Source organism: Dipodomys spectabilis, unplaced genomic scaffold, assembly GCF_019054845.1.
Source record: "Dipodomys spectabilis isolate Male_0828 unplaced genomic scaffold, ASM1905484v1 ptg000141l, whole genome shotgun sequence".
Classification (NCBI taxonomy): domain Eukaryota; kingdom Metazoa; phylum Chordata; class Mammalia; order Rodentia; family Heteromyidae; genus Dipodomys; species Dipodomys spectabilis.
In genome coordinates, this window is record NW_024870818.1 from 4,623,038 (window position 1) to 4,695,126 (window position 72,089).

The 72,089-nt window shown below is 43.5% G+C and overlaps 1 protein-coding gene across 2 annotated transcripts; it reads right to left on the bottom strand.

Moving 5' to 3' along the window:
• Positions 1–27,207: 27,207 nt before the first annotated feature.
• B3gnt2 (UDP-GlcNAc:betaGal beta-1,3-N-acetylglucosaminyltransferase 2) lies at positions 27,208–58,709 on the bottom strand. 2 transcript variants are annotated; one of them, XM_042691199.1, is made up of 2 exons: positions 58,422–58,709; positions 27,208–29,697 (listed from the first exon to the last, which is right to left on the bottom strand). In XM_042691199.1, the coding sequence occupies exon 2, from the start codon at positions 29,686–29,688 to the stop codon at positions 28,495–28,497; it is 1,194 nt and encodes a 397-aa protein (XP_042547133.1). In that variant the 5' UTR covers positions 29,689–29,697; positions 58,422–58,709; the 3' UTR covers positions 27,208–28,494. The 2 variants fall into 2 exon arrangements, with proteins under 2 accessions (XP_042547133.1, XP_042547134.1); XM_042691200.1 differs by lacking the exon at positions 58,422–58,709 and adding an exon at positions 43,195–43,272.
• Between the last annotated feature and the right edge of the window lie 13,380 nt (positions 58,710–72,089).

Genomic DNA, 72,089 nt, shown 5'->3' on the forward strand with positions numbered 1-72,089 from the left:
GCGCTGAGCTGTGCCCCCAAGTGAAGGCCCACAGGAGATGCCTTAGCAGCAGCCCTTGAACCCTGGAGGTGGCAACCACTCCTGCCGTGGTTACCAACTGGCAATTTGCATGCAACAGGCAAAAGGATCAAGGAACAGTTAAGTTTCCTGCTGCAATTTCTAAAAATACAACTTCCTGATTTTGAAACTCATCAAGACTTCCTTTGGTTTTACAATATTCAGCTCACGTCCTTCCCTTCTGATAGGGACTCAACTGTCACACTGTTTTTAGGTATCCACCCTTCCCTGGAGAAGCTGGCTTAAGAAAAAGTCTGCTAAGCCTTCAGTTCTCACTGCTGGGGCCTGCGCCCAGCAGACATGGTGTCATGTGACCTGTTCTTTGGGGCCCTGGAGAAAGTTCTCCATACTTTCCTGAGGGCCCTATTCTTGGGAGCTCAGCAAACCTCAGTTGTGTCTCATAAGGGCAGGGTTTCTACATGAACTGGGGACTGTGAAACAGGGTCCAAAGTGGGGTCTTACCATTTGCAACTCTGCAGTGTCATCCCATCTTCTACTAGAAATAAGAAAGTGCTTTTTGAAATTATTTTAAAAGATTTTTTTTTTTAACACTGCTCTTTGGATACTTCCAGAGAATAGTAAATAGTAGCATTCCTCTGTCCTTAAAAAAAGTTACTGCGCTGGGCGCCGGTGGCTCACGCCTGTAATCCTAGCGACTCAGGAGGCTGAGATCTGAGGATCGAGGTTCAAAGCCAGCCCAGGCAGGAAAAGTCTGTGAGACTCTTAACTCCAATAAACCACTCAGAAAACTGGAAGTGGCGCTGTGGCTCAAATGGTAGAGTGCTAGCCTTGAGCTGAAGAGCTGAGGAACAGAGCCCAGGCCCAGAGTTCAAGCCCCACTACCAACCAAAAAAAAAAGGGTTTCTGCAGAAAGGCCTTGTTCTTGAGAAAGAGATTAGATGCAGGAAGAAGGTTATAGCAAATTCCTCTCCCTAGGACCTAAAAATACCCAGAATGCTGTGTTCCAACACATTAAAATGCATGATAATGACAACTCTCTTCCTACCTTTTTCCATCTCCATTTATGGACAATGATTCATAAGAATGCTCTGTCACTAGTGTAAGGTCTAGAAAAGCACAACAATGGAATTTCACCATTTCAGGTTAACGACCACTATTAGTGTTAGAAATGCACAACTCTCCAGTGTCAGAAGTGAAGAGACATGCAAGAGTTATAGGAGATTTTGTCAAGGCAATTTACTTTTGCGCAAAAGGATGCAATATCATTAACTCTCCCCGGAGCTAGGCAGACACACTGGGCAGGGCAGTTTGCTAGGTTTTTATCCTAATCTAAATTGTCCCTCCTCCTGGTCAAGGAGTTAGGCTCACGTCTAAGTGCAATTAATTACCAAGGTCAGAAAGAGGACCATTCCTTAATTCCTAGCAAAACTTTACTTATTATCCCCTCATTTAGCAATTACAGTTTATTACTTTAACTTCTTCAATACAAGATTTATCATCTGACCACAGTGCTGGTGGCTCATGCCTATAATCTTAGCACTCAGGAGGCTGAGATCTGAGGATCTCAGGCAGTGGGGGCAGAAAAGTTCTGCTGAGACTCTTATCTGAGTTCTAGCCCCACAACCAACCCCTCCCCCCAAAAAAGACATCTCCCCAACATGGTACAAATAAAGAGTTATAATTGAAGTAAATAAAGATAATTCCAGGAAATATCAATACACAATACCAAGTACACTTTAGTTTGACAGAAGAGAATACTTTTTCTCACATTAGGAAAACAGATGGTGTGGAAACCATGGGTGATACTTTCCTGTGTCTCCTTTTTTCTTCTGTTCTCTTCCTTCTGTTGGTTATGATGTTGATGGGACAATCATTCCTAGAGGAAGAGTAAATAAAAACAGCTAACCTTTGCTAAATTCCTAATATGCACCAGCAATTTGCAAGAGTTCTCTATTTTCTATCTCATTTAACCTATTTCTCAAGACCTCAGGAGGTAGAAGCATTATCCACAAAAGTATTAAATACTAAATATTAACCATTGCTTCCCTGCTTTTTACTTTCGAAGAAGTAGATTCCTAAAAATATTTTATGGCTGTTGTTTGAGGTGGGGGTGGGGGGTGGGAGAAGGCGGGTGTTGCGCCGTTTTTGGTTTTGGTGCTGTACTAGGGCCTGAAGCCTGGGCACTATTCCTTAGCTCTTTTTGCTCAAGTCTTGTACTCTACCACTTGAGCCACAGCTTTCTTTCTGGCTTTTCTTGGGTGGTTAATCAGAGATAAGAGTCTCATGGAGGTTGGGAAGGTGGCTCAGTGGTAGAGCGCTTGCCTTGCATGCCTGAGGCCCTGGGTTCGATTCCTCAGCACCACATAAGCAAAAAAGAAAAAAAAAAAAAAAAAAGAGTCTCATGGATTTTTCTGACCAGTCTGGCTTGAACTTCAGTCCTTAGATCTGATCCTCTGAGTAGCTAGGATTATAGACATGAGCCACCAGCACCAGCTTGTTTTGTTTTTCTAACTAGATTGTAATCAGGTTCATACTTTGCACCTGATTCTCTTTAGTCTCAGTCCTTTCACTCTTTTTTTTTTTTAATTTATGATATTGACTTTTAGGCCATTTCACTTGCAGAATACTATACTATCAGATTGTATTGTGTATTGATGCTTTTCTGGATTTTAATTTTATTTTTTAACTAGGTGAAAACATACAAATTATACATATTAATGAAGTGTCATGTAGTGCCCATATATATGTATATGTATACATATATGTATATACTTCATAACATAAATAAATCAGGTTAGACATTTATCTCAGGCTGGGAGTGGAGCCCAATAGTAGAGTACTTGGACTGGTAATGTGGCTTAGTGATAGAGTGTCTGCCTAACTTGCATGAAGCCCTGGGTTGGATTCCTCAGCACCACATAAACAGAGAAAGCCAAAGTGGCGCTGTGGCTCAAGTGGTAGAGCGCTAGCCTTAAGCACAGAGAGACTCAGGGACAGTGTCCAGGCCCTGAGTTCAAGCTCCAGGACTGGAAAAACAACAACAACAAAATAAATAAATAAAATCCCCAAACCAATGGTAGAGCACTTGCCATGCATGCCCAAGGCCCTGAATTTAACCCCAGCAGTAAAAACAAAACAACAACAACAAAACAAAACAAAACATTTATCTACAGTTTAAAAAAATCTTTGCTTCTAATGTTTTGTTTTTTGTTTTTGTTTGTTTGTTTGTTAGGTGTGGAGCCTAAACTCTGGGCCTGGGCGCTGTCCCTCAGCTCTTTAGCTCAAGACTACCACTATACCACTTGAGCCACAGCACGGCTTCCGGCTTTCTCTGTTTATGTGGTGCTGAGGAATTGAACCCAGGGCCTCATGCATGCAAGGCAAGCTCTCCATCTCTGAGCCACGTTCCCAGTCCCCTCATCTAATGTTTTGAAATTGCAGCACTATGTAGAAGTTACCACACTGTGCAATAATGTTTTCTCTTTTCTTCTTCCTAAAGTTTAAGCAAGAATTTACTTTAGTAAAACAAGATTAAATTAGGGAGAAACAGAAAAAGAGAAAAAAAAATTTCCTGCTTCCCTTGTAAGAAATCAGAGTTAAATACCCCATATTTGGGTTTTTGTTATTATTCAACCAAGCCAGATCTGAGCTACCCATAAAGGCCTTGCTGTATCTGAGTCTCAGCCATTTTACAGAAGAGAAAACTGAGTCCCAAAGAAGCTCAGTTACCTCTGAGATCCCAGCTAGAAAGTGGAAAGTGGAGAGCCCAAGATTTCCAACCTTGTGTGTGTGTGTGTGACAGAGAGAGAGAGAGAGAGAGTTGGTTTTTAGCTCAGTTGGTTCTTTATCACTTCTGTTTCCTCCAGGATGTGGAACACTCTTGATAATATCATTTCACAAGTGATCTTTCATATTTCATGACCCCACCAGGAGCCAGGAGTCCTACTCTCAGTGGTAAGTTGGGATCTCATGGTTTTTAAAGTTCTCATCTCCGGGTTGGGAAGGTGGTTCAGTGGTAGAGTGCTTGCCTTGCATGCATGAGGCCCTGGGTTCGATTCCTCAACACCACATAAACAGAGAAAGCCAGAAGCAGTGCTGTGGCTCAAGTGGTATAGTGGTAGTCTTGAGCTGAAGAGCTGAGGGACAGCACCCAGGCCCAGAGTTCAGGCCCCACAACCGACAAAAAAAGAAGTTAATTACTGGAGGAGTGGCGCCATGCAATGCCCTGCTCTGCCTGCTTCTGACAGCTCAGGCTGTCCTTAGTACATGAATGAGCTCTTCTTTGACTTTCAAAATCTGACTGAGCACAAACACTACTTCTCACCAAAGCACTTTCTCTAATGGATTATTCTGGATCAGTGGAGATCCTGCAGCCCAGAGAGGGGTAGAGAGCACCAGAGCAAGTGTTGGGGGGAAGGAGTCACAAAGCTTCCTATTAAGGTGCTAAAGCAGGTTTTCTCCTGCTTCGAGAAAGGCCGCTCCACAGGAGCCAGAAAAATAAACACGTTGTTGGTGGTGGTGGTGGTGGTAGTGGTGGTGGGGCTTGAACTCTGGGCCTGAATGCTGTCCTTCAGCTCTTCAGCTCAAGGCTAGCGCTCTACCACTTAAGCCACTGAGCCACTTCCAGTTTTCTGAGTGGTTTAATTGAGATAAGAGTCTCACAGACTTTCCTGCCTGGGCTGGCTTTGAACCTCAATCCTCATATCTCAGCCTCCTGAGTAGCTGGGATTACAGGTGTGAGCCACTGGCATCTGGCAAAATAAATACTTTTAAAAGCTATCTTTTCAATGCTGAGAGCAGTTTTCTGTTTATCTCCCTTTGTTCTAGGAAAAGCAAATTTACTAATGTTATGCAAATATTAAGCAGGAAATGTCTGCACTAAATTGCTTCATAGAGTAATATAAAAGGGTGTCTAATGCTGGGCGCTGGTGGCTCACGCCTGTAATCATAGCTACTCAGGAGGCTGAGATCTGAGGATCGCGGTTCAAAGCCAGCCCGGGCAGGAGAGACCGTCAGACTCCTATCTCCAATAAACCACCAGAAAACCGGAAGTGGCGCTGTAGCTCAAGTGGTAGAGCGCTTGCCTTGAGCTGAAGAGCTGAGGGACAGCGCTCAGGCCCAGAGTTCAAGCCCCACGACTGACAAAAAAAAAAAGGGTATCTATACTTTTGTAGAATCCAATCTCTTTAGGGTCTGTCCCCTTTGGAGAAATGGGGGTTTTGTGTGAGTTTCGGGTTTGTTTTGGTGGGAGGCAAAGTATGATTTGAGAATTCTGAGCTTGAAAATTGATGTTAGCTCTGAGAGATAGGGGTGGAAAAGGCCAGAACTGGTCTGTACACAGTCCTTGCTGTTATCATGACGTCATGGTCCATGGAAGTTCTTTGGCTGAGTAGAGGCATGGAAAGAAAGATCCAAGAACCCACACTCTAGGCATTCCAGAACCCCCTGGAGGAGCACCCTGAGATGAGGCTTAAAGTCATCACGTGAACAGTGAGTCAGAACCTCATTCTGCTTACAGCGTGCAAACTCCAGTTCCACTACCATGACTGCATCAAGCCTCTACCTCAGAAGGCTCTTGAGTGCTAGCTACCCAGTGAACCCAGGGGTAAAGACAGGGAAGGAGGGCATCCTCTCCACTGGTAGCTTTGAGAGAGGGCATACACATCAGCATCAGATCCTTTCAAATGTTAAAATGGATTGAGACTGCCTTCTCTTCCAGGCCTGAGTAGTCCTTCCTTGCTTCCTCCTTTCCTTCCTTCCTTCCCTTTTTTTCTTTCTTTCTTTCTCTGTCTCTCCGTTTCCTTTCTTTCCTAGTCTTGAACCCAGGGCCTCACACTTGCTAGGCAAACTATCACTTAACAGCCCTCACCTCCAGCCCTTCCTTGCTTTCATTTCTTTCAGGTAGGGTATCAGAGTTCTGCTTGGGTTTGCCTACGCGACAATCCTTCCTTCCACCTAAGACCTCCTGAGTAGCTGGGGTGACTGGTATGCAACACCACAGCCACTTACTGATTGCAATAGGAGTCTTCTTAACTTTTTTTTTTTAAGCCTCCTTCCAAATCCCCAGAAACCATGTACCTGGGGAAGTCACCCTCTGCAAGGTCTAGGAATACAGTTACTTCTCCTTGGGGGAGGGCAGACAGGTCACCTGTCCCTCTGATACACACCCTACTAACTCTATTCCCAAATGTACATGAATAACCAGCCATGCAGAGCTCAAATAGGCCTGGTTTCAGCCTAAGTGTATATGATAACTGAGGTTTTCAATGTTTTGTAGAAAATAGTTTCCTATTCTATGTGCCTTCGGAAAATTTTATTTTGTTTGAGAGGATTGTAGGATAGAAATAACTTGTTAATGATGACTTTTATTTTGTTTGGGAGGATTGTAGGATAGAAATAACTTGTTAATGATGACTTTTTCTCTGAGTAGTTTCATTCTGTTGTTTTCAATAGTTCTTGACTTTTTGTCTTTGGTTGCACTCATCAGTTTTGGCATGAAGTATTCTTTATGTTACTTATTTTCTTTTTGGAGTGACTAAAAACTTTTTAAATTTTTTTTAAATTTTTAATTTTTTATTTTTTTATTGTGAAAATACTGTACAGAGGGGTTACAATTACATGGGCAAGATAATGAGTACATTTCTTATCAAGCAGTGTAGCTTCCTCCTTTGTTTCCCCTTTCTATCCCTTCCCAGCCTCCCTGTTACTTATTTTCTAAATAGCTTATCATTTTTATTTAACCCAAGACTTATTTAGAATGATGTCTTTAGTTTTCTAACAGAGTAGGATTTTTTATACTATTTTACTGGTTCTTCATTCTTTATTATATCATGGTGAAATTGTTATATCTATCATTTCTGTTTTTTACAATTTAAAAAGTTTTCTTGGTCTGGGAAGGTGGCTCAGTGGTAGAGCACTTGCCTTGCATGCATGAGGCCCTGGGTTTGATTCCTCACCACCACATAAGCAAAAAGAAAAAAGCCAGAAGTGGCGTTGTAGCTCAAGTGGTAGAGCACTAGCCTTGAGCTGAAGAGCTGAGGGACAGCACCCAGGCCCAGAGTTCAGGCCCCACGACCGGACCCCTTGATGGCTTTCAAGTTTTCTTGATACCTTGATATATAACTAATTATAATAAATGTTTTGTGAGTAGTTAAAAAGAATGCTCTCCAGTTGTTAGTTATGAAATACATAACCAAACTCAGAATCGTGTATTATTATATACAATAAAATATATTAAACCAAGCATATTAATTACATTATTCTAGTTATTAAGTTTTTTATCTCAAGCTCAATTTACATTTCTAAATTTTTTTTTTTTTTAGGGTCCGGTCGTGGGGCCTGAACTCTGGGCCTGAGCGCTGTCCCTCAGCTCTTCAGCTCAAGGCTAGCTCTCTACCACTTGAGCCACAGCACCACTTCCGGCTTCTTTTCTTTTTGCTTATGTGGTGCTAGGGAATGGAACCCAGGGCCTCATGCATGCAAGGCAAGAGCTCTACCACTGAACCACTTTCCCAGCCCCTCTAAAATTTTTATTTTGTGAGTTACATCTATTAATATGTTTATTGGTTAAAACAAAAATTTAAATATTTAAAAAATTATTATAATGAGCAATAATGAACATACTACATACTAAAATTAATGCGCTTCTTTTTTTTGTTTGTTTGTTTCTTGTTTTTTTGTCGGTCATGGGGCTTGAACTCTGGGCCGGGGCACTGTCCCTCAACTCTTCAGCTCAAGGTGAGCGCTCTACCACTTGAGCCACAGCACCACTTCTGGTTTTCTCATGGTTAATTGGAGATAAGAGTCTCATGAACTTCCCTGCCTGGGCTGGCTGTGAACCATGATCCTCAGATCTCAGCCTCCTGAGAGCTAGGATTGCAGGTGTGAGACACCAGCACCTGGTTAAAATTAAATATTTTTATAAAAACATTTTCCAAAATAAAAAAGTACAACAAAGCTGCTTTCTATCTTGCAAATCTCTAATATCTAACTTATTAAAAGACAGCTTGAGAAAATGATGAAAGGGGAGAAATAGATCAAGATATATTGTACTCACAAGCTGATTGGTTGAATGTTAACTTCTCTGTACCACTACATGAAGATAGTAAAAAGAAAAATTAAGCTTGATTCTCATATCCATGTTTAATATGTCATATATATTTCTTTGGTTGAAGTGTATGTGTCACATACAACAATATGTAATGTGTCATATATATTTAATCTGTTATAGTTATTTCTTTGATTGAAATGTATGAAAAAAGTCCAATCTCACACAGATATGTAAATAGAAAACAAATTTTTGAACTAGGCTTTTCTTATAATTGTGGATATTCTTTGATACAACACCAAAACTTCCAAGTGATAGTTTGTTAAAAGTTAGTTGCAGTGTGGAATTTGAAGCCTAACAATGGACTTTTGTATCCTGTTCCTATAAAATCCTCTGGTCTAACTTGTACTTTGAATGAATCTTTTCTGTGTGCATGATTTTTATAACAATGCATTGGAAATACTGGTCCACTGAATTGTTGAAACCTTCTAATTATCAACACATTTTATCACACGATGTTAACAAGAGAGAAAACCCAACCTCTATTCATTCATATCACCCCTGATCAAAAATGTCTTTAAATATAAAGAGGGAGTTGCCTAGAGTCCTATTTTTGCTTCAAAGCAAGAATTTTATCCTTGGCAACAAAGACTGTCAATTGTTTCTCTTGAAGTGATCAACTCACTGGCTCTGTTTTGAGAAAACGTCTATCACATGCAAGTCTGAATAACCATTGTTTGTCAGTCCTCTTCTCAAGTAAAAAGAAAAATGTTCCTGAGGAAAACCAGATAGTTCAACTCATAACTCAAACTTTACAAGTGCTTTCACTTGAGACAATCATTGTATCCAAGTATGCAGCAAAGTATGTGGCTGACGTACTTGATGTGGTCTTACATTTCATCACACAGAATACTTACAAGTATGAACTCAGGAGAAGAGATTATATGCTTTATTGGTGTTGCCCTGGAGTTAAGCTGTTTTGCTTTTCAGCACAAGTGTGTGGTATCAAGGAAAGACCGGCTGCAGCATGATCTCAAAATTCCATTCACCAAGCAGTGCAAATGTCAATACAATGAAAAAGGCAAGGAACGCTGTTAGAAAGAGGAAATTTTCCTCTTTCAATTTAAATCTGAGTGGCTGGGAGCTGTACATTGACAGCAGTCAGGAGAAAACATAGTAAACATATAAGAACATTTAGATGATGTTTGCTATGTAGGTTTATCATAGATAGCAAAAACTTTTATTATGTTGAAATACATTCCTTCTATTCTTAGTGTGTTCAAGGCTTTTATCATGAAAGGAGACTGAATTTTTTCAAAGGCTTTTTCTGCATCTATTGAAATAATCATGTGGTTTCCATACATCAGTCTATGTGCTATATTGTATTTATTGACTTTTGTATGTTAAACTATTATTGAATTTCTGGTATGAAACCAACTTGATCATGGTATAGGATCTTTTTAAGGTACTGTTGAATACTGTTTGCAAGTAATTATTTGAGGTTTTGCATCTATACTCATTAAGGAAATTAGTCTGTGGTTTTCATTTTTTATGTGTCCTTATCAAGTTATTTATTTACTTATTTGTTTGTTTGTTTGTTTCCTGGTCCTAGGGGCTTGAACTCTAAGCCTGGGCGCTGTCCCCGCGCTCCTTTTGCTCAAAGTGAGTGCTCTACTGCTTGAGCCATAGCGTCACTTCCGGTTTTCTGGTGGTTAATTGGAGATAAGAGTCTCATGGATTTTCCTGCCCGGGCTGGCTTTGAACCGTGATTCTCAGATCTCAGCCTCTTGAGTAGCTAGGTTTACAGGCGTGAGCCACCGGCGCCTGGCTAATTTTTCTTTTATATCATTTCTTGAGTCTCGATTTCATCAGCTTCTTCCCTGAGATTTATTTTTCCTTGCTATCCAACACATTGAAGTTTGGCTTGTTCTTGTTTTTTTACGAGCTTGGAGGTATATCCTTAGGTTCTTTACTTGGAAGCTCTGATTTTTTTAAAGAAGGTAATCATATCTATATACTTTCCTTTTCACACTGCCTTTGCTATGTCCTAAATGCTCTATACTAAATTGTATTTTCATTATCATTTAACTTTAGGAATATTTTTTTGGGGGGCCCTTATTTCAGCAGTGATTCATGGGATCATTCAAGAGTGGATTATTATCAGGGAAGGGGTGACACTGTCTAAAAAGAAATCTACTCTTTACCTGACTTATGTAACTGTAACTCCTCTGCACATCACCTTTATAATAAAATTTTTTAAATTAAAGAGTGAATTATTCAATCTCTATGTGTTTGAATATTTTCTGTAGCTTCACTTATTGATTTCTAGTTTTATTTACTGGACTGATAAGATACAGGAAATTATTTCAATTTTCTCGTATTTGTTAAGATTTGCCATATGTCCTCTGATATGATCTGTTTTTTGAGAAAGTTCTATGGACTGCTGAGAAGAATGTATATTCAGTGGCTGTTGGGTGGAATATTGCATAAATGTCTGTTTAGTCCATTTGATCTATAATGTCATTTATTCTGAAATTTCTTTCTTGGTGTCTTGTGTAAATGACTTACCTACTTGTGAGAGTTGGGTATTAAAATCACCCACTATTATTGTACTGAGGCCTATTTGTGTTTTTATGCCCAGTAGCAACTGCTTTATGAAATCTGGGTAGGGCACCAATATTTGGTGAGTGTATGTTTACAGTTGTTTTCCCAATATTTTGTTATAATGATGAAATCAGCTTTTGGCTTCAGCAATATTCTCTGTTGTTTTGTTTTGTTTTTTAATTTTTTTTATTTCGTTGATTCCTGTTTTTGGTCTTCATTATTTTCTTTCTTTTGCTTACTTTGGCTTAATTTTGTATCTTTTTCATCTACTTTCATTAGTTGTAAGTTTCAATCATTGATTTCAGGCCTTTTTTATTCCTAACTAGGCTATCAGTGTTATAAATTCCTCCCCTACCCCTCCCCAGGGTTACATTAGTGACATTCCACAAATTCTAACATATTGTGGTTTTCTTTTCATTCCCTTATAAGAAGACTTCCTAAGCTCCCTTTAATTTCTTACGTGACTATGACTTATTTAGCAGTATATTATTTAGTTTATAACCATCTTGAGATTTTTTAATTTACTTTATTGTTATTATAGAGGTGATGTACAGAAGGATTACAATTCCGTGAGTCAGGTAATGAGTACGTTTCCTTTCCTACAGTGTCTTCTGTTCCCTCACTCTCTCCCAGTCCCTCCATCTCCATCTAGGAGTTATATAGTTCACTTTCATCAGTGTCCAATGAGCTCTACTGCTGCATTTTCTCTTTTCCCCTCATGTTCTGTGCCCTCCCCCCAACTCTTTTATATATGTTAAAGAAGACAGAATCATCAAAAAACTAAAAACTGAAAAAAAAAATGAGTTCTCTTGTTTCCATATCTTGGGGTTCATTTCAGTATGTATATTATTTTCTATGAAGAGGCACTTAGGCATTGCGCCTTTGGGTTTCTCTCCTAAGAGTATCCTCTTTTGGTCTCGCTGTGCATGAGTATCCAGAATCCTGTATAATTTATCATATCCCAGTGTATTTTAGAACTAACTTCCAAGTATCAGAGAAAACATGTGCCATTTGTCTCTCTGAGTTTGGCTTGCCTCACTAACATGATTTGTTCTAGTTCATCTGGAGATTTTTTTGAGAGGTCAATCATTGATTTCCAGTTTAATTCTAGTATGTTCCAAGAAAACATATGGTAAGGCTTTAATCTTGTAAAATTTGTTGAGACTTGTCTTATGGTACAAAATATGGTCTATTGTGGTACATCTTCCATGTACACTCAAAAATATCTGTTCAGCTGTTGTTGAGTGAAGTTGTTTTAGGCCAGTCTGGTTGAAAATGTTCTTCAAACTTTCTGTATCCTTACTGATGCTCTGCCTTAATGTTGTATCAGTTATTGAAAGAGAGATATAGAAATCTTCAACAGTGAGTGTGGAGTTCTTTATTGCTACTTGATATTCTGTCAGTTTTTGCTTTTCATGAGTTGAAGATCAGTGTGCATAAACATTTAGGATTGTTGTGTCCTCTTGATAAACTGGCCCTTTGGTCATTATAAAATGACTTTATGAAATCACTTACTCTAATATTAATATAATAATTCTATCTTTTCTTCTGCCTTCCTCTCTCTTTCCTTCATTACTTTTTTCTTCCTTCCACCCTCCCTCCCTCCTTTCCTTCCTTCTTTCCCTTCTTTCTTTTTTTTTTTTTTTTTTTGGTCGGTCGTGGGGCTTGAACTCTGGGCCTGAGTGCTGTCCTTCAGTTCTTCAGTTCAAGGCTAATGCTCTACCACTTGAGCCACAGCACCACTTCCAGTTTTTGAGTGGTTAATTGGAGATAAGAGTCTCATTGGGTGATTCTGGTCTTTTCTGCTTGGGCTGGCTTTGAACTGTGATCCTCAGACCTCAGCCTCCTGAATAGTTAGGATTACATGTGTGAGCCACTGATGCCTGGCTACCTTTTGGTAGTACTATACAGATAAGAACTCTGAAATCCTTTCTCCCCTCATGTCTTTTACATAATTCTTTTCAACCAGTATCCTGTTTGTGTGTGTGTCTTGCTCTCAAGCATATGACACAAGTGCTACTCCCTTAGCTACTTCATATGTTATAAACCACAAAATGAGTGCATTTGTTATCGTTTAAATAGTCAATAATGTTTTAAAATGTTAAAAAAAAATGCAGTTCTGCTATAAGAGGTCTTTCTCAGTTTGAGATTTTAATCAACACTAGAACTGAATCAGGAGATAAGGCGGTGACCCCAAGCCTTCCCCCGAGTCTCCTATTTATATTCCTTTTGGGGGGCGGGGGGTTATGGGGCCTGTACTCAGCCTGGGCACTGTCCCTGAGCTCTTCAGCTCAAGGCTAGCGCTCTACCACTTGAGCCACAGCGCCACTTCCTGTTTTCTGGTGGTTAATTGGAGATAAGAGCCTCATGGACTTTCCTTCCCAAACTGGCTTTGAACCACAATCCTCAGATCTCAGCCTCCTGAAAAGCTAGGATTACAGGTGTGAGCCACGGGCACACAGCCTATTCATATTTCTTAGAAAACATGAGAAGTTATGAAGGCTAACATAAAGATCAAGTTAAGGTCATTGCCTTTCTCTCAAGCCTACTGTTTCAAATGGTCTAATAGCTGCTGCTGGGCAGAGAAAACAGTCAAAAACAGAGATTTCAGAAATTTGAGCTATGTTTAAATGAGATGTCTGGCTGTTGTTACATATATAGATGGCAGGAGGCACACACTGGCCAGAAAGACTTGAACCACTACCGAGACATCAAGGCCAGTCCTGAACTAGAAGAAATCGTCAGCTTTCCCAAGACTGGCATTTGATCTAGAATCTGCCCCTCTGCAGGCTGGCTTTTGTTTTATCCTGAGCCCTAGATCTATCATTTTGACCTGCTCAGTCCTTCTCCCATGACCCACACTAGAAGTCTGTTTCAAAGCTCCTAACAGCCTTCCCACCACCATGAGGATTCCCTGACACCATTCTCAGGCCTAGGTCTCACACTAGGTCTACCTGGCAGGACCGTGGGCCCAGGTCTGAAGCTACCCTACCACCACATAGTCACAAAAGCTTTATTCAGATACTACGGAGTCCCCCTACCTGCCAGGCAGAATCCTGGACAGACTGTCAAGGAATGTTGTTTCTCTCACTCAATTAAGTGAGGTCTCTTGACGATAATTTCCAAGGGCTCATTTCCTTCCAGTATAGGCCTCAATGCCAAAGATTCTTTAGCAGAATTAAGATTTAATTTGCCTAAGGATATGTAAAAGATAGCTAGAACTAGACACGGAAAAGCAGGAAGAAGGAATTCTGATTCTTGTATCAGGGAATTTCCCCAACTATTTGGCAGTGATTGGAAAAGATCCAGGCCTTGCCACTCTCTTACAAGAAAGAATATAAACTCTAATTGTAACTTTAAAAAAAGAGGCCAGCTGCAGTGGTGCCCTGGAAAAGAGGAGGAGCACGAGCCTAGGAGTTTGAGACCAGCCTAGGCAATATTGGAAGATTCTACTTCAAAAGTAAAAGGAAGGAAGAAAGGAAGGGAGGGAGGGAGAGAGGGAAAGAGGGAGGGAGGGAGGGAGGCAGGAAGGCAGGCAGGCAGGCAGGCAGGCAGATGGACAAGCCTGAAATTTAGAAATAGAAGAATCATAAAATCCAGAAAAATTATATAACGTTGTTATAAACTTCCTGGCACACTTCTATAATACCCAGATTCAAGAACACAATATGAGCTCTGGCTATTGCTGTCACGTATAAATTTTACGGTATATTTTTCTACATGATAGAAGAATAACTGAATCTTCTAGCATGTTGGATCAAAATTTACTCTCAATGACAGTTTAGAAAGGTCTCTTTCAGTGTCACTATTTGTTATTGGTAATGTCGTGAAAATTCATGGGATTTTTTTTCCCCAAAATTTGGAAAAAAACTATCAAGTGCCTCTGGCATAGGACCTGTATAATTTTTAAAACTATCAAGTTTTCTAATTCATGACTCACCTTTTTAAAAATATATACATTTTTTGAGACAGAGTTTTACTATGTAGCCCGTGCTGGCTTTGGACTGTGTTCCTCCTGCCTCAGCCTCCCAAAATCTAGAATTAAAGCATTTACTACTGCACCCAGCTCTCAGTGACTCATATTAAATACTTTTGAAGGACTCTACTTACCATCCAGTTTGCTATTAATATTTACAGTGTGGCTTATTATAAGGTTTGTTTGTTGTGCCAGTACCGGGACTTGAACTCAGGGCTTCACATTCTTGTTTGGCTTTTTGCTCAAGGCTGGTGCTCTACAACTTGAGCCACAACTCCATTTCAGCTTTTTGCTGGTAAATTGGAGATAAGAGTTTCACAGAATTTGCTGCCTGGGGTTGTCTTTGAACTTCAATCCTCAGATCTGTCTCCTGTATGGCTAGGATTACTATGAGCTTTTTTTGTCATATCAATATTTCATATCAAGGAGGCAAAATATTAGTAAGACAGTCATGCTGAGGAGAAAGCCTTTTCATCTAGGTTCAAAGATCAGATGGAGGGTTTAGGAATGCTGGCAACCAATGAAAAGCCTGGGGCATTAGACTAGAGGCCGGTGGAAGACAAGGCCCCTTGTGAAAACTGAGGATGGACTCTCAGGCTTTTAGTTCAAGAGGTCAAAACTACTGATGAATCACTGAGAATATAAAAACTAACCTAATTTAGTGCTACACTCATGGAATCAGAATGAGATGAGAGCCTGGGATTGAATCCTAGCTCTGCCAAGTCCAGCCTGTTAAACATTGCCAATAACAACATGGCTCTATACCGAAGTGACTCAAGTCATGTGAATGTACAACCCTTAGTCCCACTGAATGATTTCTAACTCAACTTCTCCTTACCCAAGTCCTCAAAATACCCAGTTATTCCCATCACATCAGATTCAAGGGGAAGTATGAGGGAGAAGAAGCTAAAGTGGTAAGAGGCACCAGCTCCAACTAATTGCAATGAAGTATTTTCTATAAAATTCACAAAAACATTATGATGTGAACCCATGGCTGATGACCATCCTAGGCTCGTGAAAGAGGCTCATACTAGTGAAGAGCCCTGAGGCTTCAGTTTTGTTAGCTTCGTAATAAATCAGATCCTGATAAAGAGCACAAAACACATAATGCATAGTTATCTCACTGAGTAATGAACTCTCCATACACTAGTGCTGCTCAAAAAGCATCATTTACTACCTTGCAGCTTCTATGGACAGGCAATCTAGGCACAGAGTATGTGGGTTCTCTGCTTCATGGTTGTTACCAAGTCAAGGGGTTAGCTCATCTTAAGGCCCAGCCCAACAAGGAGTAGCTTCTCAGGTCTGCATGTGGTTGATGGCAGGATTTAATTCTTTTGATTACTATTATTAGACTGAAGACCTCATTTCCCAGTTTGCTGATGGCTGAAGGCCACTTTGAATTTCTTGCTATCTAGACCTTTTCAACATGGCAGCTTACTTCATTAAAACTAGCAAAAAAGAGAATGTGTAATAAGACAGACGTCACAATCATTTTTAACCCTAGTCTACTGGTCAGAGCTGGAAGCTGCTGACTCACACCTGTAATCCCAGCTATTCAAGAGGCTGGGATCTGAGGATGGCAGTCCAAAACCAGACTCCTGTCTCTAACAAACTACCTAAAAGCCAGGAGTAAAGATACCGCTCAAGTGGAAGAGGGCTAGCCTTGAACAACAACAAAAAGCTCTGGGACAGTACTCAGGCTCTGAGTTCAAGCCCTAGGACCAGTACACACACACACACACACACACACACACACAAATAAGCACTAAGTCTAGATGGACAGGGCAGATCAATTACCAGGCTATAAGTCATTGGTTAATGCTGAGATTCAATCAAATCAAAATTTTGCATCAAATAAAAAAGCAGGGTCAACTTGAATTTGGAAGGCTAGACAAGAGCTGATTCCAAGGAGCCCTTGAGGTAAGTGACTGATAGCCACGCTAATGGCCACGCCTCAATGAAAGCGGTTCCGCTGCAGCTCACTGTGGCACGGGGCTAAGGAATGTGCATCTTTCCCTTGCAGCAGGTCATGCTGGCTGCTCCACAGGAGGATCTGGACAGGGCTGTCTCTTACTTGACCTTGAGATCCCACATAGGGGACACATCACACAGCGGCTGTATGAGCAGCTGAGCTCTTTAGCTCTCTCGCTTCCTCTCAGTCTCTTCCAGCCCACCAAGGAACACACATGTACACACACACACACACACACACACACACACACACACACATACACACACACTTGGATTTCTTTCTTTTCTTGGGCTCTTCATATTTCATCCAGACCTGCCCTGAATACACCCTAGGAAAAAGGATGCCCTGCTTCCTAAGTTTTCCCATTCTTTGCTCTCAAACAGGTGCACAATTTCCTTTCCTTAGCTATCTACTGCAAGCAGCAGAGTGTCCACAGCAAGGCTCTACCTAGAACGTAAGAGAAGGAGCAAGGCTTTCGTGGTCATCGATCTGGACCAAGAAACCAAACTCTGGCTAGCTTTAGCAAAAAAAAAAAAGGGGGGGGGATGTGGGGTGTGGGAGAGGCTCGCATGGCTGGGAAGGTGGGAGGACATGGATCTGGGCCCATCGTGCTCTGCCTGTGTATCTCTGCTCTGCTCCATTTCCGGCCTCAACACATGTGTGGCCCCTGTTCTCACTTTTTTTTTTTTTGTCGGTCGTGGGGCTTGAACTCTGGGCCTGGGCGCTGTCCCTCAGCTCTTCAGCTCAAGGCGAGCGCTCTACCACTTGAGCTACAGCGCCACTTCCGGTTTTCTGGTGGTTTATTGGAGATAGGAGTCTCACGGTCTTTCCTGCCCGGGCTGGCTTTGAACCGCGATCCTCAGATCTCAGCCTCCTGAGTAGCTAGGATTACAGGCGTGAGCCACCAGCGCCCGGCTCTGTTCTCACTTTTTGCTGCCAGGACGCATCCTTCAGGTAGTCAGGGATAGAAGACCATTATCCCCATTTACCACACCCAATGAGGATCAGCTTCCCTGGCCCTGGCCCAGGCCTACACCATGCAGCCAGGCCCTGCTTGTCAGTGCCCTCCTTATGCCCTGGTCCCAGAATCTCCAGGAGGAGGATGGAAGAGGGCTGCTGGGCAGGCAAAAAACAGCAGCTTTCTCTCCATGGCAGCTATTTTCAAACATGGGAACCTTCCCATCTCCGGGTAAAAATAGAGCCAAATGCTCTAAACTAGGGGAAAGTCTGGGAGGTGGAGAAAGCTGCCAAGAACAGTCATCCGGTAAATAAAGTTGTGTGCCGGAGGAGAGCCTCCCGGGGAGCAGCCCCAGCTGCTGTGCTGGCCTGTCTCCTTGCGAGATGATGGCTGAGGAAGGAGCGATGGGTAAGGCCACCGCAGGCTCAGCTCTGACCTGGGGGCTCGGCCAGTTGGGCTTCTCCATCTTGATCTCTACTGTAAGTTCTGGTCCTGACATCCAACATAAAGAGATGTGGGCCTTGCTGGGCACTGGCAGCTCAGTCCACCAGCTACTCAGAGGCTAAGATCTGAGGATCAGGAAAGTTTAGGAGACTCATCTCCAATTAATGAGCAAAAAGATGAAGTGGAGCTGTGGCTCAAGTGGTAGAGCACTAGCCTTGAGCTAAAAAGCTCAAGTATACTGCCCAGATCCTGAGTTCAAGCCCCAGAACCAGCACCAGAAAGAGGCAGAAACACAGAGACAGAGAAAGAGATGGGCCAATCGGGGATACCCTTAAGTCACCTCTGAAATGAGCACACCCCAGATGGAGGAATCCTTCAGGTTAGCATGGCTTTTTCCTTGTCTATAGGTAACAGTAGCTACTTCCTTTATCATGATCACCATATGCTAAGAACCCCTGAGCTCTGTGCCCTTCTCAAGGCCATAGATACTTGCAGTGAGCCAGCCTACCCTGCTGCAAATAAGGGAGTTACCCACCAGGGTGAATCAACATCTCAAGAGACATCAATGAATGAACAGAGGTGGGACAGAGGCATTAATAATGATGGTAGCAAAACAGCAGTAGCTATTTGTTGGTCACTACTTTGCTCCGGGTTCTCAATAATTTTTATACATTCTACTCATCTACCTACTTGTTGTACCTTTTAAATACACAAATGTCACCCAGGATATTTCTTTTTTTTTTTTTTTTTTAGTTGTAGAAGTTTTATTTGAGAGGTTGGGAAGATGGCTCAGTGGTAGAGTGCTTGCCTTGCATGCATGAGGCCCTGGGTTCGATTCCTCAGCACCACATAAGCAGAAAAAAAACCCCACAGAAGTGGCCTGTGGCTCGAGTAGTAGAGCACTGCTTTGAGCTGAAGAGCTGAGGGACAGTGCCCAGACCCAGAGTTCAGGCCCCACGACTAAAAAATAAAAAAGAAGTTTTATTTGATAAGTAATTATTCATAATTATAGGGTAAAATAAGATGTTTGGAGAGAAATGTGTAGTCTATAAAGAACAAATTTGGGAGAATTATGGAAAAGGTCATTCTGATCAAGCACTGGAAACTTTGATGGGCATGTTAAATTTCAAGCCCACTGTAAAAACCTTTTGAAGTCTTTTTCGAAATGCTGATGTGCTTTCTCCTTTATCTTCTGCCATATTGACTAATTCCATTTCACCAAAAACATTTTTTTCAAACGGTGCCATTTTAATGCCCATGTGACTTTTATATTTCTGAGAAGAACCATAAGTCAGTTTGCCAGCAATATGTGATAAGTTACTGTTATCCATTCTTCCTGAATTTAGATTATCCTGTTCATATTTATTAAGGGAAAATTGCATGTTTTGTCTTGGTAATACATAATCTGCATAGTCGTTAGTAATCTTTAAATTTGATGTTAACATTTGTGGTCTCTTTTCTTGACCTAATAGTTTATGACTTTCTATTTCTTCCTCTAATTCCTGAATATCTGGAATATCAGTAGTCAATGAAGCAGGAGGAAGAAACCAATCCAATGATTTTTCATTGTCTGGAAAGTTTTCAACTTCATCTGGGGTTCTGAAAAGCAAATTATCCACAGAATACATGTGGTCATCTGATTCCAGCATTCTGCTTCTCCTCACGTATGCTCCTTGCCTTCACGGCAGCCCTGAGGACCCAGGATATTTCTTAACTACAAAGAGAAAGACAATTCCCTACTGTGGAGATTCCCAGTGTGCTGCTAACACATTATCAGTAGTAGAAACACAGTGACATTGTGAGCCCAGATGTGAACACAAAACATCACTCCAGTGGTATCCTTGTCAAAGTACATAGCCTCATTCTCATCATGAGAAAACATCAGAGGATTTGAAGAAAGAACATTCTACACTGTTCACACCTGTAATCCTAGCTACTCAGGAGGCTGAGCTCTGAGCTTCCAGGTTCAAACCAGCCCAGGCAAGAAGGTCTGTGAAACTCTTATCTCCAATTAGCCCACCAGAAAACTGGAAATGGTACTGTGGCTCAAGTGGTGCTAGCCTTGAACTGAAGAGCTCAGGGATAGCACCCAGGCCGAGAGTTCAAGCCCCATGGCCAAAAAAAAAAAAAAGAACATATTACAAATAACCTGTACTCATTAAAAAAAATTCCAGTTAGCGGGTACTGGTGGCTCACACCTATCATCTTAGCTACTCAGGAGTTGGGATCTGAGGATTATGGTTCAAAGCCAGCCTGAGCAGGAAAGTCCATGAGACTCCTATCTCCAACTACCAAAAAAGCTGGAAATGAAGCTATGGGCTCAAATGATAGAACACTAGCCCTGAGCACAAAGATAAAATACTGCCCAGGTCCCTGAATTCAAGCCCTGGACCAATACTAAAAAATAATTTTTTTTTTTTGGGTCCAGTCATGGGGCCTGAACTCTGGGCTTGGGCACTGTCCCTCAGCTCTTCAGCTCAAGGCTAGTGCTCTACCACTTGAGCCACAGCGCCAGTTCCAGCTTTTTTTCTTTTTGCTTATGTGGTGCTGAGGAATCGAACCCAGAGCCTCTGGCATGCAAGGCATGCACTCTACCACTGAGCCAACTTCCCAGTCCCTAAAAAACAATTTTTTTAAAGATGTTCAAGTTGTACATGAGAAGGGAAGACAAAAGAAAAAAAACATATGAAATGCATTAAAGATCTAAAAGAAATAGAGCCTAGAGTAGAAAATAGGTATTAATAAAAAAAACACTGTCAAAAACTCAGGTCTGCAATGCAGGGGAATAGACTTGTAGCAATGTTGATTTCCTGTAGTTCGTTGGCCCAATATGTATTTTGATAATTATATGGTTATGTAAGAAGTTAACATTAGGGAAATCTGGGCAAAGAGGTATAAGCCATTCTTTATTACTCTTCTGTAAGTCAAAAATTAATTAAAACTGAAATCTTAAAAATATTTTTAATTAAAATTTTTTTATGTTTTATTTTAGATAGAGTCTCATTGACCTCAAACTTCCAATCCTCTCACTCTTGCTTCCTGAGTGCTGGGATTACATGGTGATCTGCCAAGCCTGATGAATTTAAAGTTTCCTAAATGGAGGTTTAGCCTAACACTTCTAATCAGTCTAAGAAAATTAGTTTACTGAGTTGGTCTATTAGCAATGAAAACATAACCAGACTTAGAATAAATTGGAAACTATTTTAATTATGTACCTACCATATAATGACAAACCTACCAAACATGGAAGCTTTTTGTTGTTTTAGCCTAGGCTGGCCTGGAACTCACATATCCTCCTACCTTTACTTTCTAGTGCTGGAAATACAAGTATGTGCTACCACATCTGCCTTTGCAGGTGAGTTTTTGCTGTTTTGTTTTTAGTTATGATTGCCACTCTTTGTGTGTGTGTGTGTGTGTGTGTGTGTGTGTGTGTGTTTGCTTGTTTTGCCAGTTCTGGGGCTTAAACTCAGGGCCTGGGCACTGTCCCTGAGCTGCTTTTTGTTCAAGTTTAGCACTCTATAACTTGAGCCACAGTGCTACTTCCAGCTTTTTCTGTTTATATAGTACTGAGGAATCCAACCCAAGGCTTCATGCATGGTAGGCAAGCACTCTGCCACTAAGCTATCTTCCCAGCCCTGACTGCCACTCTTCATTGAGCAGGTGCTCAATGTAGGGACAGGTGCTAGGCACTTACGTAAGTAAGCATCACTGCCATTTCTGGAGGTGTGAGTGGTGAGCCAGGTTGCCTCCAACAATGGAATTCTCCTCCCCAGCCTGAGAAGCTCCCCATGGGGTTTGTTTTGTATCTTGTTTGTCCCATTCTTCAGTCTAGCAGGACTCACTGAGCAAGAGAAGTTCCCCAGCCTTCTTGACAGGACATGACCACCCCTTCTTCATTCCTTCCATGATGACTCATTTATAGTCTTTTGCCACCAAATAAATAAAGGCATTTCCCACCAACTTTAAGCCTAGTAACTTATTCTTCGATGTCTACCCCTCATTTGTCACAGGCCACAAGAGAGAAAATAAATATGAGATCCTTTGAGTGTGTCCACATTCTATTATATTGTTTTTTCTCTCCTTGTTTGCCTGCGTTTCTCCATGTTACCAGTCAAGAAGACAACAGCAGAGCTGCCACCAGGGAGCATAGATCTGGCTTCCTGGTTAACTGCAACCCAGAATGCAGATACATTGGCTCTCAACAATTTCACCAGCTAAAACAAGGCAGGACTAGTGTCTTGCCCTGCGCTGGGTGCTGTGCCTTGTCCTGTTGTCCAATTGTGTACCAACTGTCTGATTCTGGGTTTCTGCCTAGGTAGATTTCCTACAGCTTTCTTCTTCATTGGCTTTGTATGCTCTGCCAACACAGCTCTATGCTCTCATTCTCTTCACACCGCAGGCTAGACATAAATTATCCTGAGATTACTTCTCATCTCATTATTGTGCCATGTTTTGCAATGAGGAAAAGCATTCCAACCTGTTGTCTGAACCCTTGAACAAGAAGAGGGAAGGCGACAGAGGGTCAACTGAGTCAGAGGAAGAGGAAGTCTTGTGGGGGAGATGAAGGCTGGGGGGGAGGGGGCTGGCCATTTCCTACCCACCCCAGAAATTTATGGCAGCTGAAAAGCCCCTCAAAGTGTACACTAAGTTTTAGGGAGAAGCCAGGCCAGCAGCTTCTGCAGAGGTAAGCCTACTAAAGGAGGAGAGGTCGCTTTGTCTCATGAAGTATCCAGGAGAGATGCAGTTGTAGACATGGTAAGCAGGGTGGGCGGGAAGTGAACCTGGAAGCTTCCTCATTGGCTTGAAGGACCTATAGCCTCTCACCACAGAAGATGGAAAAGTGACATTGATTCAAAACAGGAATAAAAGGTGGACGTGCTGGGGAGAGGGTGACAAGAGATAACCTTGAGAAGTGGCAGGAGATATCCAGGGTTATGGAGATAAAGGAAACTTTAAAACCTGAACCTAGATAGTGGATGCTGTATCACCTATCATCAAGCAGGGAGAGTTTCTAGGTGAAACTGCCAACCTGGTCAACTGGTGCAAGGGTCAGGAATAACACACACACAAATACCAGGGCTTCCACTTAGAGACAGTGCACAGTCACAAACAAGTGTTTGCTTCCTATTCTGCTAGAATCACTATGCAACAATGGTAAGAAGAGCCAGAGACATCCAAGGCTGCACCAGTTGAGGTTTTTGGTTGTTTTTTTTGGGGGGGGGGGTCAGTTGTGGGGCTTGAACTCTGGGCCTGGGTACTGTCCCTCAGCTCTTCAGCTGAAGGCTAGCAATTTTCCACTTGAGCCACAACACCACTTCCAGCTTCTTCTGCTTATGTGGTGCTGAGGAACGCAACCCAGGGCCTCATGCATACAAGGCAAGCACTCTACCACTGATCCACCTTCCCAGCCCCTGCACTAGTTTTTTAAGTGGACTATCCTAGAAATGTTTCATTTCTGAAAGATAGAATTGTATCCATAGACAAAGGGAAGAGAAAAATCACAGGCCAGGATGTGAGTGGGAAGAGGCTGCGGAGGATGAGGAGGTCAGTGTTCCCAGGAGAATGCCAGAAAAGGCACCAAGCTTGGAGGGGGAAGTCTGGGTGATGGGGGGTGAGGGGTCTGCCTGAACCAACAGCTGGACCAGCCATCCCAAACACTCACACTCAGATGCAGTACAGATGCTTACCTACTACCCTGAGCAGGCATACTGGTTAGGTTGGGAACAGATGAGCTGAACACCCCAAAATAGATCTAAGAAGATGAGGAAGGCAGGAAGCTCCAGCTTCTGGGGTCACTACTACTTGTTCCCTCCTTCCTGCTCAATCTGTGAGACCCTTTCCTCAACCTTCTACTGAGGGAAACCACCTCTGAATTTAGTCCTTCTTTCATAAAGTGCCAGGGATCACTTAGTGTTATCTGGAAAGTTGGGTGTGGTGGGCAGCAGACTCCTACCCCTAAGAAAGGCTAAGACAAGATGAACTTGCTACATAGCAAGCCTTGTAGGGAGAAGTAGCTCCTGAAAGACCTTTAAAAAAAAATCACCTACTCTTCTGATTGTGTTTGTGCCTATCTGTGATGTGCGCATATTGGGGCTTGAACTCAGAGCCTGGCACTTTCGGTTGGCTTTCTTTGCTCAAGGCTAGTGCCTTGAGACACACCTCCACTTCCAGCTTTCTGCTGGTTAATTAGGCATATGAATCATACATATGAATGTCTTGGACTTTTCTGCCTAGACTGGCTTCAAACTGGGTTCCTCAGATCTCAGTCGCGAGTAGCTAGAATTACAGGTGTGAGCCACAGATACCTGGCTTCTGATCTATTCTTAAAGAAGAGGTGAAAGAAAGTGGGGTCCTGGAACAGGGTTATTCATGATTGGTCAGTAGAATGGTTCGGAAAGCCAATTGCAAGGAGGGTTTGGAGAAAGGTGACTGTTGCTTGACACATTGGAAAGGGAAAAGTCCCAAGAGAGTAAGTTTCTGGTGCAATGAGGTGAGTCCTTGCTATAGATACTTGGGCTGAGATTTCTCCAGGTAGCTTATTGCTGTAGTAGAATGACAGCGCACCTCTCCACTCCCCAAAGGGCAACTACCAGAAAGTTGCATGCCTCTTTGATCAACTTAAGACGATATGACCAAAATGATTTCACTGCTTCCATGGAATCAACACATCACTCTTCACAACAGGAGGAAAAGAACTGCCAAAGCACAAAGCTTGGGCTCAAGCCACAATGGGTGCTTGGAATGAAAATTCCTGAACATGGTTCAAAGTGAAAAGCAGGAAGCACACCTGAATAAGACTCCCTTTTTTCCTTATTTTGAGACAAGAGTTTCACTATGTTGCCCCAGGCTGACCTACAATCAAGATCCTTCTACCTCTATCACCCAGTCCTGGAAATACCAGTGTCCATCACACCCAGCTAAGACTCCATCTTTCAATATAGTACATTAATTTTACAAAAAAAAAAACACTACTGCTGTATTTTAGTTAATTTAATATTTCAATTTTAATACTTCTGCAGTTGAGGCATATCATATACCTGATATACAGATCGATAAGATTTTTTGGTAGTATGTAAAAAATGCTGCATCTTATGAAAACAAATATGGTAATTCATTATGTAATCTGAACAAACTAGCTTTTCTGAGCTCTTTAAAAACAAAAGTACCTGATGCTTGACCTCTACCTTTTGAGATATAGTGATATTTAAAAACCAAAAAATTCTTTGCTGTATTACTTTGAGATCTGAGTTAAAATAAATACTTCCATCTTCAGATTTACTATTAGCTCTAAAGTTCAGTCTCAAAATCTCTTTTATCTGGCAAGTATATTCCTAACATTGAAAACAAAAATGACATAGAACATTAAGGAAAAAGCAAACATCCTATCATCTCAATAGTGCAGAATATTCTTTTCTTCTACTCTAAACAAGAATCTGGCATTTTCTTTTTCTTTTGTCAGTCGTGGGGCCTTAACTCTGTGCCTGGGCGCTGTCCCTCAGCTTTTCAGCTCAAGGCTAGCGCTCTACCACTTGAGCCACAGCACCACTTCTGGCTTTTTCTGTTTATGTGGTGCTGAGGAATGGAACCCAACGCCTCATGCATGCAAGGCAAGCGCTCTACCACTGAGATACCTTCCCAGCCCATGGCAATTTCTTTCAAAGATACTTTCATTGTGGCATGCTGGAGATGGAACTCCACAGCCTTGTACTTGCAAGAGCTTTACCACTGAGCAATACCATCAGTCCCTGGCATTTCATCAGAGGCAAATAAGAGAAGTTAACCTGTAGCCCAAGTCAAAGTTTCATTTGTTTCATCTTTTGGGAAAATGAAAACAAAACAGTACCTCTTTCTGCTCCGAAGGAGCAAAAATGACACAGATCATGAAATAGAAGCATTTTGGTAATAATTCTCTTGACTTTTTGTCCTTCCTTTCCAATCTACCTTGACCAACTCAAGAAAGGAGAGGGGGATAAGCAGGGTCAGGATTGGCTACAGTGGTCTCTCCTCCTTTGAGTCTTAAGACCTACTTGGGTTTATGAAAAGTCTATAAACCTTGTGAATGCTCCTTCAGCCTTTTTAACCTTCAACCTAATACATGACTCAGGTGTCACCATACACCAGTTCCCACTGAAGACTCAATTTGCTAAACAATTCTAAAGAATGAATTAGACTTGCAGTTACATCTAGGAGATGGACGACTGGATAAGACTCCATTGTGTAAGCACCACAGGGTAAGAGCAGTTATGCCAGATACTCAGGAGGTAGAGACAGAAGGATCATAGTTGGAGTTCAGTTTGGACAACAGCTAGCCAGACTACTGGACAGAAAGAATCAGCTCAGGCAGCCACTGAACAAGAACTTCTGTCAAATATAGTAGTACCTGTGAACATGTCCTCTAAACACCATCAGTACACGGTACTTTCAAATACTGTACCCTTACCAACTGGAGGCCCACCAAACACCTTTAGTGACCCTCCAAACATGATAAATGGCTTCTTTTTCTGCAAGAGACTTGAAACCAGGGAAAGAGAAGCTCTAGAAGAAAAAAAATTAAGCAATCTTTCAGAGGACTGAGACTGTGGTCAAACTATATGGACAACATGGAAACTATGATTCAATTACCTCTTAATGTCCATAGATCTTTATTTTCCAGTAAAGTTAATATAGCGAGGCAACCTTTTGGGAAATGAGCTAGCAATTACTGGACAGGAGAGATCAGATACAGGATTCAACTCAGAAAAACAAGGCCTGTTTCAGACCTACATGAAGTCTCTGTAAACTCAGACTTGCACATAAATGACTACCATATTTCAAGTAGAAGACAGTTTGTTAAATTTTACATTAGTTCTTCTGCTCTTTAAAGTCAATTGAATGGCTATTACTTTTTAAATGAACATTAACAATGTCTACTTCCTAAAACTTGGTCACAGTTGCTTCAATATTTTACCAATTACCTGCTTTAGGATTATACGATGTACAATGCTGTATCTTTCCCTAATTAAATTCTTTAAAATCACTGACTCGAAGTAAAAAAGTTAGAGATTTTAAGTGCAAAAATGGATTATCCACTGAGATAAGAAAAAGGTTTATCGTTTAATACCACTGCAACAGTTTCTGGGGAAAATGGCCTCTTTGGGAAAATATAATCAAATACACAAAAGTGAAATAAAGATTATTACACACAATAATTAAAAATACAGTGACTTTATTTCCACTTTTATACAATTTCCAGATTCACATCTGATAAGGCTCCTCATCTCTAAAAACACAAAAATATTTTATGAAAGCAGGTTATGAGAGAGTACATATAAGCAATAGTTTGGCAGAATTTTATCAACTCTAGTAGTTCATATCCCCCCAAAACAAATTTTTTAATTCAAAAAATAACAGCTTTATTTAACATGTTATACCATAACGTTTAAAATATCATGCTCTAGTTAAATATTTCATCAACAACACTGTGTACAAATAAAATATTACATAAAATATATTTAAGAAAATGTTTTGGTCTTCGATCTGAACAATAAATAAAAACACAGGCACTTCTACACTGAGACAGGGAAGCAATCACTACTCAGATTTTATATATAAGCAACAATGTTGAAAATATGGCAAGAATAGAATCCTGGAGTTTTCATATGACAAACCACTTAAGATCTGCAACTTCTATTTTTCACCACAAGTTCAAAAGTCACAAGTGCTTTCCTGGTCCACATTGAAAAGTCATTAACCCATGTATTTATCAGGGGCAGTTCAATCTTCAGTTGGCCATCATAGAACCATACTGACAATTTTCAAAATACTACAATTAGATAACTATGATCATACCACCCAGCAAATGAAACACAAGAAAAATTAAACCACCTTGCTTCTCATCATGACCATACAGCCACAACAAAACACACTGGATGTGATACATGGTCATTTTCATCTTGCAAAATTAACACAAGAGAATACTGTTGGGTGGCAGGAAATTTTTGACAGAAGTTCATTTTCTAGACAATTTTTAAAAATTCATCCAAATACCATGGAAATAAATGCAGCTCCATTTTACAAAAACCTCTGAGTCTTGTATAATGTAATCTTAGTTGCCAATAGGTACACCAACATTTGTGTTACAGGTAAATTAGTTGTAATAATGGAAGTAGGAGTAGTATGTAAAAGGGCAAAAACAAATAAAACATCCAAATTTTAGAAACATTATTTCAGATGAGAAGGGGAACAAAGAAGAAAATAGTGATCACTAGGCAGTGGGAAGGATCAGAACCAACGGCCCTGCTATATCCTCCATAAATACATCATCAGCTTTCCTTTGTCACAACAGTATCAAACCGAAGAGCTCAAAGGCCCTCACATGGATACTACTTATGAAGGCAATTCTGATGGTTTAGCAGAGAAATTACCCTAATGTGAAAACACAACATGAGAACTAGTCAGTGTATGCCTTTCTATGCAAAATTGAGCTTGTATGCAGTTTAGCATTTTAAATTAGCACTTTGCAAACGAGACCAAATATCAATCATCTCTTGAGGTTTTCTACTATGTACTAACATCAGATCTACATAGGAACAAATGTTATTCTTGTTTTTCTCTTCAATATCAAATGTCCTGAAGCCTTTGTGTTTCTCTGGAACGAGGCCCAGTTTCTGAAGGCACATTCCAGTATAGACATCATCGATGGGGTAGAGATGGACCCGGTCGGTTATATTGTACAACCTCAGGGCCAGGTGGCCAGAATAGAGGAAGCCACCGCCCCCAGCATAAGGTGGGTAGACCCCAGAGTAAACAACTTCTGGGATGTAGTACTTCAGTTTCTTATCCCGATGAGGTCCAGCATTGTGGATCACATCACCTATAAACAAATCTTTGGCTTTGTTCTTGGGTATGCTATTCAAGTAATTCAGGATGTGATGGGTATTCACAAAAACATCGTCATCACCCTTGAAAACGAACTCGGTGTCTGGGCAGGAAGTATTCACCCACCTGAGAAACAGCACTTCTTTCAGAGACAAGTTAAAGAAAGTGTCTCTGTAGTTCCACATAAGAATGTCTTGGTGCTTCTCACTCTCAAATTTCAGCATATCTGAAAGGTCAGGGTGGTTGTCCTCAGGAGGGGTCTGGCCCAGCAAGAAGACTCTCACCACGGTCTGGTTCCCCACATTCGTTTCTCTGCCCCAGGATTCCCGAATTGCTTGCCTCCTGGCGAAGTGTGGAGTGAGGGACTTAATTGCCAGCAATAAGAAGGGTTTCTTTGCGCATTTATTTGGTTGGTCTATGAGCAGTGAATAATTTCGACATCTCAAGTACAGAAGAAAGTCTTTAAATCTGTCTGGCAAATGGTTAAAATCTGTCACAACTGATGTGACCCTCAGGTCAGGCTCACAAAAATTCAGATGGCTTATATTTGAGGGCCCATAGATATCCCCCGTCTGGTTGGCCAACATGCTCAAAATGGGATTGTACCGCCTGTTCAACTTCTCTTGTTCTCTGTTCCAGTATGCCTGAGGGGGGCTAGATGTCTTCCAGAACTTTTCTTTGGGTATGATTACTTCCCCCTTTCCATTTTTTTCTTGGCTACTGCTTTTGGAGACTTCCACAATCAAATAAATGAAAACATTTGCCATCATCAGGATACCCAACAACTTTATTCTTCGACGTCCAACACTCATGTCTCATATCTGGAATAAAAGGAAGGGGCATGGTGATTATCAACTTGCAAATACATTTTAATTCATTTACTTTAAGAGTAAGGACTTCAGACTTGCCAGTTCCAGTGCAAACGATGGCCCTTTCTCTCTACTGTAGTGGCCTCAGGCTGACGGCATGACTGATATCTCAGCCTTACCATATTAAAGTGATGGTAATTAACCCATTTCATAGGATGAGTAGAGAAAATATATGGTTTTGTATACAAAGCTTTTAGACTTCTGTCTGGCCCATAGCAAGCATTACGCAAATGACAGTGAACATTACTGTTGCTTTAGATACCCAAAACGCAGAGGTAAGGATTACTAACTAATCTCATGGCTTTCAATTACTTTGCCTACAAGGGTACATACAAACCAGTACTTTGCAAATTGATTTGTTTACAAATTGCGATGACAAATAAATTTTATATTGTGATCCAATGCACACATATCTGTGTGTTGAACTGTGTATTGTTCCATATCCTTCACTTTAAAAAGCTATCATACTTCAGTTTTTAAACAATGCTGGTTCTAACCCTGAATTATTTCCAAACCCATCATTTTACAGATGATGGAACTGAGGCAGAGAGATGAAGACATTTGCTCAGTTACAAGGTTAGGAAATGTACTAAGTAATAGAGAGAAAATGAAGATTTGTAACAGCTTTGTTCCAAAAACCAAAACTGAGACTACTCAAGTACATCAAAAGGAACATGGGATAATAAAAAGAGCAACAACTGTTGGCGACAACAGTATACTGTTTGTGAAAGCCAGACCTCAAATTTCTCTTAAAGATTTCACTTGTTCTGTAGTGCTGGAGCTCAAACCTAAGGCCATGCATACGCTAGCTATGCACTCTACCACAAAGCTACCTTCCCAGACCTCCAATTTTCACTTATATAAATTCAAGAAAAGCAAACTAATCTAGGATATAGGAATCAAAAAAAAAAGGTGGAATGGGGGTTTGGAGAGGGTCAGAAGGGAACTTCTTGGGATGTAGAAGGTACTGTGCATGTGCTGTTCTGGGTAAGGGTTCCATCTGTAAGCCCTGAAAAAGAACTGCATGCTGAGAAAGAGAAATGTTAATGACATTCCAGGAAATCCAAAGGATTTCAGGCTGTAGGCTACAGTGGAGCAGCAGCAACAACAACAAAGAGTACAGAAATGTTTGTTGGGAATAATTCCAAGATCCTAACACTATTGAAATGGATGGCTTGAACAAGAACAATTAATTAGACCAGCATACCACTAAGACAACCCAAAAGTCAAAAAGCCACACAATAAGGAGCAGAAAAGATTTTCTTCTGAGATAAATTATACAAGTAGGAATCTAGCACTAGGCACTGTTACATTATTCTCATTTTGGGCTGAGAAAACACATTCAGAGACCTCAGGGGCAGAGCTGGACTCTCAGCCAAGGCCATGAATTCCAATGGCAGCCACTCTTCTCCAGCCTCTAAAACAAAAGTTGTCTGACTAATTTAGTCAAGAGCAGTATTTACTTTTTCAAAATAGAAGTGGATTTTTTTTTAAAGTTCGTTGGGTTCTAGTGAACAGTTCCCAACGTGAAAGGACGCTGGCCACGGCGGGGACGCTGAAAACAATCACATGTGACATAGTCCACATCAGATCACTGGGGTTCCACAAAACCTGCTCATCTCAACCTAGTGGCTGGTATTTACCGCTGCTCAACAGCTTCAGTTCGGACATACTGTTAAGCCCACCACAGCCGCAGACTAAATATGTTAAAAGAAAAACAATTGTGTCTTCCCCCACACAGCTGGGCTTTTCCCATTTATTGTTCCTCCCTAAATACCACAGCACAGTAATTTGCACTTTAGTGGGTATGTAAATGTGGTATCTACATAAGAGACTTGGGCACCCAAGACTGCTGGTGTTCTGGAGCCAAACAAATCTCCACAGATACCAAGGCTCTGTGTTCCCAAGGCTCTATGTGTTTCTTTTCTTTTTTTTTCCCCCGTGCTGTCTCTGAACTGTATGGCTACCACTTGCTTAAGTGTGTGTGTGTGTGTGTGTGTGTGTGTGTGTGTCTACCACTTGCTTAAGTGTGTGTGTGTGTGTGTGTGTGTGTGTGTGTGTGTGTGTGTGTGTGCGCTTTAACTCAGTGCCTGGGTGCCATCTCTGAGATGTATGGCTACCACTTGCTTACGTCACAGTTCCAAGGGTTCTGGTTCTGGCTTTCTAGTGGTTAACTTCAGGTAAGTGACTCACAGACTTTCCTGCCTAGGCTCTCTTTGAAGTTCAATCCACAGATCTCAGCCACCTGAGTATCTAAGATTATAGGAATGAGCCACCAGTGCCCAGGTCCCCTTATCTTTTAAGAGACAGGGCATTGCTTTGTCACTGGCTTTGAACTCCAAGGCTCAAGCGATCAACCCACCACAGCGGCTCAAATAGCTGGTACTACAGATACTCACAATCACTCCGTTCAGCTTTGTTTTCTACCAGCCTCTACCCAAGCCCCCAAGTCTCTAAACCTTTGTATAGCTACAGGCATGCCAAATGAGTCAGTAGACTCCCATTCCCACACCATCTCTCCTCACTCCCCAGGTGCCGCCCACTTCAGCTCTACCTCTCCAGACTCTCATGACTGAGCTTGCAGAAAGAAGAGCCGTCTTGTACCTTCCTTCCAAGGAGGAAACCACTGGACGTTTCTTACTTTTTAATTATAGTTTAAAGGCACCCTAGGTCATACCACTGAATAATTTTGAACTGTCCACACCTAAACCTCAGGTCCTTCTTCTGCTTCTTCTTCTTCGTCTTTTTTTTTGGTAGATCATGGGGCTTGAACTCTGGGTCTGGGCGCTGTCCCTCAGCTCATCAGCTCAAGGCTAGTGCTCTACCACACTTGAGCCACAGCGCCACTTCTGGTTTTCTGAGTAGTTTATTGGAGAAAGTCTCACAGACTTTCCTGGCCAGGCTGGCTTTGAACCGTGATCCTCAGATCTCAGCCTCCTGAGTAGCTAGGATTATAGACGTGAACCACTGGCACCCGGCAAGAGTGTGCTTCTTTAGATTTGCTCTGGTCAAATGAGCTTGCTTCCTTTTTCTTTCCTTTTTTTCCCTCCCTCCCTTTTATTTTTTTTCTTTCTGCCAGTCCTAGGGCTTGAACTCAGGCCCTGGGCACTGTCCCTGAGCTTCTTTTGCTCAAGGCTAGCACTCTATCACTTGAGCCACAGCTCCATTTCTGGCTTTCTTCTGTTTATGTGGTACTGAGGAATCAAACCCAGGGCTTCATGCGTGCTAAGCAAGCACTTTACCACTAAGCCGCATTCTCAGCCCCCTGAGCTTGCTTTCTTACAGGCTCCCTGAAGGTGTTATTCTGTGCCTGGCAGGCAACCTTTAGCCTCTTTGTTGTAGGCCTAACTTGCAGGGGCAGAATGCAACTGAACAGGTATTGTACACTATCTGATGCAGGTCAATAATTAAATCATTTAGTTTAGAAAATAAATCATAGATACAGTTAAATTACTGCTGCTGCTCCTTCTTCTAACTTCCAGACTTGAGCCCAAATACTTCAAAAATAAATGGTTTCTTAGTAAATTGTGATAGCTCTTTTAATACTAAAGCAGCCCTCCACCCAGCACTACTGGCTTCCTCCTAAGCTGAAAGATGCAACAAAGGAAGGAATGAGGATAAAAGGAAAAAGCTGTAATTTGGAAGGTAATCACATACTGTTTATAGTCAACAGCCATACTAGGCATCAATTTTCAACTCAGGAATATGAGTTAAGATACCAAAAATCAATTTCTGAAAATTCTAGAGTAAAAGACAACACCTTATATACAGAAGACATAGCAGATTATGAGTTTCAAGAGCTATTTGTCTAAAAAAAAAAAAGACTCAGGATAAGTAATATGTTAAAAAAAAAAAAAAAAGACTACAGGTAAACTAACAAGTTGTACAACCAATTAAGGGGGAGACCAGCCATAACACTATGGGAAATTTCTACCATGAAGCCACCAATCCTTCTTGTTGAGACTACTTTCACAAATAGGTTTGCTGGCCCTGGTCACATTTGGCCAACCTCACTTGCTAGAACTCACGCTTTTATTTTCTTAGTCAGGACGCAGAGTTCTCCAATAACCCCATCCTCAACCTGCACTGGTCTCAAGGCCATCAATCTAAGAGGATCCTCCTAGCCCATTTCCCCTTTGCAGCATCCCTCCTCCGAAGGTGACAGGATGCCATCTTACCAGTAAGGAATATACTTGGAGGCTTGAATTAAGTGAGATGAGACCTCCTTCTGGCTCCCAATGCAGGGTTCTCTGCATGTCTGCCTCCTCTTCAGGGCACAACTACTTTCTCATCACCTGGCCCAGGTACAGTGAAGTCTGAGAAACTAGCAAAACAATGAAAGGACCCAAGGGCTGGGGCCGTGTACAGCTGATTGTTACCAGTCATCAAAGAAAGGAAAATGGGAGCCCATACATACCAGCTCCTGCCCCTTCAGAAGAGTTTGGGTTTTTTTTGAGCCTAAATTCAAAATGGCTCAGTTTATGCCGGGCATGGTGGCTCATGCCTGTTGTCCTAGCTACTCAGGAGACTGAGATCTAAGGATCAAGGTTCAAAGCCAGCCCGGGCAGGAAAGGCTATGAAACTCTTATTACCAATAAACCACACAGAAAACCAGAAGTGGTGCTGTGGCTCAAGTGGTAGAGCACTAGTCTTGAGCTGAAGAGCTGAGGACAGCGTCCAGACCCAGAGTTCAAGCCCCATGACTGACCCCCTCCCCCCCCCCCCCCCCCCGCCAAAAAAAAAAGGCTCAGTTTGCTTTCCTTGCTAAAGGCTATTTCTCCCAAGCCCACTGGAGGAGGAGGGGTAGAAAGGGCAATGGTGACAATTCCCAAAGGTTAGATGTTGGCTTTCACTTGGGACTTGGGCACAGTTCTTCATGAGCACTCTGCTTTTAGACTCACAGGAAGAGTTGAAGTGCATGGAAGGGGAGATATAACACTGTGACTCCCATAAAGCATCGGTGGGAAAAAGCTCTCTAAGTATTTAACTAAATATCACACTGCAGACACAAAACCCAATTCTGTGTCCTTTTTTGAGCAGGAAGTGAAACTGTTTAAACAGAATGTGAGAAAGAATTACTGCCCCAAAGCTGGGGAAAATTATATAAGCCCTCAGGATAAAACTTGGGATTTTTAGGGGTTGGAAAGGTGGCTCAGTGGTAGTGTGCTTGCATTGCATGCATGAGGCCCTGGGTTTGATTCCTCAGCACCACATAAGCAGAAAAACTCAGAAGTGGGGCTGAGGCTCAAATGGTGGAGCACTAGCCTTGAGCTGAAGAGCTGAGGGACAGCACCCAAGCCCAGAGTTCAGGCCCCATGACTGACAAAAAAAAAGGAAAAAAAAAACAACTTGGGATTTTTATTGTAAGAAAAAAAAATCCCACAGTCAAACAATGACTTTAGCTTTTTACCTTGTCCCCAACAGGGGCGGGACAAGAGAAAAGCCCACATTCAAACAACCAACGACCTTAGCCTGTTACCTTGGGGACAGTTTTCAAACTTCAACACTTCAGTTGACTTTGTTTAACAAAACACGACTTCCTTATTTTGCAACTAAAATGTTTAGAAAGACAATGTGGGAGCAGGAAAAACATTAGCTAAAAATGGACTGTAAAACAGAACTGTACTGTGTGCTCAAGCTATGAGACTATCCAGATAAAAACATGATGCCACAGACCTGCTTTACTGAGAGCCGCAGAACTGAAGGCTGCTGCCCAATAGCTGCCACACCAAGCAGCACCTTAGAGGTACAGCTGCTGCTCCACATCTGGAGACCACCTGCCCATCAAGGGGAACACAGCATGGTGCTAGGTGGGCGCCTTTGGCAGCCTGTCCATACCCATAGCTGCCAGGTCCCCCATACCCTTCACACCCCACCTGATCCCTGCAGTGTTTCGTAAACCCACCCTAGATGCCAGTCTTCTTGGGCTGCCATCTATTAGAAAGAACTGACTCCTGCTTCCGATAGTATGAACACATCTGCTTTATTTTACTGAGTGTGCACCAGAAACCAGCCATCCAAAGATGCAGCTACTCTAAACACCCCTCTGATTTTGGATGGGTACACCAAGCACAGGGACTAAACTTGTCCAGGGTCACACAACTAGTAAGTAGCACAGCCAGGCTTCAAACCCAAGCAATGTGTGAGGTTCCAAAGTATGAGGTTTAAATTATAATGCAAGCAAATGCAGCCACACAGGCTTATGATAAAAGGAAATGAGGAAATGCTAGTCTTTTTTCAGTGGTAATCTTACTGAACTATCAAGAGTCAAAACCCAGATATGGAAGACAAGGAGGAACTGTAACATTTACTAAATTATTGCTCTGGCAACATGTCCTTCTTCTCTCATCTGAGATGAGGAAATGGGAAAAATGAGAATCCCGGCTTCCTAGCCAGCAAGCAATGGAGTCAGGATTTGAGCTGTGGTGTCTGGTTCCGACATCCTGTACTAGAACGTGGGGCAAGATTACCAAACCATGAGAAAAGACAGTGACACCTGCAAACTTTCTAACTAAAAGGCTGGTTTTTTTCATCCCACTCAAAACCATGATCATCAAAGACATCAATTTTTCCATTAGCCGATTATTCTATTAAGTAGTAGTTGTAATTCTACTCCCCAGGGCCTCCCTCCTACCCACCCACAGGAGATGACCAACACTACAACATTCAGTTAGTTTAACTCCAGCCCAAAGCCAAGAAAGGCCTTCAGCTACTTCAACCATGCAGATTTTCAATTTTCTTCTAGCTCCAAAATACCGAAATGATGCTACTGTCTCATTCACGGACCTAAGCCTGGAAGCTACTGAACTAGATGATGCTAAAAGGTCCCCTCCAGATCCAAAAGCTCTGTAACTACTAAGGAAAGTGCTGGCTATCAGAGAGGTGCTCATGACCAGGGTAGCAGCAGCCCATTTTCATGGAATATTGAAGCAGGGACAAGGCCAGTGGCACACACCCTAGGCAACAGACCTACAGCCTAGGCCAGCATGCTCCGTACTTCCCCCAAGTACCTACTGGGGTTTTATGATTTGGATCTTAAATGTCTCCTCCCCCCCACCCCAATCCTGCCCCCCAGAGCCATGAGCTAAATTAAGGCCTAATAGCCTGTAGCACTAGCGGGAAGTAGCAGAACTTTAGGAAGAGAGGCTCTGAGGTAAAAAGTTAGTTTACTAAAGGCATATCCTTGAAAGGGATACTGGAAGGTCACCTCCCCCCACCCTTCTCTCTCCATCCCCTACTCTTTTTTTTTTTTTTAATTTCATATAACACCAAACAGAATTTATTCATAGTAGCAATGCATATTTATAGAATCCTAACAAAAATGTCAAACCTTAAAAAATATTGTATAATTTTGCAAGTGTGATTTTTACAGCAACATAAACCACTTTTTTGTATCCAAGTGGACAGTTAAAGCAGTTTGGCTTTTTATGACATCAATAAGTGTTTATACTATTCCATGTGGAAATAAGTTTGTACAACAAAAATTCACTGGCAAATAGAATCATTGGAAAAATGAAAGCTCTATTATCTGAGTGGCAATGGTACCTTGTCCTAGAATATCAGTTGGGTGACACTATGATTTTAGCAACATGCAAATCTGCAGGTAGTCATGTGGAAGAGGCCTGAAAGTTACCTGCAATAAATGAGAGCTATGTGAAGGCTGAAGACCGCTAGGTATGTTCTTTTTTTCCTTCTAGGCCATTTTATCTTTTAAAAGTAAAGAAATAAAGTAGATAGTTTAAAATGATGATTTTTAGACAAAAGGCATAGTGAAGAGCAGAAACCTTCACTTAATTCCTAATATTAGGACTAGCTCAGAAGCCTGATATTCCATCCCCTACTCTTCACGTCAGTTTTTTGTTTTGTGCCAGTACTGGAAGTTGTGGCTTTTTCCGCTCAAGGCTGGTGCTCGACCACTTGAGTCACATCTTCCCCTCCATAATAAACTGTGGTACCAAAGGCCTAAAGCAATAGAACCAAGTGAACATAAACTGAAGTTCAAAACAGTAAGTCAAAATAAACTTTTCTCCTTTAAGCTGACTTATCTCAGCTCTTTTGTCACAGCAAAACATTAAAATTAAAATTTAAAAAAAAAAACAAATTTCTGGATAAAAGAAAGGTAGAACCCTCTTGTAGTCATGAATCGAGAGGACCCAATGACTCTTACCCTATCAGCCTGAGGAAGCCAAGTTTGTGGTGTGATCTCCAGCAATGTGTAAGTTAGCAGCCTCCACTTGAAAAAGTCCTGCTTCCTGCTCAAGCAAGACCAACTCACGAATGCTCAAAGATACAGAAGGATCCCAGGCCTTAGGCCTTATCACAAGGCAGAGAAGTAGTGCCTCCTTGTGCCCCTTGCTCTAGGAGCCTGTCAAGAATGGCTTCTCAAACACTGTCACCTCGTATGCTATTCCATCTGTTGCCTGCTCCTTGCCAGCCCTTCCCAAATTCTGCTCAGACAAATAGGGGCACAAACCATGTGCAGCTAAGTGGTTCTGGGGGAAGAGAACAGCTCCCAGCATCATGATGGCAGATGGCAGGTGAGGAGGCAATGAATCTGGCGGCTCAGTGGGACCAGAAGGCCTTGGCTGTCCCTAAAGTTCATTCCTTAATGGGAACAAGAGGCCAGGTCTAGAGTGAGGGAATTCCAGCACTCTCCTATTCCCTCGAGAGAGGCTGGCACTAGGCCGAGATGTGTCTCCTTCTATTTTTTGGTCTGTAAGTCACAGAATTACATGCTAAGTTTAAGGAATTTGGTGCCTACTTATTAGTTTTTTCCCTTCACGTCCAAAATTAAAAGGGAAAAGTACTTCTAATGAATCTGTTCACCCACATGTCCCCACAGGCAGTATTATAGATCAAAGTGTCTGGCAGGGCATGTTCTGGTACTCATTGTTACAACTCTCTCAAAACCCAGCGTGCCTAATTTGTTCAATTTTTATTTGTCATTTAAAATAAAATTAATCACTGGGATGGAGTTGTAGCTCAGTAGTAGAGCATTTGCCTAGCATAGAGGAGGGAGACTCTGGGTTCTATTGTCAACAATCAAAATAAAAGGCAAGACAAAAAATGAAATTAACCATTGGATTTATTCTTCAAATAAACACATACAAGATTTTCCAAAAAAAAGGGGGGGTACAGGGAAACAAAATAATGACAGAGAGAAGTCAATGTATCCTACCTTTAATAAACTGAAAGTGTTTTAGGTTCTCAGTAGAAAGATTATATAATGTGTGTGTGTGTGTGTGCGTGTGTGAGTGCGTGTGTACAGGCACACACACACACACACACACCAGTCCTGGGGCTTGTACTCAGGGCCAGAGTGCTGTCTCTGAGCTTTTTTACTCAAGGCTAAACTTTACCATTTGAGCTACACCTCTATTTCCAGCCTTTAGGTGGTTAACTGGAGTAAGATCCTGCCCAGGCTAGCTTGGAACTGAGATTCCCAGATCTCAGCCTCCGGAATAGCTAGGATTACAGAGGCAGGAGCCACCAGCTCCAAGATAATAATTGTTTATTAAAACAAGGCTAGCCCAGACAACCACTGGTGGTTCATACCTATAATCCTAGCTACTCAGGAAGCGGAGATATCTGAGGACCAAGGTTGGAAGCCAGCTCAGACAGGAAAGTTCATGAGACTCATCTCCAATTAACCCTCAGAAAATTGGAAGTGGCACTGTGGCTCAAAGTGGTAGAGTGGTAATCTTGAGCTATAAAGCTCAGGGACAGCGCTCAGGCCCCGAGTTCAGGTCCCAGGACCAATAGGAAAAAGAAAAAAAAAAAAAAAGCAAGGCTAGCAGATGTTTGAGGATGGAGATATTCTAAATCATCTTCAGTCTGAAAACCAGTCTGATACCTGCCGTTAGACCAATCAGAGTTTAATTCTGCTGTACCTGTGGCAAGTTATTCCACTTCTCTCAGCCTCCTTATAAAATGAAGATGATATAACCAACCATACCAACTTGCTGTCTACCATGTCATGGATGTTTAATAGTTCTTAAGGGGTTCTGCTCCCTCTACTCAAGACTAAAATGACAGCACATGTCTCAGGTTTTGTTCTTGGCTGCCTCTGTACTAAGTTTTCTTCTATCCAACTACAGCCTTCAAAAGGAGGGCTCATGGTCTGACCATTCTATGTTTCTGAATGGTCTCAGAATGTCTCAAAGAGACCCTTCTACTTAGGTCCCCCACTTGCAATAGGTCAAGTTCCAGGCACCTGGTTAAAAAGCCCAGTATTTCTTTGAATTGAGGTCCTGCGTTCCCACCTCCATCACATCCCTCGCCTCTCCCCTGTTCAGTTCAGCCTGGGGCACAATCCACCTCAACACCTTCTAATTACTCTCTGCTCTACAACCAGAGCTTGCTCTCACGGCCTCATAACCTCTGCTCTCCCCTGAAAGATGATTTACTCAAGAAGATGGCCAGTCTGAATACCACACCAATCTCCTGGGAATCAGGGTATCTGTCTTCTTCTAGGTAGGCTGCCCCCCCCGCCCCCCCCCCCCACACAGTCATTTGCCATCATCAAGGCGATCATCCTGAACCATATAACACCTTGCAATTGGCATTTGAAAGGTATTCAGGATTTAGCAAAGGAACAGAGGTGTTTGTTTGTTAGTCATATGGTCAAGATCATGAACACAGTAAGAATTTAAGTAGAACCAGGTTAATTAGATACATACATGGGAAAAACTTGAAGGATTTTCTGGAGTTAGAGGACAGAATTTAGAAATAGTGAGTCTACATTAGATGAGGGGGTGGAGTAAGACTTGAAGAGGTGATTGGTCAGGAAGTGCAGTCCAGCTCTCATTTTCAGTCAGGTCACCATGCAACTCATGCATGACTAAGCAGGCCAACGGAGCATTCCCTTGTACGGGGATGCTGTGTGGGGGACTCAGCAGTGCTTCCAGGTAAGGTTCCAGCTCTCCTGCATGGCAGACCCCCAAATGAGGGAGGCAGGGACCTCTACCTCCCTCCTGGCCTTCAGCAACAGGACAATGAGCATACAAGAAGAGTCCTGACACAGATCTGCAACCTGGGGCAGGGCATTTCTATTTACCTACCAGGGAACAATCATTTTAGAAAAAACAGGCTACAAAGCAGGTACAGTCCCTTCCTAGGAAGGGCAGGTGGTGTAGAAGCTTGTTAAGAAGCTATACATGGTATGGTAAACATTTCTACTCCAGCCTCTAGGAACCATGTACAAGCAAGTATAGTCTACCCAGGTTCTCAGCACGACCTCAGGGGGCTCTGAATACTTCTCTCTGACTCAGCCTTCTGCAGACTTAGCTGGGCTGTAGGTTTTTCAGACTGGAAACATAAACCTGTCAGTGATTCAAGCAAGGAAAGTTTAATAATACAAAGATATGATATGTGAGTAACTAAGAAGATGGAGAAAAAATTTACAGAGTGACTTTTCATTTACAGACGAAAAGTACCCACAAAAGGACCAGTTTGAAAAGAAGGGTTTCAAAATTTGTTGAAGAAGGTGCAGATGGTAGAAAAGTTCCTGGTGACCTAGCTAGAGATGGTCTACAGTCACCAGGAAAGCAGGAACAACTCTCTGGGTCATGGGATAGATAAGTCAACTGGTATGCAGAACCGAGGGCAGGCAGGAGTTGTCAGGATGCTACTGGAACTGGGAACTAAAGTGGCTTGCCCCTGTAGGAGAGCTAGGCAGACATGTATACAGTGGCAGGTGAACAGAAACAGCGCAGGGAGTGCTTAGCACATAAATTAAGTGGCCAGCTCACTAGGTTGTCAGGCCACTTGGCTAGGGGTACACGCACACACCGGGGCTGAGGACAGGATGCAGAGCAGTGACTGGGCAAAGTGCAGGCAACTCTATCTCAGGCTCCCTTGTCTCACCACTGCTGCCAGAGGAAAAAGCAGCAGTCATGTGCTGGTGAAAGCTGCGTCCTGCAGCCACCAGGAGTGCAGGAAAACCACTGGTTCTCTAGCAATGTACAATCATTCGCAGGTGCTCACAGTATAGACACACAGACAACAAGCTCCAGAAGGAAAATCCCTTCCTCTTGTAAAAGGAGTAAGAGCCCTCAGTTTACACCAAGCACAAAGGGCCCAGATCCATTTTCAGAGACAAGGTAACAGCAAACAAAAATATGGCACATATTTTTGTCTTGTGCCATTAAAACTCTTTATCATCAACCCCAAATCACAAACATTTTTAATTCTGGAGATGAGGTGAAAGGATATAAAACGTGAGTCCTGTACCTTGAAGTGACATGTCAATAAACACATGACAGTTCTTTAGGTGGCGGTAGGCCTGGCAGGCCTGCCTAGGACAGAATGCAGAATGTGAGGACAAGCAGGATAAACAAGGAGGTGGGGTGGGATCACCCGGTGTCTGCAGGCAACAACTAACACAGCCAGATCCAGGGCAGATAGTTGCTGAGGCTACCCAGAAAAGAATGGGTTGGAGCTGCTAGCAGTGCCTACGGTCTCCCCACTAGGAAGAAGAGTCCTGTTCACAGCTAACCTGACAAAAACCACTGCTGGACAGACTGTTGGGACAAGTCCTCTCTCACATCAATATTTAAAAATTGCAAACTGTATCAAATAGGAATACAAAGTAAGGGAGAAATGAAGGACTCCAAATCGGATGTCCACATGATCATAAATAAAGGTGACATCTGAGTTCAGTAAGACTTAATCTCTATAAAGCACAGGTTTGGCTTGTCTCCTCTCATCAGATCTCCAACACACACACACACTCCTGACAACTTACAGGAACATTTGGTCTGTCTTACCAATTGCTAACCAATAGGCATGAGCTATTTCTAACATTTGCTGTAATTAAAAGACAACTTACTATAAGCACATGCTTTCTTCATCATCATCTGAATATTTCTTTTGAAAACTGCAAAGGGAACACAGCCTTTTGAAGTCATTTAGCATCTAGCCATGATATTCTACTCACTGACCACCAAAAAGAAAGGCCACACTGAATGAAGCTCTCCAGGCACATCCAAGGGCATGAAGTGGTCCACAATGCCGACGGACATTGTCCTTACTTCGTTCCCTTAGACCTACTTTACAAGCTTCTTTCCTGATTTTCCTACTCCTTGTGTCCTTTTCCCATTCTATGTCAGGATGTTCTCCTCTCATTTAATCTTCACAACAAGCTCAAAAATGTGAAGCAATTAGGTTGAGGTCAGAGAGCTAATCCCCATGGAGACAGTTTGTGGACTTTGGACCCAACCCTGAGTCTACGTTCTTACATGGTTCACCAGCAACATTATGCCATTGAAGGAGGACTCCAAGGATCCCCAAATCAAGTTGTACTTTTAAAAAAATAATTAAGGAACTGAAATCACTGAATATGCAGGAAAGCGTAAACAATCCAAAGGGAGTGACATCTTTAAAAAGGAAAAATCAAATTTAGAAAGGAATAATGGGAACAAATTGGTTGATTGGGAATCACTCCCTCACCTAAGGGAGGTCTTAGTCCAGTAATACAGGTAGGTACCTTCAGTGCCAGCATAAAATCTCCTGCTAATGTGTTTCATAACTCATGAGCAACTTTTGATTCATTCATTTTCCATAAAAAGAATGATAAATTAGCAAGAACTTAAACTCATCTAGTTACAATCAAGTTCAAGCAAAGCCTTCATTTACCAGAGCTGAACTGAACCTTCTTTCTACTACCCTTCAGCATCACAGCCTGACTGATATGACCTAGGTAGACTCAAACTATCCTGCTCTGAGAAAACAGTCAGCATATAACAGGGTGGAAACCAAAGAACTAGTACTAGCCATCCTGACCAACCAATACTAGATCATCTTGCCTTGTTATTCTAAAAACATACACACACATTCCATACAGGGATCACAGCCCATTCATTACCAGAAAGAACAAGTTTCTTTTCCAGCACTCTACAGATGGCCTGCTCCAAATACCTCAGTTACCTAGGAGAACAAGGCCCCCAGGGGCAAAGAGCCATAAGAGGAGGCAACATCAGCAAGGAGAGGAACCAGGATTGCCACCACTTCCCAGCAGTACTGTCAGTCCAGCAATGAAACTTATGTAGTCTTTTTCCGAGGTCTACAGTTTCAACAAACAACAAAGAAGTTCATCCATCCTCCTCTCTTCCTCCATCCCATTACTCCTACTGCACTTGGGCTTGCTTTTATTAATTCCTTCTGTTACAACATCTCACCCACGTAGATCTGAATAAGCACTCTGTGATAACATGTCTGACACTCCACAGGAAGTCTGGGCTGTATCTCTAGGACTGTCTGCCTCTCAACAGGCAATAAATCTACTAACAGTAAAGGAAATAGGATGTACCTAAAGGAAAATCTTTCTTCTTTGACCTTTCTGATCAAGAATCTTCTCTTCAAACTGCTTGAAACAATCATTACTGGATAATTTTCATATAAAGGACCTAAGTTTCCAAGCCCACCCTTAAAAGTATCCCTCCCTTGGTTCCTGGCTGGTAGTTTATATGTCCTGGCCACTCCTCTTTCCCAATTCCCAAGTTTCCCCCCAAATATCCCACCCATCAGGAGAGCATTACCTGCTACCATCTCAAGGCAGTATGTCACCTGAAAACATCTCTCAGGAAACAGTCATGCACAATTAAATAAGCCTATAAACAAATGCAGGCCCAAGGGAAGGGGGAAGGGATGAAGAAGGCAATTAAAAATTAATAAAAATGCTCAAGCACAAATCACTCTACTGGACTTGAAACAGAATGTCATTATATAAACTGACCTTGTATAATTGCTTCTGGATATAAGTAGGCCACCAGCTGTAGCTTGGCAATTTTGGTGTACAGAGATGGGGCTTGGAGGGGGGCAGTCAATGGCTAATTTGGTGTCACTTAGGTGATTCTACTCAAGTCTGTAGGTATATATACAGAAAGGCCGGTGAACTAAATTAAGAAAAAATATTTTCATGTAGGTATTAAAAAGTGATAAGGGCTGGGAAGGTGGCTCAGTGGTAGAGCGCTTGCCTTGCATGCCAGAGGCCCTGGGTTCGATTCCTTAGCACCACATAAGCAAAAAAGAAAAAAGCCGGAAGTGGTGCTGTGGCTCAAGGGGTAGAGCGGTAGCCTTGAGCTGAAGAGCTGAGGGACAGCGCCCAGGCCCAGAGTTCAGGCCCCACGAACGGACCCAAAAAAAAAAAGTGGTAAATGCCAGTACACACAGTAAAATGTATAAAAAATTCAATTACTAACTAGTCCAAATTAAAAGCTGACTCCCTTCAAACTCTTTAGATTGACTTTTAAAATGACACATTCTCCACTACTTAATTCCACAGGCTGCAATAACTGACTGTAAATAGAGGTAGAAATTCAAAATTTTAATATTAAGCACTTGGAAATGAAAGTCACTATGCCATTTATCCTGCCATAAAGAATCAGAGAGATATGGTGATACCTGTACTCAGCAAGCTAAGGCAGGAAGATTTCAAGTTTGAAGCCAGCCTAGGCTTTGTGGCCAAGACTCTCAGAAAGAGAGAGAAAAAAAAATCAGAAGTAGCAACAGAATGAATAGATTTCATGTCTTTGTTCATTGTTGGTGGTATTTCCCTATGTCATTACTGTGAACACTTTGCTTTATGGTCAATAGACATTGGGGAGGTAGGGTACAGGGAAGAAAATTAACAACAGCCCACAGTCTCAGACATTTGTTCACAGCAGTGTACAGAATGTAACATTTCTCTGGAAGAAAACATTTTGTGATTTTTTCAAAAATAATTCATTGACAGAAACAACTTTTGGTGGCACCTTTTCTTTTCTTTCTTCTTTTGGCAGTCCTGGGGCTTGAACTAGGCCTGGGCTCTGTCCTAGAGCCTTTTTGTTCTCTACAACTTGAGCCACAGCACCACTTCTGGCTTTTTCTGAGTAGTTCTTATTGGACATGAGTCTCATGGACTTTCCTGTCTGGGCTGTCTTCAATCCTCAGACCTCAGCTTCCTCAGTAGCCAGAATTACAGGTGTGAGCCACCAGTGCCCAGCTGACTTTTTTCTTTTAAAAGATAGTTTTCAAATGAACAGATTTCCCAATCCTCTCATCACTAAGTTTTATTTCAGCTCCTCTGTGGATTTAACTGAACCTCTTGGATATAGGCAAAATACACCAGCAAATACAAATTCAGTTCTGACTGGTGATTTCTGGATGGTTTGAAAGTCCACTGCTTTGGAAGAAATTCCATCACACACATATTCATGCTTCTATTAAACTGAGGATTTATTTTTGTAAAAGATTTCCCTGACTTTTCAACAGTTTCTTATGTTGTGAAAAACTAATATGGAACTATGAGAAGTAACAATACTGCTTGACTGGCAGCAAGTTTTTACTTATTTGTTTGTTTATTTAATTCAGTACTAGTCCTGCGGCTTAAACTCGGTCTGGATACTGTCCATGAGCTTGTTTGTTAAGGTTAGTATTCTATCACTTGAGCCACAGTTCCACTTCCAGCCTTTGGTAGTTAACTGGAAGCCAAGGCTAGCTTTAAATCTTGATCCTCAGGTCTCAGCCTGATAAGTAGCTAAGATTACAGGCATGTACCACTGGCATCTGGCAGCAAGTTTTGTTTTTGTGGATTTTTCTGTCAGTCATAGGGCCCAGTTGCTGTCCCTGAGCTCTTCAGCTCAAAACGAGTACTCTACCACTTCCAGTTTTCTGGTGGTTAAATGGAGATAAGAGTCTCACGGACTTTCATGTCCTGGCTGGCTTTGAACAACAATCCTCAGATCTCAGCATCTTGAGTAGCTATGATTAGAGGTGTAAGCCACCGGCATCCGGTTTCATCAGCAAGTTTTTATTAATCAGAGTAACACTTGGATATGGAAGTGGCTGATGTTAAATAAATTCTGATTTCTTTCTAATTTCTCATCTATAGATTCAAGTTGTCAACTTGTTAATGTCTACTAGTTAAGCTTTGTTTTGTATAATACATATATGATATATATCATATTACTATATATTTATATATTAGTTATACATTATATTATATACACACATTTGTTTTTCCATAGTATACAAACAGGAAGGATTTATCATTTTTCTGTGAGACATTAGATTATGTAGAAAATATTTGTGAACAATTTATAAAATGAAAAAGTTCCTGTGGGTGTTTTATATAGTATCTTTGTACTGACAAGATTTCACTCCCAGGGCTGGGAAGGTGGCTTAGTGGTAGGGCGCTTGCCTTGCATGCATGAGGCCCTGGGTTTGATTCCTCAGCACCACATAAGCAGAAAAAAAAAAAAGCCGGAAGTGGTGCTGTGGCTTAAGTGGTAGAGCGCTAGCCTTGAGCTGAAGAGCTGAGGGACAGCGCCCAGGCCCAGAGTTCAGGCCCACGACCGGACCCAAAAAAAAAAAAGATTTCACTCTCAAATAGATAAAACTCCTATGATGCCTCCTGCCCCCCCCCACCAAAAAAAAAAAAAGGATGAGGAGAGGGTCTGTCACCTCAAACAGGTATTCTATAGACAAACCCCAAATAACCTCTGAATTCTAGTAAAGTACTTTTGACGATTCTTGTCTCCCCTTCTGCAAATATAAGTGTTTACACTGTCTCCCTTCCAACATGAAAAATTATAACCTCAAAAAATTAGGAAAGCATTGTGTGAACATAGCAACTTAGTATTGCAAAAAGCATATTAATCACTGCTTTTCTGTAACTTCAATAAATATTTAAATGTATACCAATGACAGTCACTGTGTTTAAGTAACTTTGTAAATTGCCTTTGAGAAGTTTCTAGTGACAAATTTTCTTTTTTTCTTTTTTCTTTTTTGCCAGTTGTGGGGCCTGAACTCTGGGCCTGGGTGCTGTCCTTCAGCTCTTCAGCACAAGGCTAGTGCTCTACCACTTGAGCCACAGTGCCATTTCCGGCTTTTTCTGCTTATGTGGTGCTGAGGAATCGAACCCAGGGCCTCATACATGCGAGCACTCTACCACTGAGCCATCTTCCCAGCCCGTGACAAATTTTCTTAAGAGAATACATGGTTGGTTATACCAAAGAAGACATCAGGGAGCGTAAAGGACCACAGTCCCGGACTCCAGGACTCCTCAACTTACCTATTTGGAATCTCAGAGAGAGTCACCCTTCAAAACAGACATAAAAATTACAGAACAGAGCCCAGGTTGTACCTCAGTGGTAATGCCTTTGTCTAGCGTAAGCATCTGGGTTCAAAGCCTCAACACTTCATTAAAAAAGAAAAACAATCACAGAACATCCTGCAGGTTGTCAAGTGTAGAAATGTTTAAATAATATATAAAAGGAATCAAGAGAGTTGGCCCAAGGTCTGACACCTTAGAGGAAGAACATGAGACAAGCAAGGTTGTATTAAATATGCTTCTTACAAGACAAATGAACAAATAACACCCTCTTCCTGACATTCATTCACTGAGTTCACATGGCAGAGCACTCACTGTAGTGGGCCCAGGCCTCATCAGGAACACAGTTCTAGGAAGTAGTTATTAAGGTTTCCTCACTTTGCAGAGTCACTTATGTGACGCTCCCACAGAGTAGAGAAGGGACGCAGGAAATGGAAACTCAAATGTCCCCCTCACTTTCAAGCACAGAGCAGTGAAGTTGGTGTCCCAGAGGGGAGGGGAGACAGCCACCCCCATTCTCTTTAAACTCTCTCACCAGATCTGAATCTAGATCCAGACCCCACTCCTGATGTCCTCCTGTAGACTAGAAACCCTTAAAAACCTCTGCTGCTCTCCCTACCCATGCCTTTGTACAGGCTATGACCACCCAACCTGAAATGTCCTTCTTACTCCCCCCTCATCCTTCAAGGCCTAGGTTCGAATCCTACCTCTTCCTCTGTGAATGAACTGATTTCCCCCAGGCACTGTATCTCATTTAAGCATTCAGGATCACCATCCAAACCGAGGGCTCTTTAAAGAGAGTTTTAGTCCCCTGAATCCAGCAGTGCTTCCAAATGGATTAGCTCCAGAAGAGCTAAGATCCATCCCTGAATCTCACTCCCAAGTGTCATAAACAATGCTTTGGAAAGGACGGGCTCCCAGCATCACAGTAACCAAGTATCCAGTGTCCCTCCTCACTCACATTGTTCAAACTCTGGGATACTACCTCTTCTCCCTAACATCCAAGCCCAGTCTCTTGGTAGAATACAACCTTCCTAGTGACACCAATGCTGGGAGTAGGCACAAATAAACCACGCACCCCTCCACCCCCAGATTCCACCTGATTCCTTTCTTGCCTCTTCTCCCTATCTCAAACGTTGGTTGAATTTCAACTAGTTATTGGTAGGTGGTTAAGGTTTGTTCTTGCTAAGTGGCTTTAAAAAAAAAAGTCACTTGGATTTAAAATACATATCCTCTAGAAGAGTGACATTTTGGCCTTATAGCCAAATGACTTTTTAAGCAGGGACAGAGGAATCATTCAATCATTCAACCAAGACTTATGGCTACATATTTAAGGAGGTGAAATAGTAACATAGCCTTCCCTGATCACTTGCCAAGAAAATGTGTGTTATGTTACCAAAATAAAAGACATGGTGGTGTTTGCTCAAAATATGGGCAGACTGCTGAGCTGGAAACCCGGTGTCTTTTAACAAGAAAATTCAAACCACTCCAGTCTGAACTATGTCAAAGACCGTTGTTATCACATACTGCAGAAAGAACTGATATGGAATCATCAGAGACCACAGCAATCCATCTTGGCACTTCCAGCTATCTACCCTCCTCTACTGGGCCTGTTTTTTACTGTCCCTGCATGATCTACCACTCCCACAGCCTCTAATCCCCACTCTAATGCTGTCAGTACCTTTCTCCCCCTTCTAGATGGTTTCATGAGTGGGGTAGGGACAGGAAAAAAAGCTAAGTTATATCAATCCTTGAAACCACTGGTGCCCACCTGAGCCTTTACTACACCACTCAGTGTCTGCATTTGCCTGAAAATTTCCATTACAAAGAGTTTTTTTTTCCCTAAGAGGATCTATCAGAACGTAAGGAACAAAAATTCAAAAGAGAAACATTCAGTTAAAAATAGGAGCATTCATGAGAGATATTTTAAGTTCATTTGAAGAAAATAATTCCTTATGTGGTGAAGAGAGAAGAAAAGTAAAATGGCTGCATCTCATTTAAAGAACAAAAGTTACAAAGTTCCTCATAAACAAGCGTTAGTATTTAGCCACCAAATCGTATGTGTAAAAATACATCTCACTGGCTTCAAGTGTCAAATATACTTATTATTTCTTAGTACCAAAGAGGGATTGGATCCAGAACCCATGAGGGTCCTAAAACCCTGGGATGCTCAAGTCTTTAATAAAAGTGGCACAGTATTTGCATATGACCTACCAACTACTTACAAAACCTAATACAATGTAAATACGTGTAAGTAGTTGTACAGTGTTTAACTTATTATTTATTGTTCTACACCCTCCATTGAAGAACTCACAGATATGGATGGCCAAATATATGGAAATGGTGACATCGTAACAAACCAATTGTGCTCTTTCAACATTAGACAAATATATTTGATTGTGAAAATGACCAAGCTTCCCAATGAACAAGCTAGGGCCCAACCTGAAGAGTGTGGCTTTTTAAAAAATACAGTTTTGTTACTCCTTGATCAAGACTTAGAAAAAAAGAAGCAGCAGTACTTGGATGTCAAGTGCTTTTCAAAGAAAATAAACAACTTAGAAAAATCTGAAGTACAATTCTGAGGTTTATGTCTCCTAAATACCTTGCTAGAGTGTTAACACCTATAGTCTGAATTCCTGATGTCGGTGGACTCATACGAGGCACCTGTGAAAGTGGCTGTACAGGTTTTATGCTATTTTGCAAAGGAGGGGGTGTGCAAAGCCAACACTGAGTGGGCTGCCATGGTTACCAAGATATCTGATGTCAACCCTGGAACCAAAACCTCCTGCCACAAGATCTCAATCACTAGTCTCCCTACCCAGGGTCACTCTTGCTGGACTCTCACCTCCTTATAGCCCTAGGAACGTTCCTCTGGGGTCTTCTACAGACAGAAATGTCCACTTTCTCTCCCTGAGGCAAAGCTCTCCCTCTCTGATAGCAGTGGCAGGTTTCCTTTGTCAAGCTCCTTGCCCTGCCTTGACCTTTCCAATCTCCTTTACTCCTACAGCCCCATTCCTGCAATCTTCTGACTTCTAGGGCAGCCACCTCTGCTGGCACCACCTGTACCCCATCCCAAGCTCAGGACTACCCCCTAACACCTCTGGTCCTCTTGGTTCTTGGCAGCTTTATCAACCTTATCCACCACCAAGACCACCCCAGGGGGCCCTCAGCAGTGCTGGGTCAAGTATGTTGCTGATCTTCCCTCATCCCACACCTTTGTCCCCTGGATACTCTTAAGACTCCATTAAACTGGGGGGGGGGGGGGGGGGGGGCGGGGGAGGGGGAAGCCGCCCAATGCCCAGTAGCTTAACTCACCTCCCTCCATACCTTTCTTAACTGCTTTCCTTCCATAAAATGACCATGAGTCATTTCATCTCTCACCTCTTTAAATACAACATACATGCTTTATCCTGTACCATCCCTGCTCTGTGGGGCCACCGGTTCCCCCACTCACAAGCCAAATTAGGTGGTCTAAGTCAACAAATCTCAGCAAGCACTTACTTAAACCAAGTGGTATCTGGCTAAAACAAACAGACAAAAAGATGTTACATGGCCAATTGTAAGGTAAGTGCTTAAGTGGAAATAGGGCACAGAATTGTGAATAGGGACAAGGCTATGCTAAGAAGGCTACTCAGGGAGAGAAGACTTGGGGGTGAGCCAAGGCAGAGGGCACAGCAGGCACAATGGCCAGAGGCAGGTGAGCTAAAGAGTGGAGGGAAGAGGCGTTGGGAGAGGAGGGTAGGTCACTAGCAGCCTTGTAGGTGACAATGGAACTTTGCCTTCATTCTGAGGAGATTGGGAACAATGGCGGAATCTAAGTAGAGAAGTAACTTGCAGTAATTTCCTTTTTTGTTTTGCCAGTCCTGGGGCTTGAATTCAGGGCCTAGGCACTGTCCCTGAGCTTCTTTTGTTCATGGCTAGCACTTTACCACTTGAGCCACAGCACCACTTCTGGCTTTTTCTGTTTATGTGGTATTGAGGAATGGAACCCAGGGCTTCATGCATGCTAGGTAAGCACTCTACCACTAAGCCACATTCCCAGTCCCAGTAATTTCCATTTTTAAAAGATCCCCCTGACTTCTTTCAGAGAATAAAGAAAGGGAAGAGGGAAGCCCTGTCAGGGGCCCTGAGCAGCCTGGACTCTGACCCACTTCTCTGGCTCAAGCTTACTTCCTCAATACATGTCTGACCGGTCAGGACACCACACCTGCTCCACAGCAAGAACTTCTAGTAGCTCCCCACTACCTCTGAACTATCAGGTGCAATACTGTGGCCCACTGCCCTCCTCCAGGCTCCCCAGTGCTCTGCCCTCAGCCCTCCATGAGCCTTCTGCAATGTCTTCTCTCCTCCCTGCTGCAACCCCTCGGCCCTGTCTGTCTTCCTTTCTCTGCCCCTGAAGTGTTATTTGTTCATTCTGCAAGGCAAAGCCCAAATGCCATTGCCCAGGAAACCTACCGTGAGCTCCAGATACGACTGCTCATTCCTTAGTTCCCAGTTAGTGCCCACCCACTGCAAGACCCAGAACTTCCTGACAGCTACAATACACAACGCAGTACACGGGACCGGGCATGCACTAGATGCTCAATCCGTGCATGTGGGCTAGCACACAAGCTTCCAGTTCACTAGTCACTAGCCTGAGGTCTTCATGATGGGGGAGAGGGGTTCCCGCTCACATAGCCAGTGAGTGCTCAGCACTATTGACAAAATGGACAGCCACAAGGAGTGGAAGGACTTGAGCAGAGCCTTCGGTGACTCCTGTCCTCTCTGCCAGCACCTCTAGTGGGCCCACACAGTTTCCTAATGTGTTTTTACTAAAATCTATAAATGCAGAGAATAGCACCCAGAGGGACCAAATCAAGCTGTTAGCAGCAGTTACAGTGCCAAGTCATGGTGGAATTTTCATTTTTTTTTAATCTTGAATATTGTTTCTAAATAAATAACTTATAAGAAAAAAGAAGCCTTTTAGGAAAAATGCCAAAATAGCACCACATCATAAAGAATGAGTCCAAAAGTGTAAAAATGTATCCAATAGACACACTAGGGACGTGAGAGGACTGGCTATTTAATACACTTACAGAGTAAGATTACCAACATCAAAAATGTTTTAAATAGCTTTTCGGAAGTAGCAATTCAAACTACTGGCCCTGTGCTCTTATGTCTGAAATAATTGTCTCACAAAACATAAAGCGTTAAGTGTTGTTCTGAGCATCTTGGGCTCTTATTGAAGACTCTCATCTAAATCCCAGGTGCTTTGGAATCCAGTATAAACTATTCTCATTAGCTCCTGTACTCTAGCTCCAGCTACACAAATAAGCCAGCCACCTAGCATGGGACATTTCAGTGACTACTCCAAAGAGAAGTACACATTTAAATGAGACAACTCATCAAAGTGTAGAATCAACAAATTTGATTCTAACTTTCAAGAAGAGTCCCATGTAACTTTTATATAAAATAGTTTATTTAAACAGAGAAAATCTAGTTGCTTTAGTTTTCATGTTCTTAATTGACTAAAAGAGAGAAAAGGAAAATGCATGTTATTTAGGTATATCCCTCACTCAGAGAGTTCCAGAAACAGAACTATCTATGGTCTATCTATTGAGTGGCAAAAATAAAATTTGAATTCAGCCAGGTCTGTTTCACAAAAGACTACACATTTTATGACTGCTTAAATAAAATAGAAGAACAGACCCCCTCCCCACATTAAACGAAACTAACCTGTGGAAATATAACAATGAAATCTCCCACTGTATAACTAATGAAAACTAATTTTTAACAAATCTATAGAGAGAAGTCACATCTGTGATAATGTAATATTGACTATAGAGGAACTCAGGAATCTTCTGGTGTAGCAGACTTCTTGATCTGGGAGCTAGAAACACATACATGAGTGCATCCTTGAATATCAGTGCCCTTTGCATACACAACTCTTTGCTATATCTCAAAAGGAAAAAAAATAACAACCTCAGCCAATGGATTCCAAATTCATGTTCTTAAACACTGAAGCCACCACCCAACCACTGACACAGCCTGGACCCAACTCTACCATTGATTACCTTGGATAATCCATTTTTTTAAGCATTCTGGTAGCCAGGCCAGTGGCTCATACCTTTAATCCTAGCTACTCAAGAGACTGAGATCTGAGGATAACTATTCAAAGCCAGCCCAGGCAGGAAAGTCTGTGAGACTCATCTCCAATTAACCACCAGAAAACCGGAAGTGGCACTGTGGCTCAAGTGGTAGAGAGCTAGCCTTGAGCTGAAGAGCTCAGGGACAGTGCCCAGGCCCAGATTTCAAACCTCACGACGGACACACACACACACACACACACACACACACACACACGCACGCACGCGCGCGCGCGCGCCATTCTGGTAAGCAATGCATAGGCTCAACATATTAGAGTGAAGATACCTGAATAATAAACCTGGTTTAAACTGTCACAGAATGAAAAGTAGAAAGTATCAGTTTCCCAGCTACTGGGAATTTCCCCACTGTAGCCACATCAGCTTTGAAGTGAGAATGAAAAAAATTAAACTCTGCTCTAAGGGAACATTTAGAGGGGCACAGGAAATTATTTGTGGCAATTTTTTTTAAATGTGGTAAGCTCAAGTTAACACAAGTATTTCAAGATATGTTGTACTTTTATCAACAATTCAAACTCTTAAAAAGTTGAATTATGTTATAATAATTAAGTCATGTCAAGAAGACAAAGCATACAGAGTATGCCAACACCGCCATCCAGCTTAACAGAAAACTCAGTACAAATATCTTTTTCCAGCAGTAAAGTAAGCAAGGAGGCCCATTAACAACTTCTCCATCAAATAAAAAGCTCCTCTCACTGAGGCTTTGTATGGGGTGAAAAGCCCTATCACCAGTAGATGATGATGAAATCATTACATCAATTCTCTCAAAGCCTTATCCCACACACGCACACACCTCTTATGCAAACAATAATTGCCTCTCCAGAGAGAGGACTATATTCATCCTACAATTTAGAGACCGATTTGGCAAGTGCCTCCTAACAGCTAGGGCAACTGAGAGTAAGAAGAAAAAGACAGCTGGATCCACACCTGTTGAGGGTGTGCTCTCCTTCTTACAGGGTGTTTTCCATTATGAAGCCAGGAAATATGGCTTTTAAATGACCACAACCTCGTTTCGTCAGTATTTTAACCTTTTGTACACACCAAGTAATTGATGAAAATGACTTTAGTTTCCCTTAAGCATTTACATAGAAGACCAAATGGCCATTAAGAGAAATTTTATTCTGGTAATTTATGCACCACTATCAGAAATGTTACAATGGATTGATTGCATAATCAAATATTATCCCAGTTGCAAGATTTCAGTATTTATAAAATAATCCTGTGCATTTAGTAACTTTTAAACAGACGGTCTGATAATTCTACCAGAAAAAGTCATTGAGCAAGTTAGCTAGAAAGAATTAAAGTAATGATTAGTGTCAAGGACAAAGAACTTCAAGGACAAATCTGTCTCTGAATTAGGTTTAAAAAACCACTAGAATTACGAGGAAACATTAGAAATCTTTTTCTTTGAAAAACAAAGGCTTTATCTTTTCTCCTAATCCGTCCATCAGCTGAAAAAGCCCCTCCCCTCCCACCTGTCTGTCCAGAATATCTCTGCTTTATATCATCATGGAAAGAAAAATGATTAATGTTTTGGGATTAATGTTGTTTAAACTAGGACGCTCTTAGAGGAGGAACACTAAGGCAAAATGCCTTGATGCCTCTTATCATATTAATAGTTATCAAAATGAACTCAGGGAAAAAAAGCAAGAAGTTTTTGTTTTTCTCTTTTTTTAAATCTTGTTTGTTCATTTATCTGTCTTTGTAAAGGGATGGGGGGGAGATGGAGGAACAAAAGGTGAACAAATGGCAGCAGTGGCACTCCAGACACTATGTTGAAAATGAATATATAACTTGTGGGCGGGGAAAGGAAAGAAAAACTGGGAGAGATTGAAGGAAGAGTTGACACTGTCCAAAAAGAAATGTACTCATGACTTATGAGACAGTAACCCGGCTGTACATCGCCTTCATAGTAAGAAGGAAAATAATACATATTTAATTTCAAAGGGTAAAGAAAATACATTTGAACAAACAGTATGGAGAAAAGTCAACCATGAAATATCAGTTCCACTTTTCTATTTTTAGCATAATTATAGTTTATTAGAATTACAGAAAGACAAGTGAGAGCTTAAAATTAAAAAAAAAGTCTGGCATCTATGTGCCAACTCTCCTTCACCAGGCCAGAAAAAAATCAACTCACAGTATTTTTACCATACGCAAAGTGTACCTAATTTTCCTCAAATGCAATTTCATTCTTTGAATTTTAAAAAACCCACTATCCGTGTCTGCCAAATTCAGCTGATTTTGAATCTACACAAATCTAAACAGTTCCTACAGGGTCATGATTTTGGCAAGGAGAGGCTGATGCCAGGAGAAACGTCTACATGGATCCCAAACATGACCAGCCCTCATTTAGCATTTCTTAACTCCACTGGGGCAGTGCTAGGTGATGATGGGTAATCATCCTATTTTGTCCTCAAAAACAATCCTGCAAAGCAGGCATTACTGTCCCAAATCCAAATGTGGGAAATGAGGCTCAGATAACAACTTGCCCAGGGTCCGTGAACAATAGTTACAGAAACCAGACTTGTGAGAAGTGAGGGAAGAAACTCAAATTTAATTGAGAATTAGGCCTTTCATCATACATATGCCACCAGCACCAAAACAAGCAACAAACAAGAACCAAAAATAACACATTAGGGGCTGGGAAGGTGACTTGGTGGTAGAGCGCTTGCCTTGCATGCATAAAGCCCTGGGTTTGATTCCTCAGCACCACAGAAACAGAAAAGGCCTGAAGTGTTGCTGTGGCTAAAGTGGTAGAGCGCTAGCCTTGAGCTGAAGGGCTGAGGGACAGAGTTCAGACCCCACGACCGACAACAAAGAGCAGTGAGCCTTCGCTGCTGCGCTGGGCGGGGAGCTCCACACGGTGGGGGCAGGGAGAGAGGGGTGCAGGTGAAATTATAAGGACACTTTAAGGCTTGGGTGGGGGAAGAGAAGGTTTATTCGGATTACTCCAGTGCAGTTCCACCAGGCCCCAGCCCTGGTCTGATTGACAATCCTAATCTGGCTTAAGAGTACTCGTATTCTGGATAAAACTCCCGATTCCACCAGGCTCAATAATCTCCATTCAAAACCAAGAGGAAAGTGACCGCCCCACTCGGCCAGTCCTCCGGGTCAGCTGTCACCAGAGAGCCCCGGCCTGGGCTGGGCCGGTCGGTCCCCGCCTTCCACGTCCTACTCGCGGCCGCGCCGTCGCCTCTTCTGCCACCCCATCACCTTCCGAGGCACAGTAATTACCCCGGGAGAATCTGTTAGAACACGCCGAGCCCCTCGCCACCAACTGGCTTCACAACCTGAAAAGCTCCAACCAGGGAAGGGTAGGAAAACAGGATTCTAATTGTCCTGAACAATTAGTTTGCCGAGTTGGGGCGGCCATTGGGGAGGCAAGGGAGCAGAGACAAACAAGCCACCCCTACGTTCGGGAATCCTTTCCAACCCAGAAGATGCCGTGTTTTAAAGATGACCTTTCACGCGTGGCACTTAGGAGCTGTGGCTCGGGTCGGCTCCCCTCCTTGATGGAAGACCCCGGGGGCGCTCAGCGGCTTCCCAACCCCGCGTGCACACACTGAGGGCTAGAGAAACGAGCCGGTGCTTCCGTGCCTCCGGCAGGGTCCGCGGCCGCCAGCCCCGCGGCTCAGCCCCACGCCCACTTCCCGCCCGCGAGGGGTTTGCCGAAGCCCGCGGGGCGCTCGGGGCCTGCCGGCTCCCCCACCTCCCGGCGTCCCGGGCAAGTTGCCGGGGTAGTCATTCCACACGGGCGGCGTAGCACACATGCATACGTGTGTGCATGTGTACATACATGTACACGGATGTATGCATATATCACAGAGGTCAAAGGGGAAGGTTCTCCCTAAGTTTCACCGAAGCCGGTCTTGGGGACCCGGGTGGCCGGGCTCGCGGTGGGGGGCGGGGAGAGGCTGCCGGCGGCTCCCGGGCTCGCAGAACACCTGATCTCCCCATGCGGCACCCGAGGCCGGCGCAGTGCGAGGGTGGGGTGCGGGGGCGCCGGCGAACGATCCCACACCGCGCGATCCGCACCCCCCCCCGCAAACGCCGGGGTGCCCCAGAAGAGGACGCCGAGCCCGCAGGCACCCCTTCCCAAAGCCTAGCTCGCTTGGGAGGGGGGGGCCCGGAAGTTGGGGTGCAGCGGGAAGGGGACCGTGCTCAGGCCCGGGGCGGGCGGGTGCGGAACGGGGCAGGAGGCTCTGCAGAACCGCAGCGGGCTTTCGCCATCTCTTTCCTCTAGGGTGCCAAGGTGCGGAGGCCCGGAGGCGGCCGGAGCCACCCAGGAGCGGCGTCCACGGCAGAGGCGCCGGGAGCCGGCCGGAACTGGCGAAGGGACGGCGCGGGACAAGGGGTCCAAGACAGGGTCGGGGGCCGAGGAGGGGGAGGCATGTAAGAAAGGGGGAGGCGGCAGGGCGACCCCACACGCAGGGCCCTACCTTGTCCGGGAGCAGCTCCAGCTCCGGGGGGGCGGCTGGGGCGGGAGATCCCGGCCGCATCCACGTCCCGGCCGCTCCGCGCGGCTCAGCCCGGCGACCGCCGCCGCTCACGCTCCATGCGCGGCGCCCGGGACTAGTGGCCCGGCGGGGTCAGCGGCAGGCACCGCTCAGGCACCGCTCCGGCTACGGCTCGGGCTTCGGCTCGCCTTGCCTCCGGCACTTGTTGCCGCCACCCAGGCCACAGCGATACACTCCGGGCTCCGACTCCCGGCGCCGCCGCCGCCTCGGGGCGCCCGGCCCGGCCCCGCCCCTAGGCCCGCCTGCCAATCCGGACTGGCCCCGCCCCTCGCGTCACCGCCCCGCACGGCCGACGGCCGGACCCGCACCCCAAGTTTTGGGAAGGCGGGGGTTCGGGCCAACCTGTCGGCTCGCGGGACCTGCCCTGGTGAGCGCGTCCCGCGCCTTCCAGGGGCCTACCCCCCCCCTCACGCCCTCACCTGGAAAGCCTAGGGTTGGGTGGGGAAAGAGGGCTCCAAAGACAGGCAGCCCCCGCCCCGCGGACTGAAACTCCAAGCGTGTCAAACCGCAAGTCGAGCCCCAAACCTAAACCTCTCGTGGTCGTCCGTGAGAGACTCTCGGGGAAACCGGAGGACTCCGATGACCTTTCCTGGCCAGGCCCGTGCGGGACCGGGGCCTAGACGGGATCCGGGCGGTCCCTCGAGTACTGGGGACGGCAAGAAATGGTTCCACGGCGGGACAGGGGGTAACCTGGGCCAGGGGAGGAGTCGGGAGGGTCTTGGTTCTCGTGGTGAAGTGCGCCGGGTCTCCTCGAGGTCCCATTCAAGTCTCGGGAAGCAGGAAATGCCTGGTGCGGGGCGGGGGCGGGGGGGGGGGGCACTGGGTCGCGAAACCGCGCCGCAGCCTCGGGCTGGGCTGATGTCTAGGCGCAGCCGAATACCTGAGCGCTGACCTCTCCAGACGCCGCTGGACTTTGCGGGCGGGGCGGGGCGCCAGCCACACCCGCCACGGGCAGGGGGGCCCGAGGACCACCCACATTCAGCGCCCCCAAACGTAGCGCCCCTGCAGGCTCCCCAAAGCTCTGCATACCACGTTGACGCCAAGCGGCTGTCGACAGCATTTTGGGGCCCGAAGGTACACCGGATGGTCGCCCTGATGGTCCCGATTTGAAAGGCCCACGTGCGCTCCAGGGAAGCAAGCCCTGCCCGAGGCGCACCCGAAAGACACGGCTGACCCCGTGAGGATTGACCCTTACCTCCGCTAGTTGAAAACCATTCCTTCCGGAGAGTCACAGTGAGGAATTAACACTCAGCCCCAACTATTGCCTTTTTGTTGTTGTTTCAAAAGACGCTTACCAGGCAACCAAACTCAGAGCTAACAAAGTGTGCATTGGAGCTGGGGGCTGGTGGCTCACATCTGTAATCCTAGCTACTCAGAAGGCTGAGATTTGAGAATCTCAAAGCCAGCCTGAGCAGGAAAGTCCATGAGATTCTTGTTCAATTAACCGCCTGAAAACCCAGAAGTAGTGTTGTGGCTCAAAGTAGTAGAGCCTTGAGCAAAAGAGCTCAGGGACAGTGCCCAGGCCCCAAGTTCAAGCTCCATGACCAGTAACAACAAAAAACATGTTTATTGTTGCTTGATGCTCAATCACAAGGGTGCAGCCCTCTAGAAATGGGAATTCTGACTCAGTAGTTGTGGAAATGTTATGATTTTCAATCTTCAGACTTTTCTACTTTGATCACATGACTCTCCTAAGACAGTGAAACCTGTTTTGTCTCTATATTCACAGAAAAGATATCTGGGGCTGGGAAGGTGGCTCAGTGGTAGAGCGCTTGCTTTGCATGCATGAGGCCCTGGGTTCAATTCCTCAACACCACATAAGCAAAAGAAAAAAAAAAAAAAAAGAAAAGATATCTGGAATGGTGCATCATATGGACTGTTAAACATTGTTACCAGGTTTGGGATTGGAGTAGGGGAAAGAAGATAAATTTATACCCTTACTGATTGAATTTTGTTTTTTCAGTTTTATATACTTTCATAATTTAGAAAGCTAGTAAAGCATCTTTGTTTTTGTTTTATTGTGGGGTTTGTTGTTTTCATTCTTATTGTTATTTTTAAGGTGTCGTACAGAGGGGTTACTGTTTCATGTTTTTTGTTGTATAGGGTGTTCTATCACTTGAACTAGGCCCTAGTCTTAATAAAAAAAAATTTGGTTATACTGGGAGTTGAACTCAAGCCTTTCTGCTTAGGCACTCTACCACTAAGCCACCTTCCAGCCCTTTGTTCACTTTTTTTTTTTTTTTTGCCAGTCCTGGGGCTTGAACTCAGGGCATGGTCACTGTCCCTGAGCCTCTTTGTACTCAAGGCTAGCAATCTACCACTTGAGCCACAGTACCACTTATGCCTTTTTCTGTTTATGTGGTACTAAGGAATCAAACCCAGGGCTTCATGCATGCTACATAATTACTCTACCACTAAGTCATATTCCTAGCCCTCATTGGTTATTTCTGAAATAGGGTGTACTTTCTGCCCAGATGTATATCTGGGTTGCAAGCCCGCCTATTTTAATTGTCCTCATTGTACAGGAGGGTCTGGAATCAAAGACTTCTGTAGAGGCTGCTGTTGTACCATGATCTCCTAACTTCAGCCTCCCAAGTAGTTAGCATTTATGTGTGAGCCACAGGTAGAAGCTCCTAATAAAACATTTTTAAGGAAACAAATTAGAGGCTGGGCGCCAATAGCTCACACCTGGAAGCCTAGTTATTCAGAAGACTAAGATAGGAGGGTCAAAGTTCCAAGCCTGCCCAGACAGGAAAGTCCAAGAAACTCTTCTCCAATTAACTACCAGAAAACTGGAAATGGAACTGTGGCTTGCCTTGAGTGAAAGAACTAAGGGACAATGCCCAGGCCCTGAGTTTAAGCCCCATGACAAAGAAAGGACGGAAGGAAGGAAGGAAGGAAAAAGGAGAGGGAGAGAAAGAAGTAAAAATTAAGAACAGTATAAATTAGTAATAAATTGCATCTGTTTCTTTAATTCTGTGTCAAAATAATCGAGGCCATGTTCGCTTTGGCTTAAAGGTCTGTTGGGTTTCTGCTTTGATCTTTAACTGTTTTAAGGGGACAACGCTGACATCTGAAGAAGATTTTGCTGTGCTATCAGACTGGTATTTTTGTGTTTTTACTACTGTGTGTTTGAGTCTGTGTCTTCCTTGTAAATGCTCTAATAGCCACAGGCATGCTTTCTAGGACTGCCAGCCAAGGAGTTTTTAATCCAGGAACTGCTACAATGTCGGCTGGCAACCCACAGGGACATTATGCTTATGTCCTTCACAGCTGCCAAAGGCCGTCCAGGCCCTGAAATTAAAACATAAGGGCATTCTCTCCATGGTGCCATTAATTAGTGCAGCTGGAAGTGCATCCGCAACAGTTTACACTTGTGACTTGGAGAAGTAATTCAGTGCTGGTTTCCACACTCATTTGGCTCCAGTCCTTTCTCTTAGATTATAACTGAGGTTCATCAGCAGGGAGAGATGTAGTATTCATTTATTCTACAAATGTGTGCTGACCACACATTTGTTGGAGATAGAGACTGGAGTAGTGGCTGTGGCAGACACATTCTTAACAATGTGCTTAACAATTAAAGGCACCACAGTTATGTAATTACAGTTAGGATGTGGGCCAAAGCATAGTGTAAGGTGGTAGGACCATTTGGGGAATACAAGAGAAGTTCCTGGATGGTTCTGGTTACAGAAGGGCAAGTTGGGAGGTAGGTAGAATGTAGACCAAGCAAGGCATGGTATACCAGGTTATAATACATCAGAGCTTGAATGGTCTCTGAAAAGACCTTATAAGTGGGAATTGTATACTCACATTTGTGCTTTGCGTAAGTCACTCTGACCACAACGTGAAGTAGGACTAGAGAGGGAAGAGTGTGGCAGAGGACAGTTAGAAGGGTATCTGTATGGACTAAGCAGTAGAGTCAGTGGAGAGAAGCAGACATCAACAGTGCTTGGGTAATTGCTTAGATGGGGGGGAATCTAGAAAAATCTCAGATGCCTACTTCTTCAGCCAGATGGCAGTGGTGCCATTTTCTGAGTTGCCGAACCTAGGAAAAGAGGGTTGCATAAAGCCTGCCAAAGTTCAATTTTGGTCAAGGCCAGTTTCAGTTACCTGTGAAATGACTTGGTAGGAGGGTTGAAGAGGGGTTGGTTGTAGGAGCTGATTCTCTGAGCAGAGTCTGGGGCTGGAGAAACTGGGTAGCTGTAGTAATGAAGGCACAGGAGCAAAGTCATCTCCTTTAAGAATGTAGAGTTAGACCTGAAGAGGGCCCAGGACTGAGTGCTGACAAACCCAGACAGGATTCTAAGGGCTAGACTGAGGCAAACTCTCACAGAGGAGGTGAAAGAGCTGTAGAGAGGTAAAGAGAAAACTAGGAGCTTGGAGAGGTGAAGGTTGTAAAATTCAGAGAGCAAAAGTGCTATGAGGAGGCAGATGTCAACATACTCAAAACTTAATATTAAATAGTGTGCACTAGCCAGGCGCCGGTGGCTCACACCTGGAATCCTAGCTACTGAGGAGGCTGAGATCTGGGGATCGCAGTTCAAAGCCAGCCCAGGCAGCAAAGTCCGTGAGACTCTTATCTCCAATAAACCACTAGAAAACCGGAAGTGGTGCTGTGGCTCCAGTGGTAGAGCGCTCGCCTGGAGCTGAAGAGCGCAAGGACAGAGACCAAAGCCCAGAGTTCAAGCCCCACGACTGACCTGAATAAATAAATAGTGTGCACTAACTTAGTGCCATTGGTGTCACTGAGAGTGGTAAAGAGGTTGGCCCTAAGCTGGAGTTGATGGAGGAGTGAATCAATGAGAAGTGAAGAGTACACACAACTCTTGAAAGTTTTGACCATGAAGAGTCAGAAAGCAAAAGCTATGGATTTATTCCAGTTTACATATCTTTATTGTCATTATTTTAGAATGAAAGATTTGGAGTGCGTTTTGAAGGATCCTTCACATCCATCCTAGGGGACAATGCAGAGGCCGGCAGGCACAGGAGAAAGATTATCATAAGGTTTATTAGAGGCGCCATATTTCCCCAGAGGGAGTATATGGCACCCTTCACTCTCCGGGTAGCAGCAGGGTTTGGGGCAGGAAGTGAGGAAGGTGGGAGTTCAGTTGGGTCTGGGCGGAGAGGAGTGGCCAGCTGTATTGGGGAACTCCAAGGCTGGTAGGAACTCAGGTCTGGGTGGAGCTGAGGACCAAAGGTGGAGATAATACTAACATATTTCAGTGCAGATGGAAAGTATTCCATAGGGAAGAAGATGAGGGTCTAGTGGAGAGAAGACAATGGATTCCTATACCCAACTGGAGATGGGCATGGTTGGGAAGGGAATGAGGGACATGGGCATGGTGGAGGAGGGGATGGATCAGACTGTGAGTGAAGAGGTTAAGCTTATACAGGAGCCACTTTTTCCACTAGAAGATCTGAGCCAGGCAAAAGTCAGTAGTTGAACCTTTCCTCCTGATGGCACTACTTCCTGAAATAGGGAGGTAAGGGGTGGGGCAAGGACAGCCATGAAACTTGAAAAGTAGAGAACGTTTGACCCAGCCATTGCAGGTTAGAAGGGTTGTGATGGCCAGAGAAATAGCCAGATACTGAGGAAGCTTTGATCGTCCACTTGAGGTTGATGGCTGTGGGCTTTCAAGGTGCCCTTTGGCCCTCCTGTGTGATTTCCTCCAACAGATCAGTTGCCCATTCTAGCTCAGGCTCAAGTGGCAGAATTGCTAGGACAGGAAGCAAAGGAGCTAAGAGCCAGAGTGAGGATGCGCTATCAGAGAGAGAGGACAAAACAGGCCAAAAGTGTCGAATCTCAGTCCAATGAGAAGGAAAAGATGTTAGGTCAAAATCTGAGTGCTTATTAAATAAGAGGTTTAGGAAGTGAAGTTTAGGGCCCTCATAAAAACCAGGCTGTGGGCTGGGAAGGTGGCTCAGTGGTAGAGCGCGTGCCTTGCATGCATGAGGCCCTGGGTTCAATTCCTCAGCACCACATAAGCAGAAAAAGCTGGAAGTGGCGCTGTGGCTCAAGTGGTAGAGCGCTAGCCTTGAGCTGAAGAGCTGAGGGACAGCGCCCGGGCCCAGAGATCAGGCCCCATGACCGGCAAAAAAAAAAACAAAAAAAAAAAAAAACCAGGCTGTGATGGAGAAAGAGTGGAGGGCAAAGTCATTGGAGATGAAAAGGTCAAGGGAACAGGAGGTGAGGTCTGGAGGGCCCATCTCTGATTGATATTGTTTGGGATGTGGCAGGAACTGAGCATGTAGTATTGAAATGAGGAGACAGGGTCTAAGTAACATCACCTTGTCCTCACAGCCATCCTGGTGCCTAGCTGGGTAGAGGGGGCTTTCCACTCGGCTCTGAAAAGCCTAGAGGTGAGAGAGGCCATTATTGAATTGCAGGGGTCATGTTGTTTAGCCTTAAGAAAGCTTTTGCTACAAAGAGTGCTCATCCTTGAGTATCTCCCTAAATGGTTAGATTCACTGGCCTCTACGTATCTCCCTATACGGAAAATTTGAGGCATATCCCCTATATGAAAAGTTTAGGTGATCCCTGAGCTACTTCCCTAGGCGGAAAGTTCCACCAGTACCTGAGCATTTCCTTATATGGCCTTGTTTCTGGGATCTCTACCCAAAACAGGTGTGTTTTGTTTTTTGGGTTGGTTTTTTTTTTGTCTTTGAAAGCTTTGTGAACGTTCTGTAGTGGGCTGCAGGTCTTTGAGACTGGAGTCCACCTGCAGTTGCTGACTCTCCAATAAAGACTCCCCATTCAGCCTCTCAAAGCATGGCTTCTCTGTTTTCCCATGACTGCATTCTAGTATAACAGTATGAAGGCCAGTGAGCCCGGAACAGCAAAGTTCTAAAGTTCTAAGAATGTTAGGAAGTGACCAGGAGATCAGAAGATGGAAATCACCAGAAAAGGGAAAAGGAATTTAGCTAGGAGGCAGTTCCTTAAGGGAAAACAATGCTGGTCAGAGGTAGAATGAAGAAATAGCACACACCCCCTGTGCTGGGTCCTGGAAGACCAGGAGTAAGAGTCTTGCTGCTTCATCTCCTAGCCCTCCAGGGAAAGCAAAGAAAGGGGGAGTTTAATTCTGAACAGAGTTATGAAGAATGGGTGCAGGCATGCATGCATGAGTTGATGAGCCAGTCTTTGATGCTGTTTTCTTATTTAAGTCTGTAGTTTGTCAGGTGTCAGAAAGAATGGAAGGATAGAGTTCATGGTTCTCTTCCTCTTTCCCCACACTTTAAGCAATGCTGGGGATTGACCCCAGGGCCCTGCACTCCATATGAATGCTGACACCAAGCTGTGGTGGAGGCATAGAAGATCATCCATGAGGGAATGACAACAAACACAAGAGTGAATGGCACAGTGGATTTTGCCTTGTTGTCTTTATAAAGCCTGAGCCGGAAGCTCTATAAATCAGGATGGTACGCTGCTTACTTCTTCCTGCCCAAGATTTCCATCAGAGCTGGGCGCTGGTGGCTCAGGCCTGTAATCTTAGCTACTCAGGAGGCTGAGATCTGAGGATCACGGTTCAAAGCCAGCCCAGACAGGAAAGTCTGTGAGTCTCTTATCTCCAATAAACCACTCAGAAAACTGGAAGTGGCACTGTGGCTCAGGTGGTAGAGCGCTAGCTTTGAGCTGAAGAGCTGAGGGACAGCCCCCAGGCCCAGAGTTCAGGCCCCACGACCATCAACAACAAAAAACAAAACAAACAAAAAAAAGTGAGTGAATCCCAACATGCCCCCAGATACATCCACAGCTCTCTCAACCCTTCGAAAAACTCACGGAGTCTGTTCCAGAGGAAGTTGTAATTTTGCCTAAGACAAACACACTCAAAACAATTAGAGGAATACACAGCTGTGTCTGATTAAGTACTAAATTGTAAAGTACAGACAATAAAAACCCTGAGATTAGGAAAAGGAACAATTAGCCAGAGCTGGGCAAGTCTGGGAGACTTCCTGGAGAAGGTGGGATGAAAGGTGTCCAGATGGCTCATTTTTCCTAAGGAAAACCTTTGCAAATAGGCCCATTCCTTTGCGGTAGCAAAGACTGCTGATCTGACATGGATGTCAGGGATCTATGACAAGGTCATAGGTTTACCTAGGTTTCACTCCAGCCTTTGCTGCTCCTGGAACTCTGTCCCAGATATCATACTCCTGAGCCTACGCAACCCTGTGAATTGATGTGTTTTTCCCTGGACCTCTCTTACCTTTGATTTTCCTATGTATTATTCATTTTTCTGATGAGGAAAATAGGATCTTTTCTTTCTTTCCTTCTTCCTTCCTTCCTTCTTTCCTTCCTTTCCTTCTTCCTTCCTTTCTTTCCTTCTCTCTTTCTTCTTTTTTGCCAGTACTGGGCCTGGGTACTGTCACTTAGCTTTTTCACTCAAGGCTGGTGTTCTGCCACTTGAGCCACACTTCCGCTTCTAGCTTTTTTGGTGATTAAATGGGGAGAAAGAGTCTCTGCTTAGACTGGCTTCAAACTTTAAACCTCAGATCTTGGGCTTCTGAATAGCTAGGATTATAGGCATGAACTACTGGTATCTGGTTCTGAAGCTGATCTTGAGTAAGTGCCTGTGTCTTGACAGTAGCTGGTATTTTTACATAGCTAGATTGCAAGCCGTTAAGTAGGCGGACCTGGCTGTCTTTCCTTAGCTTTCAGGCTAGGGTTTGTTTCAGTGCACCTAGCTAGTCTAGGCCACCTGCATGTCCACAGAGACAAAGCCCTGGACCACTCCTGCCTCCTTTGTTCTTGACTGGCTTCGCCTCGCTAACCAGGGGCACCCACCAATCCATCCATCATTCAAAAACAAGATCCACAGAGCCGCTATCCCTGAGCTCAAATATCTACTTGTGCAGAGCTGGCTTCCATCTTCTTGGTCCTGTTGGAAGCAGCTCCTGAAATCCTTTGGACAGGGTTCAGAATGAAAGAATCCTTCCTCAGTGACAATCCCACAGCTCTGCAGCCTAGTTATGCCTCAACTCTATACCTCCCTCCTCCTCTCACCACAGACCTAGCCAAAGATCCCAGCAAGCTAAGGGCCAGGCACACGGATGACAGCAGCAGCAGGAACCCCCCAAGTGCATCTATACTATGAACTTGGGTTGATCCAGGATAGCAGGCAGTATTCTTGCTAGACTGTTAATCAGTCCCAGGTGGGACTATGAAAACAATAAGCACCTCTGCCAATGGGTGCAATATCAATTACAGATGGGAAGTGTGGGATCTTGGCACTGGAATTCTTAGAAAAGGCCCCCAAAGTGACTTACCAGAGGCCAAACTGCCTGATACCACAGATAATATCTTGAATGTCAGACAATTAACTCACAGGTTAAAAAATCACCTGGCTCCTAAGGCAGGAGCTTTGCTCCCAAGGTTACTGTGACTTTGCAACAGCAGAGAAAACATGAAGCCTCATTATCAGATGCAGATACTAAAAACAAATCTCATGATTCCCAGGGGACCCGCTCCTTATCCCACAGTCCTAACGCTAGAAGAACTTGGGAAATTCCAAGATTAGTGAAGTCCAGCTGGTACAGGACAGTGGGGTGGACATTTGAAGATGCATGAACAGATCATTATCTCTTTTAAGGTCCTCATTTTGTTTTGGAAATGGAACTCTCAGGGAGAAATGCAAAATCATACTCCTCATTATCATCCAACTGCAAAATTATATTTGAGAAGAGAGGCCCGAAATTGCAGCAGCAAGCATGAGACAGTGCTGTTAATATGATTAGCAGGACATAAGCCTATTAGAGAATTTAATGCCTCTTAGCTGGTATCAGCCTTCCTAAAGCTTCCAAGGTCTAGAAAACCATCTCCATTGTAAACATAACTGTTATAAAACAATGACTTCCACAGGCATAAGAAAAATCCACTGACATTTACCAAAGGCCAAAACTGTCTGGCTAAAGAAAAAGAGAATGTTTCTGGGAAATAAAGACTGGTGACCAACTCTTATTGAGAAAGTATGTCTATCTGGCTCTGAATCCCAAAAAACCTTTCAGAACGCCAGCTGTGGATGTAATGGTGAGGTCTAACCACCATCTGGAGATACTCAAATGCATGCAGTAGCCCAGGTGTTGGCTGCTGCTAGTGAAAATCACAGTAGGAAAGCCCCCAAGTCCAGGTTCAAATTCCACACTGGAAAGAAGCTTAGTGTTGATCTTCATGAGGCTATCCACCATCATCTCAAAGAATTCCCTGGGGTGAGGGGGTGGGGGGAGAATAAGGTTGTTTATGCCTTCAGATACTTAGTGACTAGTAAGTGTTTGTTTCTTTGACTGGTCTTCGCCATGGGTCTAAGTACAGACATAGTATGCTAGGCAAGTCTTGGCATTTGTCCTGGGCCCAAAGAAGGTACTGCCATCCTGTTCTCACTCTTAAATCGTCATCATCATGTAGTATAGAAAAACCAATTGTCTGGCCCTGAGAAGAGCCACCCACTTAGTCTTTCAAACCCAATTACTTAAGTAACAGACAAGCCTGTCCCACAACTAAATCAGAGGGGCAGGGCCTCCTCCTCAAATGTCAGCCAATAGTCAGGAAAATTAGAGAACAATAGGTATCCATGAATAGTTTTAGAAGAGAAACAGGATACACACAATGACACAAAATGTGAAAGAAACAAGTCACACAGAGAATACATATGAAGTTCAAAAACAGATAATAATAGCTAATCTACCATAGTAGACATTAGAGTACTGTTGTGTCTGGGATAAGGACAGAATTTATTGGAAAGAGGAATGAGAGAATTTTCTGGATTCATAGATTTTTTTTCTTTTTACAAGAATGGTGGTTCCATGGGAGCACACAATTGTCACAATTCATCACAAGCATATTTCACATTTGTGCCTATTCTTTTACCCGAAAAAATAAATCTTTTTATTAGTTCACTGAGACATATAATGTATATTATAGTTTGTAAGTCATACTTCAAAAAAGGAGTGCTGGATACCAGTGGTTCCTACCTATAATCCTAGCTACTCAGGAGGCTGAGATCTGAGGATCATGGTTCAAAGCCAGCACCAACAGGAAAGTTCATGAGACTCTTGAGCTGAAGAGCTGAGGGACAGTGTCCAGGCCCAGAGTTCAAGCCCCATAACCAACAAAAGAAAAAAGAAAAAAAAAAGGAGAAAAGAAGCTTGGCATGGTGGCTTATACCTGTAATGCCAGCTAACCAGGAAACAGAGCTCAAAAAGATCACAGATCAAGGACAGTTCCAGCAAAAAGTTAGAAGGAGGTACCTCATTTCAACAGAAGAAACTCAAGTGATGGGAAAAAAAGCCACAGTCAGTGACCTTACCGCAGCTGGTAACGCTGCGGCCCTCCCCCAGGATCCAGTCAACATCCCTGAGACTAACTGTTGCCCTCTCCCAGCCAGCTTGCTCAGAAGCCAGCTGCTAGCTGCAAGGCTCCTGGTATCTGCCTCTCACCACTCCTGGATACTCACCCTTCCCTGCCCATTCTCCAGTTCCTGGAAATCTGTCCAAATCACTCCTGCCTAGTTGAGATCTTCCCCCCTAAACCAATCTGACCAATAGGTCTTGATGGTGGCCTCCACTCAGAAGAGGAGGTAAGAGGAAGACAACCCGGCCCCCTAACCCCATCCTGCCCCATCTCCCAACAGCCAAAAGGGACTACTGATTACTGGTCCCACCTCTCCCACTTCCTAGTGCCCTTCACTTTGACTTTGCAATAAACTCTTACGCTCATTTTTCAACTGTTATCCCACCTATGTGAAAGTATCAGTAGGAGGATCACAGTCCAGGCTGGCCTTGGCAAAAACACAAGTTCAAATCTGAAAAACAGCAAAATCAGAAAGGGCTGGGGAGTCAGGTGCTGGTGACTCATGCCTGTATTCCTAGCTACGAGGCATCTGAGATCTAAGGATCATGGTTCGAAGTTAGCCTGAGCAGGAAAGTTAAGTCAGCCTGAGCAGGAAAGTTCATGAGACTCTTACCTCCAATTAACCACCAGAAAGCCAGAAGTGGCACTGTGGCTCAAAGTGGTAGAGCTCTAGCCTTGAGCAAAAGAGCTCAGGGACAGTGCCTAGGCCATGAGTTCAAGCCCCACAGTAGAGAGTCTGCCTAATAAGCATGAATCACTGTGTTCAATCCTCAGGACTGCCAAAAGAAAAGGAAGTAGTAGTTTTGGGGCAGAGGGAAATATAGGCAAGAAAGAAAGAAAAAAAAAAGAATTCCTTACCCATCAGTCCTACTACGATTTTAGACAATTTCCTAAGTGCCAAACTCTAGGACAGTTACAAACTGGCATTTCAAAATAAAATACAGATGGCAGGAGATGAATCCTCAAAATTAGTGTCCTAGTCTGGATGATCATTTTTCCTCCCAACTTGAAAGCCTTTCATTACCACGTCTTTCTCACCTAAGGCCATCCTAGGAACTTCGTGTTCAGTCAGCGTCCTTCTACCCCTAGCAATACGCGCCGCGCCTCTATAGGTTTCATGGCATAGGAAATCCCGTTTAGTTGATGAACTAAAGGCATATTGATGACCATCAAAAATGTGAAACGAGAGTTTGGGTCATCAGGAATCTTCCAAGAAGAAAGATTATTGCCTATCAAGTATTAAAAAAAAAAATACCCAGAGGGTAAGAAAACAGGACAGGCAGTTGGAACTAGAACAAAAATAGCAAATTGTAGATGCAATTCCATCATTAAGTACTGCGTGACAAATCCCTTCTGTGCTGTCAAGGGGGATTTATAGCACATGACGAGAAGATCGTAGGCAGGGTAGGCTCCAGCCCAGCATGTTATGGCTCTGCTTCAGCTTGACTTCTGTACAATTCTCTCGGCTCTGTCTTCTCCCCGCATCTGTTCCATTCTACAGCTATTTCAGACATCTTATTCCGAGCCAATGTCCAACAGAAGAGGAGCAACTCTCTTCCATTGGCTTTTTATGACCCCGGAAACCTTCCCGGTGGTTCCCAATTAGATTTTCCTTCCCATTCCATTGGCTGGGATGGAGTCACATGATTCTCGCTAAGCCAATCAATGGCAAGAGTAAAGAAAAGTCCCCTGAATTTCTTAAAACAAGGTGTGCTCTGAGTCTCTGCAGAAAGAGAGTTTGGGCCCCTGGCCACCTCCCTTTACTGGTCTAGATCAATGGAGAATTGCAGACAGGGCTGTAAGAAAGAGATTTACAGGGCTGGGATGTAGCTCAGTGACAAAGCACTTGCCTAGTAAATGCAACGTCCTGGGCTCGATCCCCAGTACCAAAAAATGAAAAAAAAAAAAAAAAAGACGAAAGAGAGAGAGAGAGACAGAAAGACAGAGAGAGAGAGAGAGAGAGAGCCCAGCACCTGAAGGATGGGGACAGGACAAGACCTTTTTACTCCTAGCATTTACTGCAATTATTAGATATAGGCTAGGCTGCCCTTGATACGAGCATAACCTTAGGCAAGTCAGCTCTCTTCTGCAGAGGACAATTCTTAGACTCAGGGGACATTTGCTGCCATCAATCTAGGGGAATGATGGGAAATGAGTGCTTCAGTCTTGGAGGTGATGGGGCGCTTGGCAGGCCATGAGCTGCAGGGGAGATGAACGTTGCATGGGCAATCCTTCCAGTCTCTGAGAAA

What these genes read in the sequence shown, in the direction of transcription:
- B3gnt2 (XM_042691199.1), bottom strand. Translation starts at nt 29,688, where the DNA reads ATGAGTGTTGGACGTCGAAGAATAAAGTTGTTGGGTATCCTGATGATG.